Genomic DNA, 72,089 nt, shown 5'->3' with positions numbered 1-72,089 from the left:
TCGATTCTGACTCATAGTGACCCTACAGCTAGGATATTTTCAATCAGCTCATATGCATGGAAAAGCTGAACAATGAATAAGGAAGGTCAAAGAACAACTGATGTCTTTGAATTATGATGTTGGCAAAGAATACTGAATAGTCCATGGACTGCCAGAAGAACAAACAAATCTGTCTTGGAAGAAGTACAGCCAGAATGCCCCTTAGAAGCGAGAATGGCAAGACTTTGTCTCATGTACTTTGGACATGTTATCAGGAGTGACCTGTCCCTGGAGAAGGACATCATGCTTGGTAAAGTAGACGGTAAGTGAAAAAGAAGAAGACCCTCAATGAGATGGACTGGCACAGTGGCTGCAACAACGGGCTCAAACAGCAATGATTGTGAGGATGGTGCAGGACTGGACAGTGTTTCATTCTTTGTACATAGGGTGGCTATGAGACAGAACCGACTTGATGGCACCTAACAACAAACACAATGGTGAAGGCAGATAGGATAGGACATTGTAGACCATTTCTGGCCTCTGGCTTTGCTCCGAGATGGGGAAGCACTGTAACGTTTTGAGCACAAGAGACACATGATCTGACATTTTACCAGGCTCCCTCTGGCTTATTGGAGAGGGGCAAGGGTGAAAGCAAGGAGTCTAGTCAGGAGGCTGTTGTGAAGTTAAGAGTCAGGATTAGCTGATGGACTGAATATGATTTATAAGAGCAGGTTTTTTAGGGTAGGTGGAGGAAAGGAGGGTGAATAGGGAGTTAAGTTTTGCCATGTTAACTTTGAGATGCCTATTAAGTTTTCTAGATGGAGAAATCAAATGGGCAGTTGGATGAGAGTCTGGAACTCAGAGGTTGTTATGGATGAATTGTGTCCCCCCAAAAATATGTGTTGTAAATCCTAAATTCCTAAACCTGTGGATATAATCCCATCTGGGAATACGGTTTTCTTTTTTATGTTACTGAGGGTTAGGGTTAGCCGTAGCAGGGTAGGGTGTGTCTTAGGCCAATCACCTTTGAGATATAAAATAGATTAGGCACATAAGCAAGGAAACACAGATGAAGGAAGATAGATGCCACATGAAGATCACCAAGGAACTAACAACAGAAGCTGAAAAGACACAAGGACCTTCCCCCAGAGCCGACAGAGAGAAAAAGCCTTCTCCTAGAGCCGACTCCTTGAATTCGGACTTCTTGCTTCCTAAACTGTGTGAAAATAAATTTCTGTTTGTTAAAGCCACCCATTTGTAGTACTTCTGTAACAGCAGCAGTAGATAACTAAGACAGAAGCCTAGAGACCCAAGCTGGAGATAAAAATTTGGGCATCATCAGTGCAGGAAAGGTATTTACCGATAGGAGATTGGATAAACTCAAGTACATGGAGAACAGGGCCAAAGAGTAAGCCTTAGGGCACCCCAGGATTTAGAGGGCAAGGAGCTAGAGAAACCAGCACATGAAACTGAGGAGCAGGCAAGAAGGTAGGAGAAAAACCAGCCAAGTATCCTAGAAATGAAAAGAGAATGTGAAACTGACAGAGAGATCAAACCAAACAATGCTTTTAGTTTTCTTAAAATACAGCCAGAAGAGCTCCTGCTGCCAGCAAAACAGTATAGCTGAGAGTTTTAATTATAATTCTTCTGCCATTCTGACTCCTCTTGCCTAAGAAAAAATCATGAACCAAACACAACCTGTATTTATCAAGTGTGACCTAATTCATTTTACAGAAACACATATATAACTGAACAAAGGATGCATGAATACAGGAGCAGACAGAGAAACGTGGGATGGGAGTGTGTGGAGATCCTTTCAGCTGCTACAATCTTCTGGACCAACTAGTAATTGGCCAAGAGTAACAACAGGAGAAAAGCGTGTGTGTATTTGGCAGGGGTGTGGTTTGAGGGACGAGGAGAAGGTATGAAATAGTCTAGCAGAGTGGGAAAGTAAATAGATGATTCAGCAGCATTGCCACCCACTTGAGACTTCAAATCGTGACTTCAAAGGGTTTTCTTTAGCCACGTTTACCTGCCTGAAAATTACACTAATTAGGCAGATTCTGGGAATCCCTGGGCGCCACAAACAGCTAAGTGCTCGACTACTAGCCTAAAGGATGCTGCTTCAAATTCACCCAGAGACACCACACAAGACAGGCCTGGCAATCTTCTGAAAGGTCACAGCCTTGAGGAGCCTACGGAGCATAGTTTTATTTTGCATACACGGGGTTGCCATGAGTCAGAGTCAACTTGACAGCAACTCACAACAGCAACAAGGCAAATTTGGCTGAATCAAGACTGTGGCTTAGCCAAGTGAGTACAGCAAAGCAGGGATGGAGTCAAAGACATTGACAGTATTTGCAAGGTAGTGATTAGGATGGACCATGACAGGTAAGCTAGATTGAAAGGAGAGAAGGGAAGATGTGCAGCTTATTAATCAGTAATTGTCAAGGTACACCTGGAAAGGTAGGAGGTTGTGATTAGGAACAAACAGGCTTGAAGTTCAGATTACAAAGGAATAGCAGTGATTGGTAATGGCAAGGTCTCAGCCATGACCATGGGAGTAAGTGGTGAAGGGATGAGAAGGACAAGGTCATTGGAGAGGGGGTCAAGGAAGTGAGAAGCCAAGCTGTTGGAAGGATCCACATGAATACTGAAATCACAAAGTGTTAATTCGGGGGAGAAACAGTATTACCCTGTGTCTTAGTTTCCTAGGTCTGCCACAACAAAATACCACTAAGTTGTTGCCAGGAACTCTGGGTTCTGTGCGGTGCAACTCCATTGGGGCCAAAAATACAGACTGAGTTGGGGAGGATGAAAGGCAATTTTATTGGCTGGCCACGCAAGGAGACAGTCGGGGCGAAGTGCCTTTCAAGGCTGCTCACAGGCAGCTTGTTAAGGCTGGTTTACACAGGCAAGATCAGTTACAAAATACAAGATGTCATGTGGCACCAGAATGAGTAAGCATTTTCTAGGGCCTGGGTTCCATTCCTCGCACATGAGGGAGTTAGCCATTTTTGTTCATTAGCATGTAAGCTCTCCACCCAGGGGTGGAGAATTTACCAAGAATGAGGCAGTTAATGGGCTAAAGGTCATCTGGAGTGCCAAGATGGAGGGCAGGACATGTTTCAGCCAATTTGGGCTTGTCAGTGGCTGTTTCTTTTCAAGGAAGTTCTGAGGAGAAAAAAACCTCAGGAAATGGGCTGGGTGAGAGGCTGTCCTGAGGAGACAACAATTTTGAGAAAATGGCTCTAGCCCTGTCTTATTAGAAGGATCCACATGAATATTGAAATCACAGATTGTTAATTTAGGGGAGAAACAGTATTACCCTATGTCTTAGTTTCCTAGGGCCGCCATAACAAAATACCACAAAGTGAGTGGTCTAAATGAACAGGCATTTATTGTCTCACAGTTCTGGTGGCTAAAAGTCCAAATCAGGGTCTCGGTCCTGTCGAGTCCTTCTCAGAGTGAAACTGTTCCTTACCTCTCTCCTAGCTTCTGGTGGCTCCCTGTGATCCTTGGCGTTCTTTTATAAGATACCAGCAGTTTTAAATAATCTGAATTCCAGTTGACTAATTTTTTTACTTAAACATTATTTAATATAATGTTTAATTTCCAAATGTTTCAGATTTTGTTTCTTTTAAACTATTATTAATTTCTAATTTATCCAAGTTATGGTCAGAAAATGTGGCCCAGGTGATTTGTACTTTAAAAATTTGATACTTTCTTCATTAGCCCAATATGTGCTCACTTTTTGCAAGTATTTATTGAAAAATGGGTTTGCAGGAGGCAAGGTTTAACTATATTAAATTAGCATTACTAGCAGTTTTTGTCTACTTGACCTGTCAGTAACTGAGAACAGTATATTATTTTTCCTTGTATCTCTAATACTTCACATATTTTGACACAATGCCATTCAGCAGACAGATGTTCATAAAGGTTTTAACTTTATTGTAAATGGTAGCCTTTACCAATGCAGTATGATCTTGTTTTAAATATTTAAAACAGCATCTCTGACAAGAAACTCCCCAGTTATCTGGTACTTTGGGGCCAGATATCTGGTGAAACTAACCACCAGAAGGAACTGAGAAGTTGCCAATGAAAGTTGGCAACAAGGGAAAGTTTACATCTACTAGGAAGCACAAAGATTCATTCTCTAAAACATTCCATTATCATCTCATTTGAAGTCTTTAAAACAAAACATTAAAAATCCTGTATAAGTTATTCTGAAATACTTTACTTACATTAATTACAATTCAGTAGAAATATTTTCTGGGGTGGAAAGGAGGTGGCAGAGGGAGACTAACAAAAATCACATTAAATGTTTATATATGGCTAGTGACTGCCATAACCAGTTTTCAGTATATCACACCACTTTCAAGTCTTGAAATATCAGTATCTATTTGTCATTACTCAGCAGTAATCTGCATAATTGTGCCTTGAGACACGCAGTCACACTTACTTGAAAGTTTGAGTTGCACAAAGGTGCCTTGACCATAACCTTCCTATTTTTAAGCCCTTCCAAGGCATATTCTTGTTATTCACTTTTAAAATGCTCGTTCTCTTGGTTATCAGTATGGCTGAGCAGTTTTCCTAGAGCCAGTTTGGGCTCCATCTACCATCTACCCCCAGACGAGATTCCCTCTGTTTCTCCTTCCCTTTTTTTCCCCCAGGGCCATCATTATTGTCCAAGACTTGACCACTCCTTCACTAAGATAAAATTTATTTTATCCACGACCTTCTTCCCAAATCATCTGACTTGAGTAGACCCTAGCCAGAAAGTTGAAGGAACCTCAATATTCAACCTTGGTTATCTCCCAGGTAGAATATGAAGAACTGTATCTCACTTTTTAACAGAACACTAGGATTAATGTTTCAATATGACACCAAATACCGAAAAACCCGTATTATCACTTTGCTGTGGTACTGCAACCAATAGCTATAGTAGGGTTGAAAATTAGTTAAATATTTAAAGTCAATTAAAACTTAAATCTTAAGCTGCCTCTGAACTACATGACTGCAAGGAAACTATGGCTCAATTCAGTCCAGACATGGGTTCAAGTAGCCAAGGATGTGAGAAGTGAGGAAAAGGCTTTGATCTCGGGAAAACAAACTGATTCAGTCGAAGATGGGTTTACTCAGGGAGCTAAAAGATCTAGAAGCAATTTCCTGTTTAGTAATTGCCTATCTCCATATAAAGTATCCCCAGAAGACACATCGACTACACAGGAAATGATCTGAAAACCGTGGTTGAGAGGCACCATTTTTCTAAATAAACTGCTCAAAAATAATGCACACCAAGTCTATCCTTTCTGTTTAACATGGCCATAACCAAATCTGACATCAGACAAGAATTTGAGGGACACAAACGAAAGTATGTACTTCAATTGAACTTTAAAGCACAATCTACATCTAAGTTTTCATTGGCAGATGAAACCCAAAGGTTAAGAAATAGAAGATTTTTATCAGCTGCTACAGTCTGAAATTGATCAAACATGGAATCAGAATGCATTGATAGTTACTGGTGATTGGAATGAGAGAGTTGGAAACGAGGAAGAAGGACCGGTAGTTGGAAAATATGGCCTTGGTGATAGAAGCAACGCCGGAAACCCCATGATAGAATTTTGCAAGACCAACGACTTCTTCATTGCAAATACCTTCTTTCACCAACGTAAATGGCGACTATACACATGGACCTCACCAAATGGAACACACAGAAATCAAATTGACTACAGTGCCTAATGCCACATGCTGTCTTGCCTGTCCCATATCCTTCAGAGTAAACTGGTGTCAGCCTAGTTGTGATGGGCACTGCACATGCACTCAAAGGTGTCTTCAGAGGCAACACAATCCCACATTAGCACCAGACAGGCATAGACATGGGCTATCAAAAGGGAATGGGATTAGAACCAACTAAGGCAAGCCTTGGAAAAATGATTAAAGACCCTTAAAGTTTTATCACTGAGGTTTAGGGCAGAGAATAGTAAACATACAAAGGATTCATTCATTCTTTATATGGAAGAAAACAGGTAAAATTACTACAAAACAGAATTCGGAAAAATGTTACATAATACCAGGGGAAAAGAAACTATTAGTTTAGCTTGCATCTATTTTAAAATGCCAAACCTGCAAAAGCAGCCCACCCATGGTTCTGGGCTTTTAGAAAAAAAAAAACAATTTCTTAAGCTTTTGTCTGTTGGTCTTGTTTAATAAGGCTTCATTCATTTCTCAATATACCTCAATACTCCCCAGCTTCTGTGTCAAATATGCCTTATTGTCCAGGTATGGACCAGTAACTTGAAATGTGCCTACAAAACTGGAGGGTGCTGAGAGACCAAAGAAACGGGTGAGCAACTCCAGTGTGGCAGTGAAGGAGTTTTTATTAGGGAGATTTACATACCAAGGCAGTCCAAGTCCTGGGCAGCTGCAGAACCAAAGCAGATCTCCGTCTAGCAGCAGCAGGAGCATAGGTTTTATAGTGGTCAGGGACAAAGGTGGCTCCATGCCAGAGGGTTACATTAAGACAGCCTCAGCAAAGTCACATAACAGGGGCTTGGAAAACAGCAGTGAACTAATAGAAACAGCAGTGAACTGATGGAAAGCATGAGGACAGGCATGTTCAGCCTTGTAAAACCTGTTTTCCCTTTCATTTATCTAATGGGTTAGACACTGCCTTAGTTATCTAGTGCTGCTATAACAGAAATACAACAAGTGGATGACTTTAATAAACAGAAATTAATTTTCTCACAGTTGAGGAAGCTAGAAGTCCAAATGCAGAGTGTCAACTCCAGAGGAAGGGTTTCTCTCTGTGTCAGCTCTGGGGGAAGGTCCTTGTCTCCTTCGGCTTCTGTTTCCTGGTTCCTTGGAGATCTCCATGTGATTTGGCATCTTTTACCCATCTCTGCTTTTCTAGCTTGCTTGTTTAATCTTTTAGTTCTCAAAAGAGATTGACTCAAGATACAAACTACACTAATCCTGCCTCATTCTCATAAAAAGGACAACCCACTCCCAAATGAGATTATAACCACAGGCATAGAGGTTAGGATTTACAACACATTTTGGGAGGACATAATTCAATCCATATAACATTTTACCCTTAAAAAAAAAAATTTTTTTTTTTTTTAGTCTCACCTTCTGAATCATCTAAATCTGATATGGGTAAGCGTTTAGGGGTATTCCATTCTGTGGCAAAATTCCTTTTCACCTGTGAACCTGTGAAATCTAGAATACAAGTTACATGTTTCCAAAGTACAATGGTGGAACAGGTACAAGGTAGACATTTCCATTAGAAATGAAAGAAATTAGAGGGGAAAAAAAGGGTAACAGGCACCAAGCAAGTCCAAAACCCAACAGAACAAATTACATTAGCTCTCAAGTCTTGAAAATAATCTTTGCTTCTCAGAGACCATCTGGGCAATGGCCCTCCCCTCCAGACTCTGGGTACTGGCCATGCCCTCTGGATTCTAGGTGGAGGCTTCAGCCCCACCTCCCAGGCTCACTGGGAAGACAACTCTGCTCCCTCGGCTTCGTACAGCCCCGTTCTCCTACTCCATCTGAGTGGCGGCTCCACCCCTTCAGCCCCAGCAGGCTCTGTTCTTCTGCCCCTTGGGCATGACACCTTTGCCCCCTCAGCTTTGGGCAGTGACCTCATTCCCCTGGTACACCTTAACAGCAGCCCCACACTCCAGAACCGAGTTGGCAAAGATCTCACTCTTTGAAACCTAGGAGGCTGTGGCCCCACCCTTTGAGATCCAGGAGACCATGGCCCCACCCCTTAAAACAGAGAAAGCCCTGCACCCCATGGTCCTTCCAACGGTTCCACTGATCTCTGAGTTGCTCCAGGGATGGTCTTTTTCTTTTTTTGTAGGACACAGATGTAGCTCCATTGGCCTATTTCCTGCCTGTAGAATTCAAAGAGGCAGACAGCGTTCTTTCTTTTCATTCTACGTCCCCTTCAGGCCCAACTGATGGGTTTTCTGCTGTGGTACTTGGTTAGATCCATCAGTCACAGGTTTAATCACTTTAACAAAAGATTGTGTAGCCACATCCTTGGTGAACACTCTAGGATATGTGTCCTTAGTTTGTAGAACAGAATTTTCCAAATCTTTAAATTCTGTTTTCATTTAGCACAGTTGATTTTTAAGCCCGTCTCTTTCCTCTCGCATTTTACTATAAGCGGCAAGGAGAAACTTTTAAGATCTTGGACACTTTAAGATTTTGCTTAGAAATCTCCTCAGCGAAATATCCAAGTTCATCATTTACAAGTTCTACCTTTCACCAAACATTTGAACATAATTCAGCCAGGTTCTTTGCCAATCCATCAAAAGCATCACCTTTACTCCATTGTCCAATCACAGGTTCATGATTTTCTTTTAAAGCCTCACCAGAAACATATTTAACATCCCCATTTCTAGTAACATTCTGTTGCCGGCACCACATGAATTCTCTAAGACCATAGAGCCTTTCTCTGTAGCTCTCCTCACTTCCTTCAGAGCCCTCACCAGAATTGCCTTTGACATCCAGAATTCTACCAACACTCTCTTCAAGGCAATCTAGGCTTTTACTGTTAGGCATCTTAAAATTCCTCCAGCCTCCACCCATTACCCGATTCCAAAACCACTTCCACATTGTAGGCGTCTGTTAGAGCAGTACCCCCACTCTTCTAGTACCAAATTTTGTCTTCGTTATCTAGTGCTGCTGTAACAGAAATACAACAAGTGGATGGCTTTAACAGAAATTTATTTTCTCACAGTTTAGGAGGCTAGAAGTCCAAATTCAGAGTGCAAACTCTAGAGGCAGGCTTTCTCTCTCTGTCAGCTCCGGGGGAAGGTCCTCATCTCTTCGGCTTGTTTTTTGGTTCCTTGTTGATCTCTGTATGACTTGGCATCAATCTTCCCCCATCTCTGCTTCTCTAGCTTGCTTGTTTAATCTCTTTTATATCTCAAGAGATTGACTCAAGACACACCCTACACTAATCCTACCTTATTCACATAAAAAAGACAGCCTGTTCCCAAATGGGATCATAACCACAGGCACAGAGGATACGATTTACAACATATATTTTGGGGGGACACAATTCAATCCATAACAGATACTCTCAGTTAACATTAGATAATCAAATGCTATAATCTCTGATTCCATAATTCTATTTCTGGTTATCTAGTCTTAATAAAAATTCTAAACACACACAAAAAATTATGTAAAAATTGTAAACTGCTGAATTGTTATTTGTAATAGAGAAAAATTTTAAAACCAATCCAAATGTCTAATTATACGTGAATGACAGTTTACCATGGTGCACTTATTAGAGTACTACTATAAAACTAGTAAAAGGATGCTGATGTAGTAGCATTATATAATAGGCAAATTCCATGTTAAGTGAAGAAAGCAGGATATAAATTATAAAGACAAAATTCATTTCAACTATGTTTTTTAAAAAGCTATGCATAGGAGGCGGGGCCAAGATGGCTGACTAGGTAGATGCTACCTCGGACCCCTCTTGCAACAAAGACTCGGAAAAACAAGTGAATCGATCACATACATGACAATCGACGAACACTGACCAACAAACACAAATTTAAAGAGTTGACCTGAGTGACAGAGACTGAGAACAAACAACCATGGGGAAGCTGCGACTGTTTTTGGATCCTGGAGCCAGCATCCCAGTCAGGAAACCTTGGCGCCGGGCTTTGGACTGGGCGCAGGGGAGCTGAGCATGGCATCCTGAGACAGCACAAAAACGGGGCGCAGCCCTAGCCCCCTGAACTGACCTCGGGAGAAGCCCAACCAGTGCATGCAGGCAGCACAGCGACGCGGCTGACAGGAGGAGAACTGACCAGGAGGCAGAGACTGGTTTTGGAGCAGGGAGTGCAGCGTCCCAGCTGGGGAACCTTGGTGCTGGGCTTTGGACTGGGAACGGAGGAACTAACCGCGGCTTCTGAGACAGCGCAAGCACGGGACATGGGCCTGACCCTCGGGGACAATCTCTACCCACCCAGCACACACAGTCGACGCGCCCCTCGGGAATCTGAGATAAAACAGTCATCCCAAGCAAGATAAGTAACTTTGTCTATATTCCGGGGTGCTACTCTCTATCTGAACCCTCCCCTCCCCTTCCCAGGTGGCTTCATTAACATTGGAATTTCCTGAGCCAGAAAGTAAACTACTCTGCGGTTTTTCTTTCTTTCGTTTTGTTTTTGTCTTTTCCTAACCCATTCTCCTGGCCTCACAGAAGCAACTACAAAAAACCCAGGGACCAAAAATCCTTCCCTAATTGGACTAAAAACACAGAACCACCTCCAGCCAAGCATATGGGATCCACAGTCTCGGCCTTTCATCCCTACACGGAACAAGGTGGCTATTATAATGCAAAGGCATTTCTGATAGGGATCTGACTGCAACTGTTTTAGCGGATTTACTGGAAAGACAAGTTTCTCAGGTCTGACATCTCTGCATATTCAACAGAGCCCTCACTGACCCACAACAGGGAACTGAGGGCTGAAGCTCCCCCCAGACCACCTAGCCTCCTGCCTTAGGGGTCTAAGGAGGGTGACACCTACCAATCAGTAGAGGTACTTGCATTGGGGGCCTAAGGTACAGCTGCAGTGCCCTCTCACCAAGGTGCTATAGGAATAGAGACACACCTACCTCACTGACACTTGGGGGAAGCTTGTCAGCATCCTGCCCCCCCTTGAGGGTGAATCCCAGCTGCTAATAGAATCTGGTGCACACAACTATCACCACTACTTCTCGAGGTGGATAGGTGACAGTCTGCACCACACACATGATGACCCAAAATCAGATTCTACTCAAGAATAGTGAATGGGCTCAGGCTTATATATCTGGTAACAGCCCAAACCAGCTGGTAATAGGTCATAAGTAAGTCAAGGGCTACAACAATCAAGACAGCTCAACCTAGTAGCCCATCTACGTATAGTGAAAGAAAACAAAACAAGATAAGACTCAGTGAGCAAATATAAAATAAATCATTACAATATCTTATAGATGGCTCGGAGACAGCAGTCGATATCAAACCACATAAAGAAGCAGACCATAATTGCTTCTACAACTCCCCAAATTAAAGAATCAAAATCTTTCCCAAATGAAGATGCAATCCAGGAATTGCCAGATGGAGAATATAAAAAAGTAATTTACAGAATACTTCAAGACATCAGGTATGACCTCAGAAATCAAATAAGGCAATCTACAGAAAAACCCAAGGAACACACTGATAAAGCAGTGGAAGAACTCAAAAAGATTATTCAAGAACATAGTGGAAAAATTAATAAGTTGCAAGAATCCATAGAGAGACAGCATTCAGAAATCCAAAACATTAACAATAAAATTACAGAATTAGACAAGGCAATAGGAAGTCAGAGGACCAGACTCGAGCAATTAGAATCCAGACTGGGAAATCTGGAGGACCAGGGAATTAACACCAATATAGCTGAAAAAAAATCAGATGAAAGAATTTAAAAAAATGAAGAAATCCTAAGAATCATGTGGGACTTGAAGAAATCCTAAGAATCATGTGGGACTCTATCAAGAAGAATAACTTGCGTGTGATTGGAGTCCCAGAACAGGGAGGGACAACAGAAAACACAGAGAGAATAGTTGAAGATCTGTTGGCAGAAAACTTCCCTGACATCATGAAAGACGAAAGGATATCAATCCAAGATGCTCATCGAACCCCATTTAAGATTGATCAAAAAAGAAAATCACCAAGACATATTATCATCAAACTTGCCAAAACCAAAGATAAAGAGAAAATTTTAAAAGCAGCCAGGGATAAAAGAAAGGTCTCCTACAATGGAGAATCAATAAGTTCAGACTACTCAGCAGAAACCATGCAGTCAAGAAGGCAATGGGATGACATATACAGAATACTGAAGGAGAAAAACTGCCAACCAAGGATCATATATCCAGCAAAACTCTCTCTGAAATATGAAGGCAAAATTAAGACATTTACGGATAAACACAAGCTTAGAGAATTTGCAAAAACCAAACCAAAGCTACAAGAAATACTAAAGGAAATTGTTTGCTCACAAAACCAATAATATCAGATATCAGCGCAACACAAGGTCACAGAACAGAACATCCTGATATCAACTAGGGAAATCACAAAAACAAATTAAGATTAATTAAAAACAAAAATTAATTAAAAACAAAAAAACGCTCAAAACAGGGTATCACTGAAGTCACAGTAATCAAAAAGAGGGACTAAATACAGATGGCATAGAACTGCCATATGGAGAGGGACACAAGGCGATATAGGACAATATGAGTTAGGTTTTTACTTAGAAAAATAGGGGTAAATATTAAGGTAACCACAAAGAGGTATAACAACTCCATAACTCAAAATAAAAACCAAGAAAAACATTAACGACTCAGCAAACATAAAGTCAAATACTATGAAAATGAGGAACACACAATTTACAAACAAAAACGTCTCAGCACAAAAAAGTGGAAAAATGAAATTGTCAACAACACACATAAAAAGTCATCAAAATGACAGCACTAAACACATAAAAAAAAATACTTATCTATAATTACGCTGAATGTAAATTGACTAAACGCACCAATAAAGAGACAGAGAGTCTCAGACTGGATAAAGAAACACAATCCATCTGTATGCTGCCTACAAGAGACACACCTTAGACTTAGAGACACAAACTAAAACTCAAAGGATGGAAAAAAATATATCAAGCAAACAATAAGCAAAAAACAGCAGGAGTAGCAATACTAACTTCTGACAAAATAGACTTTAAAGTTAAATCCACCACAAAGGATAAAGAAGGACACTACATAATGATAAAAGGGACAATTGATCAGGAAGATATAACCATATTAAATATTTATGCACCCAATGACAGGGCTGCAAGATATAGAAAACAAATTTTAACAGAACTGAAAAGTGAGATAGACACCTCCACAATTATAGTAGGAGACTTCAACATACCACTTTCGGAGAAGGACAGGACATCCAGTAAGAAGCTCAATGCAGACATGGAAGACCTAATTACCACAATCAACCAACTTGACGTCACTGACTTATACAGAACTCTCCACCCAACTGCTTCAAAGTATACTTTTTTTTCTAGTGCACATGGAACATTCTCTAGAATAGACCACGTATTAGGTCATAAAACAAACCTTCGCAGAATCCAAAACATCAAAATATTACAAAGCATCTTCTCATAAAAGTGGAAATCCATAACAGAAAAATTAGGGAAAAGAAATCAAATACTTGGAAACAGAACAATACCCTGCTCAAAAAAGACTGGGTTATAGAAGACATTAAGGAGGGAATAAAGAAATTCATACAAGCAGGAGATCAGTGGGATGCAGACCCCAAATTCTCATAAAAAGACCAGACTTAATGGTCTGACTGAGACTAGAGGAATCCCGGTGGTCATGGTCCCCAAACCTTCTGTTGGCACAGGACAGGAACCATCCCCGAAGACAACTCATCAGACATGAAAGGGACTGGACAGTGGGTAGGAGAGAGATGCTGATGAAGAGTGAGCTAATTATATCAGGTGGACACTTGAGACTGTGTTGGCATCTCCTGTCTGGAGGGGGGATGGGAGGATAGACAGAGAGGGAAGCTGGCAAAATTGTCACGAAAAGAGAGACTGGAAGGGCTGACTCATTAGGGGGAGAGCAAGTGGCAGTTCGGAGTAAGATGTATATAAACTTATATGTGACAGACTGACTTGATTTGTAAATGCTCACTTGAAGCTCAATAAAAGTTAATAAAAAAAAATGCAAAAAAAAAAGAAATTCATAGAATGCAACAAGAATGAAAATACTTCCTATCAAAACCTCTGGGACACAGCAAAAGCAGTGCTCAGAGGCCAATTTATATCGATAAATGCACACATACAAAAAGAAGAAAGAGCCAAAATCAAAGAACTGTCCCTACAACTTGAACAAATAGAAAGGGAGCAACAAAAGAATCCATAAGGCACCAGAAGAAAACAAATAATAAAAATTAGAGCTGAACTAAATGAATTAGAGAACAGAAAAACAATTGGAAGAATTAACAAAGCCAAAAGCTGGTTCTTTGAAAAAATTAACAAAATTGATAAACCATTGGCCAGGTTGACTTAAGAAATACAGGAAAGGAAACAAATAACCTGAATAAGAAACGAGAAGGGCCACATCACAACAGACCCAACTGAAATTAAAAGAATCATATCAGATTATTACGAAAAATTGTACTCTAACAAATTTGCAAACCTAGAAGAAATGGATGAATTCCTGGAAAAACACTACCTACCTAAACTAACACAATCAGAAGTAGAACAACAAAACAGACCCATAACAAAAAAAAAGAGATTAAAACGGTAATCAAAAAACTCCCAACAAAAAAAAGCCCTGGCCCGGACGGCTTCACTGCAGAGTTCTACCAAACTTTCAGAGAAGAGTTAACACCACCACTACTAAAGGTATTTCAAAGCATAGAAAATGACGGAATACTGCCTAACTCATTCTATGAAGCCACCATATCCTTGATACCAAAACCAGGTAAAGACATCACAAAACAAGAAAATTACAGACCTATATCCCTCATGAACATAGATGCAAAAATCCTCAACAAAATTCTAGCCAATAGAATTCAACAACATATTAAAAAAGAATAATCCACCACGACCAAGTGGGATTTACACCAGGTATGCAAGGCTGGTTTAATACTAGAAAAACCATTAATGTAATTCACCATATAAATAAAACAAAAGACAAAAACCACATGATCTTATCAATTGATGCAGAAAAGGCATTTCACAAAGTCCAACACCCATTTATGATAAAAACTCTCAGCAAAATAGGAATAGAAGGAAAATTCCTCAACATAATAAAGGGCATCTATGCAAAGCCAACAGCCAACATCACTCTAAATGGAGAGAGCCTGAAAGCGTTTCCCTTGAGAACGGGAACCAGACAAGGATGCCCTTTATCACCGCTCTTATTCAACATTGTGCTGGAAGTCCTAGCCAGAGCAATTAGGCTAGACAAAGAAATAAAGGGCATTTGGATTGGCAAGGAGGTAGTAAAATTATCTCTCTTTGCAGATGACATGATCTTATACACAGAAAACCCTAAGGAATCCTCCAGAAAACTACTGAAACTAATAGAAGAGTTTGGCAGAGTCTCAGGTTATAAGATAAACATACAAAAATCACTTGGATTCCTCTACATCAACAAAAAGAACATCGAAGAGGAAATCACCAAATCAATACCATTCACAGTAGCCCCCAAGAAGATAAAATACTTAGGAATACATCTTACCAAGGATGTAAAAGACCTATACAAGGAAAACTACAAAGTACTACTACAAGAAACTAAAAAGGACCTACTTGAGTGGAAAAACACACCTTGCTCATGGATAGGAAGACTTAACATAGTAAAAATGTCTATTCGACCAAAAGCCATCTATATATACAATGCACTTCCGATCCAAATTCCAATGTTATTTTTCAAGGTGATAGAGAAACAAATCACCAACTTCATATGGAAGGGAAAGAAGCCTCAGATAAGTAAAGCATTACTGAAAAAGAAGAAGAAAGTGGGAGGCCTCACTCTACCTGATTTTAGAACCTATTATACAGCCACAGTAGTTAAAACAACCTGGTACTGGTACAACAACAGACACATAGACCAATGGAACAGAATTGAGAACCCAGATATAAATCCATCCATATACGAGCAGCTGATATTTGACAAAGGCCCAGTGTCAGTTAATTGGGGAAAAGATAGTCTTTTTAACAAATGGTGCTGGCATAACTGGATATCCATTTGCAAAACAATGAAACAGGACCCATACCTCACACCATGCACAAAAACTAACTGCAAGTGGATCAAAGACCTAAACATAAAGGCTAATACGATAAAGATCATGGAAGAAAAAATAGGGACAACCTTAGGAGCCCTAATACAAGGCATAAACAGAATACAAAGCATTACCAAAAATGACCAAGAGAAACCAGATATCTGGGAGCTCCAAAAAATCAAACACCTAATGCTCATCTATAGACTTCACCAAAAGAGTAAAAAGACCACCTACAGACTGGGAAAGAATTTTCAGCTATGACATTTCCGACCAGCGCCTGATCTCTAAAATCTATATGATTCTGTTAAAACTCAACCAGGAAAAGACAAACAACCCAATCAAGAAGTGGGCAAAGGATAGGAACAAGCACTTCACTAAAGAAGATATTCAGGCAGCTAACAGATACATGAGAAAATGCTCTCGATCATTAGCCATTAGAGAAATGCAAATTAAAACTACGATGAGATTCCATCTCACTCCAACAAGGCTGGCATTAATCCAAAAAACACAAAATAATAAATGTTGGAGAGGCTGGGGAGAGATTGGAACTCTTATACACTGCTGGTGGCAATGTAAAATGGTACAACCACTTTGGAAATCTGGCGTTTTCTTAAAAAGTTAGAAATAGAACTACCATACAACCCAGCAATCCCACTCCTCGGAATATACCCTAGAGAAATAAGAGCCTTCACATGAACAGATATATGCACACCCATGTTTATTGCAGCTCTGTTTACAATAGCAAAAAGCTGGAAGCAACCAAAGTGTCCATCAACGGATGAATGGTTAAATAAATTGTGGTATATTCACACAATGGAATACTACGCATCGATAAAGAACAGTGACGAATCTGTGAAACATTTCATGACATGGAGGAACCTGGAAGGCATTATGCTGAGCGAAATCAGTCAGAGGCAAAAGGACAAATATTGTGTAAGACCACTATTACAAGATCTTGAGAAATAGTATAAATTGAGAAGAACGCATACTTTTGTGGTTACGAGGGGGGGAGGAAGGGGGGTGGAGAGGGTTATTTACTGATTAGTTAGTAGATAAGAACTACTTTAGGTGAAGGGAAGGACAATACTCAATACACGGACGGTCAGCTCAACTGGACTGGCCCAAAAGCAAAGCAGTTTCCGGGAAAAACTGAACGTTTCAAAGGTCAGCGGAGCAAGGGCGGGGGTTTGGGGACTATGGCTTAAGGGGACTTCTAAGTCAATTGGCAAAATAATTCTATTATGAAAACATTCTGCATCCCACTTGGAAATGTGGCATCTGGGGTCTTAAATGCTAACAAGCGGCCATCTAAGATGCATCAATTGGTCCCAACCCACCTGGATCAAAGGAGAATGAAGAACACCAAGGTCACAGAATAACTATGAGCCCAAGAGACAGAACGGGCCACAGGAACCAGAGACTTACATCATCCTGAGACCAGAAGAACTAAATGGTGCCTGGCCACAACCAGTGACTGCCCTGACAGGGAGCACAACAGAGAACCCCTGAGGGAGCAGGAGATCAGGGGGATGCAGACCCCAAATTCTCATAAAAAGACCAGACTTAATGGTCTGACTGAGACTAGAGGAATCCCGGAGGTCATGGTCTCGAAACCTTCTGTTGGCACAGGACAGGAACCATTCCCGAAGACAACTCATCAGACATGGAAGGGACTGGACAATGGGTAGGAGAGAGATGATGATGAAGAGTGAGCTACTTGTATCAGGTGGACACTTGAGACTGTGTTGGCATCTCCTGTCTGGAGGGGAGATGGGAGGGTAGAAAGGGTTAGAAACTGGCAAAATTGTCACAAAAGGAGAGACTGGAAGGGCTGACTCATTAGGGGGAGAGTAAGTGGGAGTATAGGGTAAGGTATATATAAGCTTATATGTGACAGACTGATTTGATTTGTAAACGTTCACTTAAAGCTCAATAAAATTATTTAAAAAAAAGCTATGCATAAGAAGAGAAAGATATAGAAATGTTAAGGGGGACAGCAAGTGAATCTTAAGTTTTCTCAAATGAACGTTTGTTTTATGGTGGGAAAATAGTTAAGTACTATATTGATTGGGATTAAGCTTGAAAATACCATATCAAGTCAAGATGGTTATGTTATTCTGAAAATGTAAACCAGTATAAGAGAAACAATCTGGGAGAGGCAAGATTTCAATATCTTTTTTCATTTAATTAACAGAGCCTAAGACCATTCCTGGCACATATTGGAAGTTTATATGTATTTGTTGAACAAATTAACGTAATTTTTGCTCTTTAATTCATTTCACTAAAGACCTTTGTTTTTCTATACTCCTTGGATTACCTAAAAATTCATATTTAGATTTTCATGGACTTAGATTGATAAAATCAAATCTTCTGAGTCAATCATTCCTGTCCTAATAGTAACATGGAAATTTTGTACCAATGTGCTTACCATAATAAAGTATGGGAAAAAAATAGCAGTTAATAGATCGTGAGATGTTTACAAACCTCAAATTCTAAAATATGGAAATTCAAAATAAAATCATGAAAGAAAAACTAAATCAAGGAACTTAGGTATCTTTCAGACTAACTTCTCAATTGTTTGCTTATCTATATTCCTTCCAAGGGGGCTTTATGTTGTTTCTATAAATGTAAGAAGTTCTGGGGTGGAAAAGGGGAGTATACTGTCTCATTGTGGGGGTTGCAACTAAAGTCACAAAACAGTATATGTATAAATTTTGTATGAGAAATTAACTTGAGCTGTAAACTTTCATGTAAAGCACAATTAAAAAAAAAAAGAAGCTCTTGGGACATGCTAGTTATAAGTCCCAAAACCCATTGCCATGAAGTTGGTTCCGACTCATAGCGGGGCAGGGGCTAAACCTGTCACTGTCGAGTCAATTTCGACTCATAGCGACCCTATATGACAGAGTAGAAGTGTCCCATAGGGTTTCCAAGGAGTGGCTGGTGGATTCGAACTGCTGACCTTTTGGTTAGCAGCCAAAGTCTTAACCACTGCACCACCAGGGCTCCCATACATATGTACGAGTAAATATATTTTACAAATATGTGAAAAGATCCATGATAACTTTAGAAACACTAACAACGAAAAAAAGGTGTCACGCCACAGTTTGAACTTCATTGTTTTAATATCATGAAATACAAGTACAAAACATTGTACAAGTTTTTTACTACACAAAGAGGGAATAGTACATTTATATTTTTACCAGAATCTGTATCATCTACCACTAGCCACTCTACCAACAGCTTTACACAAGAATTTTTTTTAATTAATTCTGAGGTTTTATCATGAATAAAAACTTACAACTCTTTTCCACTGCAGATTTACATTTGCCTTAGTATTCTTATTAAGCTGCTTTGGAGAACCATTAATAAATATAAAACTGCCTTAGCCAAGAGTGCTGAGTGGGTAATCTGATTTCACATTGGTCGAGGTCTCCTATGCTGCCATTGCAAAGACACTGTGCACTTATTTGGGATAAGAAATGTGTAGTCTCAATAGCCCTCTTCCTGTTTAGAAAGGCAAATTACCATGTCCTGAAAAGTTCAGATTTAATAGTTAATGGTTAACCAGTAACTCATGGAACCCCACTTACATAAGACAAATGAACAGCCAAAGAGAGTCATAAAACTCCACATGTGCTGAAGAACCAAGTCTGCAAATATTCAAATTGTCTTGCCTACCTCTAAACTGGTTTCACCACATTAAACCAGAGCAACATCAGCCAATAAAGAAAAAGTAAACTGTGCTAGTGCCCGGCATTCAGTCTGTGGCTACTGCAACACAAAGTTTTCTCATGACAGAAAAAATATGATGAAAGCAGCATTTATTTTATTGGGAAATGCAAAAAAAAAAAAAAAATGAAAATACTGCTAATTTCATAAAATGTTGGAAACTAATTTTGTTTTTATAAATAAATAAAATGGTGTTTATCTTCCTGAAAAGTTTTAATCATTCTTGCTGCTAAAAAAAACATTCAAAGTTATGTTAATCTTTAACTGTAGATTTTGGGTTATTTAAAATAGCATTATGTCTGGAAAGCTGAACCACATTTTTAAGCGCCAACATTATGCTTTGTTCTTGGTAGAATCATCTTTGTTTCTTCTTTTTACATCCCAATTATAAACCCTGGCCATATCTGCAAGAGTTGTCAAAGAAAATGCAAATGTAATTCTAAAGACACAGAAATTATACACACAAAATACAGCAACAACTAGTGTTGGAAGCCATCTTGCTATATAATATCAATTGCTGAGAAAATACTAGAACAAAATTCCAACAAAACCAAACCAACAATTGTTTAACACACCTAGTCAAGTATGGTATTATATTTAACAAATATGTGCTAGACACTGTCAAGTTTTAAAGACAGTCCCTCATCCTGAAATTTCAGATTATTCAACCCATATCCTGCCATATAATATTTAAATTTATACAATTATTAATAATTTTCTATCTTACTCTCCCTTTAGTTTCACGGGACAGTCATTCAATTCATCAAACATCTACTATGTTTCAGATGAGGCATCGAATAAAGCAGGTGAAGTCACTTCCCTCATGGAGCTTATATTCCAGTACAATCATCCTTAATAGTTGGGAGTCTCAGAGACTGAACACACTATCTCCCTCACATGTACGAACACCTCCCTAACTTCTCCGGCACTATCAACAATGGCATTTCTCCAAGGTCATAGGGCTGGCTCATGTTAGATGATTCCCTTTTCTTTGGCTCCTATAGCTATTTAGTCTCTGGATTCTTTTTTGTTTTTCTCACACTGAACACCTTTTTCTTTCCACAAGCATCACCCTGCCTTGGCCTTAGTCATCTCAAAGACGGATGAAGTCTCTCCACGTTAGCAGTCAGATGAGCCCCTGCACTATGCCTCAGACATGCCTGCCTTCCCTCACTCAAGCACTAAGCACCTGCTATGTGCTATATAACGTAGAGAATAATTACTGTAGGGTTATTGGCACAGAATGCACTGGGGGAGGGCCAGGGCAGGAGGAGGTAATTGGCATGAGATGAGACTGGCTGGGCACACATCACGAGGAATCACTGACGTATTTTCATCTGAGACATAAGATTTATGATTTAGTAAATTCATGCTGGAGATAGTGTGAAGGACTATAGGAGGAAGGAAGACTGGTAAAGTATGAAGTAGAGGTTATAAACTAGAGCAACGGCAATGGCATAGAGGGCTTGCTTGGAGAAACACTTCGGAGGAAATTCTGACAAAAATCCAGTGGCTGACTGAATCTCAGTGATGAGAGGAAGACAGAAGAGTGAAAGATGACTCTCAGGTTTCTGTGCTGGGTGACTGAGTGAGGTCAATGACTGTGATAGAAATCCCAGAGGAGAGTCAGTCAGCCTCCATATGCTACCCTTTCCCATGGCCAGAATGCCCTCTCCTTCCACCTCTTCTCAGCTAATCTAAATCCTACACTACCTTTAAAAGCAGCTCAAGTTTTATCTTCTCAACAAAGCCTCCTTTGAACTAACTACAGCTATCTTTCCCTAACTTTAAACTGAGGAGCCCTGGTGGCACAGTGGTTAAGTGCTCAGCTGCTAACCAAAAGGTCGGCACTTCATACCCACCAGACGCTCCATGGGAGAAAAATGTAGCAGCCTGCTTCTGTAAAGATTACGGCCTGGGAAACCATATGGGGCAGTTCTAGGGTCGTTAAAAATCCGAACTGACGTGATGACACACAACAACAATTTTAAATTGCCAAGATGTTGAAAACATTAACTTATATATTGCTATGAAATTTACAGTTAACTGTTTAATATGTACGGTTCTAACAAAGCAAGACTTTGCCACTATCTTTTCTGCATTGATTCCCTCACCAGTCCCATGCCCCATATGGCTTAGCACAACTGCATGAACATAGGAGACTTGTAGAATTAAACTACTTAATTAGCTAAGAAGTTGTCTTGGGAAAATACTTGGAATAAAAGTACTTACTCCCCAATTTGAATTTCCATACCTTCGCATTTCAAATTGATTAATCTACCTGCAAACTTACTGAAGTATTACTTCCAAATACGTTATTTATTACTTTCATAAGTTCTACAACCTCATATTAGCATATGAATAAAAACATTTTTCTCATTAAAGCAACATAAATAAAAATGTTAAAAAAAAAAGCTTTCTCCTTTTTCCATCCCTTTTTTTAAAAGAAAGGATACTGACTTCTGTGGTAGTAAATTGATCTCGAAGAAAGTCAAGGTCTTCCTCAAGTGAATCAAGATTCTTTGTGGCAGTTGATAAGTTCTTTTCCAACAATGCCTGAGCTTCATCAATATCATATTCAAGCATTACATTAGCCTGATGAGAGAAAGTAATGACAATTATAAACACTTCCATGGTGCTTTATAGGTCCCAGCAGGGGTTGGCAAACTAAGGGTCTCAGGCCAGATCTGGCCCACTGCTTGTTTTTGTAAATAAAATTTCATTGGAACCCAGCTACGCTCCATTAATTTACATATCGTCCATGACTGCTTTTGTGCCACAGTGGCAGAGGTGAGTAGTTTCAAGACTGTGTGGTCCACAAAGCCGAAGATATTTACTATCTGGCCCTTTACAGAAAACTTTTGCCAACCCCTGGGTTAGAGAATATATTTACATACACTGTATCAATTACTCCTCAAAACAACATTGGTGACACCTTGCTCATGGATAGGAAGACTTAACACTGTAATGTAAAAATGTCTATTCTACCAAAAGCCATCTATAGATTTAATGCAATTCCAATCCAAATTCCAATGACATTCTTTAATGAGATGGAGAAACAAATCACCAACTTTATATGGAAAAGGAAGAGGCCCTGGCAAAGTACAGCATTACTGAAAAAGAAAAACGAAGTGGGAGGCCTCACTCTACCTGAGTTTAGAACCTATTATACCATATGGTAGTTAAAACACCGTGGTACTGGTACAACAACAGACACGTAGACCAATGGAACAGAATTGAGAATGCAAATATAAATCCATCCACATACGAGCAGCTGATATTTGACAAAGGCCCAGTGTCAGTTAAGTGGGGAAAAGACAGTCTTTTTTACAAATGGTACAGACATAACTGGATATCCATCTGCAAAAAAATGAAACAAGACCCATACCTCACTCCATGCACAAAAAGGAGCTCAAAATGGATCAAAGACCTAAATATAAAATCTAATATGATAAAGGTCATGGAAGAAAAAATAGGGACAACCTTAGGAGCCCTAATGCATGGCATAAACAGAATACAAAACATTACTAACAATGATGAAGACAAACCAGATAACTGGGAGCTCCTAAAAATCAAACACCTATGCTCATCACCAAAAGAGTAAAAAGACCACCTACAGATTGGGAAAAAATTTTCAGCTATGACATCTCCGACCAGCACCTGATCTCTAAAATCTCTATGATTCTGTTAAAACTCAACCAGAAAAAGACAAACAACCCAATCAAAAAATGGGCAAATGATATGAACAGACACTTCACTAAAGAAGATATTCAGGCGGCTAACAGATACATGAGGAAATGCTCTCGATCATTAGCCATTAGAGAAATGCAAATCAAAACTACAATGACATTTCATCTCACTCCAACAAGGCTGGCATTAATCCAAAAGACACAAAATAATAAATATTGGAGAGGCTGTGGAGAGACTGGAACACTTATACACTGCTCTTGGGACTGTAGAAAGGTACAACCACTTCAGAAATCGATCTGGCACTTCCTTAAAAAGCTAGAAATAGAACTACCATACGATCCAGCAATCCCACTCCTTGGAATATATCCTAGAGAAATAAGAGGCTTTACACGAACAGATATATGCACACCCACGTTCGCTGCAGCACTATTTACACTAGCAAAAAGATGGAAGAAACCAAGGTGCCCATTAACAGATGAATGGATAAATAAATTATGGTATAATCACAAAATGGAATACTAGCCATCGATAAAGAACAGTGATGAATTTGTGAAACATCTCATAACATGAAGGAATCTGGAAGGCATTATGCTGAGTGAAATTACTCAGTCTCAAAAGGACAAATATTGTATGAGACCACAATTGTAAGAACTCGAGAAAAGGTCTAAACACAGAAGAAAACATTCTTTGATGGTTATGAGGGTGGGAAGAGGGGGAAGGAGAGGGGTATTCACTAATTAAATAGTAGGCAAGAATTATTTTAGGTTAAAGGGAAGGATGACACACAACACAGGGGAAGTCAGCATAACTGGACTAATCCAAAAGCTAAGAAGTTTCCCGAATACAACCAAACACTTCGAGGGACAGAGTAGCAGGGGCAGGGGTCTAGGGGCCATGGTTTCAGGGGACATCGAGGTCAATTGGCATAATAAAGTTTATTAAGAAAATATTCTGCATCTCACTTTGGCGAGTGGCATCTGGGGACAACAAGGCAGCTCTCTGGTAAGAAATACAGCTGGAACCCTACCTTATACTTCAGTGAGCATGAATTTCAAATGGATCAGATGGTAGAAATACTGTCACCATCAAAATACTAGGCAAATCATAGATAAATTATTCTGTAACTTTGTAGTAAGAATGGCTTCTCCAGGACACAAAACCCAGAAACCAGATGAAAAGTCAAAAGATGAACAACAGACAGGGAAAAAAATCTTTGTAGCTCATATCACAAGCATATCACTAATTTCCCCTAGTATACAGGGCTCTACAAATTTATAAGAGAAAGATTGTTGTTTGTTGTTGTCAGGTGCCATCAAGTTGGTTCCGACTCATAGTAACTCTGTAGGACAGAGCACAACTGCCCCATAGGGTTTCCAAGGAGCAGGTGGTGCATTTGAACTGCTAACCTTCTGGATAGCAGCCAAATGCTTAACCACTACGCCACCAGGGCTTCAAAGAGAAAGGCTAGCGGTCTGAAATCCAATAGAAAAACAGGCTAAGGACATACACACACAAAAATTAAAAAACGGATTAGGACCTAAATGTGAAGACTAAAACCATAAAATTCTTGGAAGAAAATGCAGGGGCAAGGCTGTGGGATCTAGCTTCCAACAATGGATTATAATAAAAGCACAAACAGCAGGAGACAAAATAACTAAATAGGGCCTTATAAAAATTAAACACTTTTGTTTATCAAAAGACTTTACCAAAAAAGTGAAGAGACAAGCTATCGACTGGGAGAATATCTTCAGAAACCATATATCCAATACGAAACTAATAACTAAAAATACATATAAAACTTTGACGCCTTAACTACAAAAAACGAATAACTCAATCAAAAATGGTTAAAGGACTTAAATAGACATTTCACCAAAGAGGGTATTTAAATGGCCACCAAACACATGAAAAGATGCTCAACATCATTGGCCATCAGAGAGATGCAAATCGAAACTACAATAATATACCATTTCACTCCCACTAGGATGGCTAAGATAAAAGAAAAATAACAAATGTTGGCAAGGATGCGGACAAATAGGAACCCTTACCCATTGCTAGTGGGAATGCAAACTGGTATAGTCATTGTGAAAAACGGTGAGGCGGTTCCTCAAAAAACTAAAAACAGGACTACCACATAACCCAGCAATTCCACTGGTAGGAATATACCCAAGGAACTTGAAAGCACTGACACAAACAGACATATGCACGCCAATGTTCGTTGTAGCACTATTCACGATAGCCAAAAGGTGGAAACAACCTAAATGCCCATCCACAGATGATGGATAAACAAACTATGGTACATACATACAATGGAATACTACTCAGCCATGAAGAGAAATGAAGTCCTGGTACATGCTACAACATGGATGGACCTTGGAAACATTATGCTGAGTTAAAGAAGTCAATCACAAAAGGACAAATATTGTATGACCTCATTTACAGCAAAAGGCAAAAACAGGCAAATGTACAGACAACAAACTTTATTAGTGGTTACCAGCAGCAGGGAGGACAGAGAAAGGGCACAGCCAAGAGAAGACCTGACAGCAGGCATAGCTGAGAGAAGGCCCAGTGGTGGGCATGGCTGAGAAGAAGCTGAGATCTGTCTTGGTTGGAAGCTTAATGGGTACTGAGTTTGTTTGGGGTGATGAAAAACTTTTGGAAATAGTGGTGATGGGAGCATAACATGGTGAATATAATTAATGTTAATGATTTTTTTTAAAAAAGTTGCACTCAACAAACAGGAATTATCTGTGTCCTGATGAAAAATACACCATGAGCACTTAGGAAAAAATAATGTAGAAAAGCAAAAGCAAAACAGCATACCTGAATATGATTAAGCCAATGACCAATTTATAGAAAATAAAAATGCTCTGAGGAACATATTAAACCACACCCTGAGAATGCAATCAGCAACACCCAGACTATGGAAGACTCTACAGGGCAAATGATTCAATTCCTTCAACATATAAATAGCCAGGAACAGAAAAAAAAAATGAATGAAGGATGGAGGGAGAGCCTATACATTAAAAGACATTTTCCTTTAAAAAAAAAAGGGGGGGGGGGCAACAGTCAACTTTCAGGGGTGAATACTTGAGTCATAAAACATTAAGGAAAATAAGGAAGTTAATTCCCATAAAATGTCAGATAGTGGTTACTCCAGAGAGAAAGGAAGGAGGAGAAAGTATATGGAAAAGCCAGCAAGACTCCATCCCTTGACTTGGGTGATGATGGTTAGAAGAGTTTGCAACGGCTCTCCTTTCCCTTGGATCTTTCTTCCTGCCAGCCTGCCTGCCTGTAGACAAGCTTCAGTCCAGTGACTCCAATCTGCCATGATCTTCCTGATTGCCTGCCCTGAGGACTCCGGATTTGCTTAGCCAGCCCCCAACTGCATAAACCAATTCCCCTGTAATAAATCTATCTATTTATCTATTGCGGTGTGATGAATTACTTAGTATGGCCTTTCTTGCCATAGTCTTGTAAATCCCATCCAGGTGACTAGGCAGGACTGTGGGACAGGGTAATTGTGGCCCACCAAGGGGACTGGTCAGTTTTGTCTTAAAAAGCCAATTCCAGAGCACAGGGGAGGATCCTACCACCACCAAGGAAGAATGGCCAGGAGCGGAGAGCACGTCCTTTGGACCCAAGATCCCTGAGCTAAGAAGCTCCTGGAAGCAGGAGACTGAGAAAGAGAGAGTAAGCTATAACCCTGAAGTGGGTGAGAGGTGCTGGCAGGAGAGACGCAGTGGCAGGAGAAATTCAGCAGCAGAGACCTAGCAGCAGGAGACGGCACAGTGGGCTTTGCGGCCCACAGAGAGAGAAAGCTGAGTGCCTCTAGGGAGAGGCCCAGGGCCAGGGAGAGACGTGCCTGCCAGCATGGTTGAGAAGAGGCTGCTCTGATGGAAGAACTGCATCCTGAGTGTCCCTGAGCCTGAATTATAACCTGTTACTTCCCGAATAAACCCCATAATAGTGAGTATGGTCTGTGACTTCTGTGTGGCTGTTGCAATGAATTACTGAACCAAGCAGAGACGTAGAGAGCACTGTGGGTGGGGCAGTTGGTATCAGAATTAGTAAACATGGCGGAGAGAGGAGGCTTGTCTGGCATCTACCTCATGGGAGTCAGCCTTGAGTTGCTGATCTTGGTTCTCCTTCCCCCTTGTGGGGTTGGAGGAGGTCAGACACTGCCCCGAAGCTGTTTTTATATCTATCCATCCATCCAGGAAAGTACTCATATCACAAATGGACAGCTTGATGTATTTTCACAAACTTAACACACTCATGGAACCAGCATCCAGATCAAGAAACACATCACCAATGCCCGGGGCCCCCTTCCAGTCACTTGAAGCACCCCACCCCAAAGGTAACCATTATCCTGACTTCTAATAAAAATAGCACAGATTCATTTTGGCTGTATTTGAATTTTATGCAAATAAATCACATAATATGTGCTCTTTTGTGACTGGCTCCTGTGGTAGGCAGAAGTATGGCTCCCCTTCTGTACCACCCCAACATGCCCGTCCCAGTCCTTGGAATCTGTGACTATGAAGAGATACCACTCTTGTGATTATGTTATATCATGTGACAGAACTGACAATAGAGGGAGATTACCTGGGTGAGCTTAATGTAATCACATGAGCCCTTAAAAGCAGAGGACTTTCTCTGGATGGTGGCAGAAAGCAAAGTCAGAGAGATCTGAAGTGTGAGGACTTCACATGCCACTGCTGGCTTTGAAGATGGAACCAAGGAAGGCAGGTGGCCTCTAAAAGCTGCGAAATGGCCCCTGGCTAATAGCCAGCAAGGAAAACAGGAATCTCAGTCCTACAACCCCAAGGAACTGGGTTCTGCCAACAATGTGAATGAGCCTGGAAGTGGATTCTTCTCCAGAGCTTCCATTAAGAAGTGCAGCCCTCAGGGGGCATCTAAGTGAATTGGCATAATAAAATCTATTAAGAAAACATTCCCCATCCCACTTTGAAGAGTGGCGTCTGGGGTCTTAAATGCTAGCAAGCAGCCATCTAAGATGCATCAATGAGTCTCAACCCACCTGGATCAAAGGAGAATGAAGAACACCAAGGACACAAGGTAACTATGAGCCCGAGAGACAGAAAGGGCCACATGAACTAGAGACTTACATCATCCTGAGACCAGAAGAACTAGATGGTGCCCAGCTACAACCGATGACTGCCCTGACAGGGAGCACAACAGAGAACCCCTGAGGGAGCAGGAGAGCAGTGGGATGAAGACCCCAAATTCTCATAAGGCCAGGCTTAATGGTCTGACTGAGACTAGAAGGACCCTGGTGGTCAGGGCCCCCAGACCTTCTGTTGGCCCAGGATAGGAACCATTCCTGAAGCCAACTCTTCAGACGTGGATTGGACTGGACAATGTGTTGGAGAGGGATGCTGGTGGGGAGTGAGCTTCTTGGATCAGGTGGACACTTGAGACTATGTTGGCATCTCCTGCCTGGAGGGGAGATGAGAGCGTGGAGGGGGTTAGAAGCTGGCGAAATGGAGAGAGTGGAGGGAGAGAGTGGGGCTGTCTCATTAGAGGGACAGTAATTGGGACTGTGTAGCAAGGTGTATGGAAACCCTGGTGGCGTAGTGGTTAAGTGCTATGGCTGCTAACCAAAGGATTGGTAGTTCATATCCACCAGGTGCTCCTTGGAAACTCTATGGGACAGGTCTACTCTGTCCTATAGGGTCACTATGAGTCAGAATCGACTGGACGGCACTGGGTTTGGTTTGGTTTACCGAGGTGTATATGGGTTTTTGTGTGAGAGACTGGCTTGATTTGTAAACTTTCACTTAAAGCAGAATAAAAATTATATAAAAAAAAAAAGAAGTGCAGCCCTGCTGACACCTGGATTTTGGCCTTGCGGGGCCCTGAGAAGACTCTGACAAGCCATCTGGTCTCTGACCTACAGAGCTGTGAGATAAGAAACAAATGTTATTTTAAGCCACTATATTTGTGGTAATTTGCTATGGCAGGAAAATAAAACAGCTCCTTTCACCCAACAATACCTAAGAATCATCCTTGTTGTGTACAGCAGCAGTTCACAAATCCTCAGCGCTGTAAAGTGGCATGGGTATACCACAACCTATGCATCTAGTCTACCGTTGATGGACATGTGAGTTGTGCTATAAATTGAACAGTGGCCCCCAAAAAGATATGTTGAAGTCTGAACCCTTGTGACCTTGTTTGGAAATAGAATTTTTCTTTCAAATGTTATCAGTTAACTTTACACGAATTCATACTGAAGGAGGGTCCATCCTAATCCTATCTGAGTGGTGTCTTACAAAAAAGAACGGACACAGAGACACACAGGGTAAGACACCATGTGAAGATGCATTTACAAGCCAAGGAACACCAAGGCTTGCCGGGATCTGATCTCAGACTCTCAGTCTCCAGAGTCACTGAGGAAGGATCAGGGCTTCCAGCAAAAGTGCTGGGAGCCAGGCCACACAGTTGGCCTCACAAAGGTGGAGGCTTGAGGCCCAGCTCAGCTCACTTTGGGATGCCATTCAACTCTCACATATTTCTTCCAAACACCCTCTCCAATGCCTCTTTCTTTCCTCCCTTCCCACCCCACAGCAATTTTGAGCTGCAGGGCCTCAAGTCACAGAGGGGCTGGGAACCCAGAACAAACGTTCACTGGCTCGGTGCTGCCTGCATGGCCACCTGAAGGCTGTGGTCATGGAGGTGGCCAGCTGGAAGCTGGATGGGGCAACCCTGCCAGCAGGACGGATCGCAGTGCATGGGACAGTGCGGCCCCACTTCCCGGAGGCTGCCCAGAGACCCTCCTCGAGGGAGGGGACGCTCTGAGGCATTATCGCCACACTTGCTGCCTCGTTAATGCGCCAAAGAGCCCGATAGTAGATTTTTTACTCCTGTCGTAAATGGGAAATGTCAGATAACGAGATAGTCAAGAAGTGAAGAGTAGGTATATTGTGGCATAGCTATACTACAGATTATGAAGCCATTAAAACCAAGAATTCTGTGTCTACTGATAAGATATTTATAAGTGAAAAGCAGGTGCTGAGACATATGTATAACATCATCCTATTTTCATAAAACTAACAACAACAAAATCCCTAACAAACGTGTGAAATGGCAGTGTAGCAGGAATAGCATCATCAAAACCTGTCTAACTTCAGGGTAGATAATATGAATCAAGATCAGCCCAGGGCTGATCCCTATGAGGTGGAGGTCACACATACCTCCACTCTCCAACCTTTTTACCGATTCTGACACCAGCCATTCCTCCCATGGCATACTCTAGTACCCTTCTGGGCTCACTAATCCATTGCAATGGCCACACAGAAGTCACAGATCTACTTACAGTTAAGTGGTTTATTAAGGAAGTAACAGGGTACAACTTGGGATCATGATCAACAGGCTGCAACTCAAGATCAGGCCTCTTTTTCTCTCTCTCTTGGCCCCCTCATCTGTCGCCACTGGCTCTGCTGCTGGACCACATCCAGGCCTCTCACTGTCTTCAGTGTTATAGTGTTTGACCTGTGTTCCAGCTCTTTCAGAAGGTTCCTTCCCTCCTCTCTCTCTGCTTCTTCCTGTCTCTAAAAAAATTTGTTGGGCTAGTTGCTTAAATACACAAGTACCTTGTGAATTTCATGGCATGGCACTCCCACCAGGGCCACAAAATGACCAATCCCCTCTCAGTAAGCCACAGACACTTCATTTGCATAGTAGCATACAACTTACCTCAGTTGCAGAGTCTACTTGACCAATCCTTGCAAGATACACACCAATCACAGGGCAGGCTGCGACCCAGGACCCGTCAAAAAGTATCGAAACCAAGTTGTTTACAGCTTACCTAGGAAATGTCCATTGACCTGGACAAAAGTAACAAACTCCCTGGGGTAGAAAACTAGGGCAAAGGTAACTCCTCAGGGCTTAGGGGGAAAAAAAGTCTCTCAAGCTGGTTTTCCCAGGAACCGAGGCAAAAGGCCACATAAAGGAACTAACTTCACAATATGTACATGTGGATATACAGAAAAGAGGCTGAAAAGATACCTACCAAACCATTAACAAGTTATCTTTAGAGTAGAGAACTAGAATTTGAGAGGGGAAAAGGCGGAAGGGGCTTTCATTTTTTATTATGTATTCCTCTGCATTGTTTTTTAACAATGAGCTTGTATTAAGTGAAAAAGAAACAGCATAACGTGCTGAAGTCGAGAATTTCCTGCCACTGGTGGTTTTCAAGCAAGGGCTCAGGGCCCGCTTGGCTTGGGTGCTGTAGACAGGATTAGCGAGCCAAAGGAAAGGTGAACTGGATGGTCTATACCAAAACCAAACCTGTTGCCACTGAGTTGATTCCAACTCACAGTGACCCTATAAGACAGAGGAGAACTGCCCCACAGGGTTTCCAAGGAGTGCCTGGTGGATTTGAACTGACGACTTTTGGTCAGCAGCATTAGCTCTTAACTACTGTGTCACCAGGGTTTCTAGATGGTCTATAAGCTCTGATATTCATTCAGACAGAAATGATTAAAAGTGGTTGCATCTGGGAATGCAGCAGGGGACTGCAACTTTCCATTGTAAGACTTTCTGTCATATTTGAGCTTTTAACTGTCAGCATGTATAATTCTAATTAAAAAAGCAACAAAAACATCATTCACCCAACAAATATTGATTGATACATGCCTGACATTCTTCTAGGGGCTGGAAATACAATTCCTCACTTACATTCTAGTAGGAAACACAAACGATAAACTAATAATATACGAAGAAGCGATAAGTGCTCCAAAGAAAAATAGTGCAAGAGAAGCAGACACAAGAGGACACTGTCAACAGACAAGTCAGAGCAGGTCTCTCAAGGGAGCTGACGATTTGAGCAGAGAACTCAATGTGCAATGAGTGTGAAGAGTACAAGCCTAGAAGCAGAAAGGTGGGAGCATGCTGGCGAGTTCCAGAAATAGCAAGAAGGCCACGGCAGCTAAAGCAAAGTAAGAACAGGAAGAATAAGGGGAGATGAGTGCCCAGAGGGAATGGGAGCTCGCTCATGTGGGTGAGGATTCTGAATTCTGCCCTTGGTGACAGGGGAAACCACTGGAGAGTCTCGAGCAGAGAAGTGACATGACTTGACATATTTTGAAAGGATGATGCTGGTGGCTCAAGGGAAATGGTCTGTAGGTTAGCAAGAGTAGAAGCAGGGAAACCAACAAATTTGTTCGACAAATATATTTCTGCATGATGGTTATGTGCCAGGCATTATTCTATGTTTGGAAAATCAGCAGTGAACAAAACACAGCCCTACTCACATGGGGCTTACATTCTGATTCAGGAATTGGGGGCAAATAGGCAATATACACATAAGTAAGTACGTGATATGTCAGGCAGTCATTAGTGCTATGGAGATAAAGCAGGACAAGAGACACAGCAAGTGCCAAGCAGAGTGAGTATTTTATAAGGGTGGTCAAGGAAGGTCATTGAGAAGGCAACATTTGAACAGAGACCCGAAGGAAGTGAGGGAGTGCATGCTGGAAACATCTGGGAAGAGTGTTTCAAGCAGAGGAAATAGAATAAAAGTGGGGCCATTCCCATCATGTTCTAGATTCAGCTAGAAGTCCAGCATAGCCAAGCAAGGAAGAGAGCCATTGGGGATAAGGTCAGAGAAGTAACAGGGTTTACCAGGCTTTGTTGAGCCTTGTCAGTCAGTCAAAAAAACTTGAACTTTCTCTCTAAATGACATCAGAAGTCCCTAGAAAGTTTTAGGCAGATGTGGAAAAATACATAGGCCATTATTCCTGTAGTCCTGGTGCGAAGTGATGGTGACTTGGACCAGGATAGTGGTAGCAAAGTAATGAGAGAGAAGTGGTTGGGCTCTTGATATATTCTGAATATAGAGATAAGATTTGCTGATAAACTGCTTGAGAGATGTAAGAGAGAACGGAGTCAAAGATGACTCAAAGAGCTTTGTTGTGAGCAACCAGAAACGGTTCTGCCATTTACTGACGGACAAAGAGCAGGAAGTGCAGGGTTAGGGGAGAAATAAGAATTCAAAGGTTCAAATAAGAGGCATAAAACAAAACAGAGATATAACAAGCTGGAAGAGCTCAGGAAAGAAAGTGAAGAGAAAAACAGTTATCAAAGCCAGAGTAGAAGCGAAAAAACAAAGTGCAAGTTATTCTGAGAAGTTATTCTACGAATTATTCTGACAGTCATAGAAGACAAACCAGAGGAAATCAGAAATGAAACAAAAGAGACCAAATATCTGACAACTGATACAGAAAACATGTTAGATACTGAAAACAAAGGAAATTCAAAATATGCATATTTATTATTTCCAAAGAAGATAATTAAAAGAAATGGAACAAAAAATATACCCGAAGATATAATAGAAACAACCTTTCCTGAAACAAAGTGACACTTAAATTTGTGAATCAAAAGGTCACATCATTTCCAGAAAAAAACAATTACAGTAAAAATCAATCAACACGGAGGCACATTCAGGATTAGAAAAAGGATGAGTAACAGCACTGAATCTTTCCTTTTAAATATAGCACTAAAATTAAACAGGTGTGGGAATTATGGTTGTGAAATAAAATGTAAAAGTTGTACAAACTCTAACAATAATACCAACTAACAAAAATCAGGAGGAAGAGCTAAGGAATACAGAAGCAAGTTTCCACGTGCTACCCTGCTCATCTTTCAGAGCTTACCCAATGTTCTCAAAAGACTTTGCTTATAATCAGTTGACAGGGAAGAAAAAAAATCTGTCCTGGATGAGTGAGCGTGTAACGTTGCTAAGAGGAGCAAGATAGGAAAACCATAGACAAGAAGATATCAGAAATCATCTAAAACTGCAATATATGGTTTTAGAAAATGAACTCCAAACTCGAGGTCTCTGTAATATTAAAAGGGATCTTTCTAGAACAATAAACTCTTATGCAGAAGACACATTTGTCATTAAGTTCAGCAATACATTCTATTTTGCCTCTATTTCTTTCCCTACTGTTACAAGCAAGAGAGATAAGGTAGCAAGGGCTTTGGTCATTTTGTTTTGACTGAAAAAGACTTGAACAAGTTTCTGCTTGATCATCAAACTCCTAATTCCAATCAGTTTCCAGTATGAACCACTTGAACTCTTCCACAAATAAAGGGAGATAAGCCCTTTACACATATCAAGCAATACTGTTTGGCTGGGAAAGCACACTGGTTTACAAATGTCAGCTGAGGAAGCTATGTTCATTACTTTTACTTACCCCCAACCACAGACACACTTTATCAGTAGGAGGAACGGAAGCTTTGCAGTACAGGTTATCTGCCAATAAGAATCTGGTCTCCAACGAATTGGTGGACTCCTTCAAAAAAAAATTATAGTACTGTAAACAGGCCTGTTTGATACCAAGGTTATCAAGAAGAGATCTCCAAGCTGAACGTAAGACACTTAAACCAGTACCATCATGCAGACTAACTGTAGTGGTAAAAGACACGAACACTGGAGCCAGATGGCTGGGCATGGATTCCAGCTCGGCCACTTACTAGCTGTGTAAACTTGGCTTGTCACTTACCCTCCCTATCCATGTCTCAAGTCCCTCATCTGTAAAATGAAGATACTAATAGTCCCTACAAAGCCTTGGAGGCTCAGTGGTTAAGTGCTACGGCTCCTAGCCAAAAGGCTGGCAGTTCGAATCCACCAGGCGCTCCTTGGAAACTCTATGGGGCAGTTCCACTCTGTCCTGTAGGGTTGCTATGAGTCAGAATTGACTCGATGGCAACAGGTTTTTTAATAGTCCCTACAGGACTCCTTGGATGGTGCAAATGGTTAAGCACTCAACTTGACGGTTCAAGCCCACCCAGAGGTGCCCTGAAGACAGGCTTGGTGATCAGCTCCTGAAAGGTCACAGCCTTGAAAACCCTATGAGCAGTTCTGTACACATGTGTACACTCTGTACACATGAGGCTGCCATGAGTCAAAATTCACTCAATGACAAGTAACAACAATGATACCCCCTATGCCTCTGAGGGTTGTGGTAAACACTAAATAAGAATGTACCTATACACACAAGCATGTACAACTGTCAAAATCTGAATAAAGTCAGTGAGTTAGCTATTATTATTATTTCATCAATGATTCATGCCCAATCAATTAATGAATCCAATACATATACAAACAATCATTTGAATACAACAGGCTTATAAAATTTAATCTTTACAGCCTGGTTTGATTTAATGAGCATTAAATTAAGACTCAGAAGATTCACAAATCCAGTTCTGCCAGTAACTAGCTATATGACACTGATCAAGTGAAATCTCTCTGTAACTGTTTCCTCAACAGAAAAATGAGAACATGAAACAGTTACTAGGATTCTTTCCAGCTCTACAATTCTTTGGCTCACTCATTATTCTTAAGAACAATTAAGAACAAAACATCCTTAGATGCTGCTACCTCGAAATAAGACATTTTCTTTCTTTATTTACAACAATTTCAAATTGTGTTTAATTTTCACAAATACTACATATAGTAAAGTAACTCATGAAGTATGGGCCCTGGAATTAAATTTGACTTGTGGGGAAAGCAACAACACCACGTTGATTACTGAAGCGTACTATCTGGGTAACATTAGTAGGTGTGCTCAGGAAGGCAGGCTGGATCCTACAGCACGAACAAAATAATAGTGACCAAAGGGTCAAAGAAGCAAGCCTCTGCCTAACTACCCTAGTTCACTCATATTTCCAAACAAAACTGCACTTACTTTTTTCTTCTGCATGTATTTAAGAATTTCTAAAGTCTGTTTAATTTCTGGAATCTGACCTTTTAGCCTGTGAACAAGAAAAAGGTTAACTTAGTATTTTGCAGGTAAGAATAAAATTCCAGGACATGATCTTATTAGCTTTGTGTTTCCTAGCAATACATTCTTGAGGACCATGTACAAATATAAAATATTTAAGATATAATAGTAAATATTATGGAATGCCTATCTGTACAAAGTCCTGTTCCACATGTCAAATAATCAGTATTTAGCATTTCTAGAGCAACGACCTTCCAACAATATTCTACAGAGGTGATTCAGAGGCTCCACATTTGAACAGATGAATTTTAAAAATAAAAATGTGTTCAAGTATTGTATTCTGTGTTTTAAAATAATGGAAGCCACTGTCACCATCTGTACCTATCTGCTCTTGGTGAGGGTTAAATACCAGGCAACCTGAGTGATTCTTACAGTAACAAGTCAGATCATGTCACCCCTCTACTCGATACTCCAGACCCCCTTGCTCTGCCCCATTTCGTAGTTCCATAGAACTTATCCCCTTCTAACCTATTACATATTAATGTTAGCTGGATAGAATGTCACCTCCATGATGGCAGAAATTCTTACATGTTTTGTTCACTGATGTATCGTAAGTGCCCAGGTATAACCTAAGTGCCTGGCATATACTGGGTGTGCAATAAATACTATTTTTACTGAAATGAATGCTTATTCTCTCCCCTACCGCCCCAAGAGGCTGTAAGCTCCACAAGGGCTGGGATTTTGGTCTGTTTTCTTCACTAATATATCCCAAGTGAACCTGATTAGGAAGGCTACAAATATATACAGTAATTTTTACCGCTCCCATTTAGGCCTCGAACATATGTAAAACTGGAGTGAGGATCCAACTATACCACACTACCAGAGTTAGCAATATAATTTTGATTCAAAAAATTTCCTTTTTCCCCTGTATTATCCATTTCCCCCTCTACTCTAGTACTCCCATCAGCATCCCAATATGCTGTTATTTCCTCCATCTTAAAAAGCTTCAACTTCACTTCTCTTCCTAGCTCTCATCTCATCTCTTTTTTTTTAATAGCAAAACTCCTCAAAACTGTCTACACCTAATGTCTCTATTTCCTCTTTCTCATTCTCTGAAATCAATGACCTCCTTGCTACCAAATCCAGCCTTCAATTTACCCCTCTCCTCAAATACCTTCTTCCCTTTGCTTCCATGAGTGCACCCTCCTGGTTTTCTTCTGGCCATACTAGCTGCTCCCTCTCACTCTCCTGTGCTACATACTAATGGTCTTTCTGACCCCTACTGTTGAAGTGCCTCAGGGCCTTCATCTTCTCTTCTCTATCCATAACCTCTTCAAATCCAACAGCTTCATTCTTTTTTAAATAAACTTTTATTATTACAAAAGCACTACATGCACATTGTAGAAAACTAAGAATACAGATAAGCAAAAATAAGAAAATAAAAACACCACATTCCCACCACCTAGAGATTACCACTATTAATATACCTTTAGTGTAGATTCTTCCAGATATTTGTGCATATACACACTCTTTTCTAAAATGAGACACAATGTTTAATGTTTTCTAACCTGTTTTCCATTAACACTATCCATCTTTCCACGTCAATGACTTTTCATGTCATCTAATATTCAGCCTATATTCAAATTTCCCCAATTGTTATCAAAATCAAAAGAGAAAATACATCTAAAAACAAATTTTTACTTTCCATAGGTGGTGCTTTATGCCTAGACTACCTTTTCTCCCTTTAGTCTGCCTCCAAACTCAAAAGCAGCCCTCAAAATTCTACATAGCCATCTCCTCTTAGAAGCTTTCCCTCAAATTCCTTGCCCCTCTCCAGGTCACGCCTTCCCCTCTGCTAACTCCTCAGTTTGTACAAAAGCACATCTACTGCTGTACTTTTTACATTTATCTATCATCCTGCCCCCCACCACCCCCCAGATTGTGGCCTTGCTGAAACTAGATACTGGACCTTATTTCACCCAAAACAGTACCTGGCACCTAGTGGGCATCCATAAATACTTGCTGACTGACTTAAGAATGCTGACACATACATACAGTTACTATAAAAGTATAGGAAAATAAAGGTTTGCCTTATGCTTACTAGTTATAAACTCTTGGAAAAATCATTATCTCTGTGGGTCTCTCACCTCATTGGAAAAATGAGAAGAACGAACTAGACATCTAAGATGTTATGATCCTAGATATGCTTCGGTATAAGGTCTTCCATATTCATTCTATTCTGTTTTCAAAACCTTCTTTAGACTGACAATAACAAGTGATTGTGAGACTATGGAACAACTGAAACTCTTATACATTGTTGGTGAAAGAGTAAAATGGTAACCACTTGAGAGAACATCCAGGAATTTCTCATTAACTTGAACATACACTTAACATACAACTCAGCAATTCCACTTCTACAATTTATCCAAGAGAACTGAAAACATATGTCTACACAAAAACGTAAGCGCCAAAAAGTGGAAACTCAAATGTCTATCAACAGGCAAATACGTAAACAAATTGTGGTACATCCCTACAATACAACACAACTTGGCGCTAAAAAGGAACTAACTACTGGTACACATAACATGGAAGACTCTCAAAAGCAATATACTAAGAGCAAGGAACCTGACACAAAACAGTACTTATTAGATGTTTCCATTTATATGACATTCAAGAACAGGCAAAAGTAATTTACGGTGAAAAAAATCACAACAGTGGTTGCCTTTGAGGGTAGACCTGAAAAGAGTGTGAAGGAACTTCTATACATTACTTGGGGCAATGGTTACAGAATGGGATACATTTGTCAAAATCCATCAAACTGAACACTCAAGATCTGGACATTTTAGTGTCTGCAAAATATGCCTCAATTTAAAAAAAAAACACTCGAGCCATACAAGATTTTAAAAAATACCTTTGGAAATTCTTTAACTTACCTCCTTTTCTTTTGAGCAAGGTTGAGTTCCATAAACTTATACTTCTGGTATTGTTCATCCAACTTCTTTAGTACTACATCTGCAGTCTCATTCCCAGGCTGTTTCATGAAGGAATCTACATCTTCCTTTAATATAAAAAATACACTGTATTATAAATTTTAGAATTAAAACCACTAATTTGATTTTTTGACTACTTAATTTTTAAACAATAAAAGAAAAAATGCTGTGTTTCTTTTTTCCAAAGGCTTGTTTTGTTTGTTTTTTCTTTTTTTCCCCCAAAATCTTGTTTATACCTAAAATTATAGTTATAACTGTAAAACAATAGTTAGACCATTTCAGAAGTACACATAAATTATATAGCTAATTTATTCTTTCTTTTTACTTTTATTTATAAATAAGAAAACAAAGATGGCCTTGCTTGCTTTATGTGTGCCCCAGGCAACGCTGGTTGTTGTTGTTAGATGCCATGGAGTTGCTCTGACTGACAGAATGAAACACTGCCTGTTCGTATTCACACCTTCGGAACCAGAAAAGAATGGAGCTCTCAGGAAAACTAAGTACTTGTGTGTACTTTACCACGCCCCCTCCCCCCACCCCCAAGCTGGCTTTGGTGGCTGTTGATTTCCCTGGGCCTGAGACAGGCCCTGTTGAGTGCCTACAGCCATCCTCCTGACCTTGGAAAAGGAATAAATTTGCAATTGGGGGAGAAGATAATTTGCCAGCTCTACTAACCGGGGACCTCAGGACAGAAGCGGCTCCTGTCCAGGCATAAACTGTCCATGGACTTTGAATACCTTTCCTCCCCTGCATGGATCTGTGTGGGCCTATTTCAGGAGAACAGGCCCTTGTTGAGAGACTACAACTGTTTCAGCTGTGCAGTGGAGAAGTGGGTGTTTGATGTTTGACATTGCTTTGCCTATTAAACAGGGTCTTCACCTACCCACACCCGGGGCCTAAGGACTGGTGGCTCCACTCAGGTCACCCAGCTACCATGACAGGGATCTAAGGGTAACTAGTACCTCCCAGTCCTTACAACCAAAAACATTGGGTGCCCATGGTCCGTCTGCAGAACCCACCCAACTGTATGCTCTAGGCAACAGGGACATGCTTTCCTCAGAGACACTTGGGGGATGATCCTCAGCCCCCTGCCTTGTTCAGAACGTGACTCCCTGCTGCAACCAGAGACCAGTACCTACACCAACCACCCCTGCCCCTCTAAGACTGTAGGACACAGCCTGTACCACACACTTGATGATCAGCTGCCTGGACACCTGAGCTGAACTCATACAAGAAAAGGGAAGTGAATCCTAGACTGATATACCTGATAACAGCTCTAGCCATCTAGGGACAGGACATCACAGCTCCAAAGGCAAAAATAATCAAGCTAGCTCACTCAAGCAATCCATTTGGGCATATCAAAACAATACAGTGCAAGAAGCTATGACAGTAAGCAAACATAAATACAATAATTTATAGATGGCTCAGAGACAACAGTCAATATCAAGTCGCATAAAGAAACAGACCATGACAGCTTCAACAATCTCTCAAAACAAAGAATGAAGGAATCTTCTAGATGAAAGTGCCTTCCTGGAATTACCGGATGCAGAATACAAAAGATTGATATACAGAACCCTTTAAGACATCAGGAAGAAAATCAAGCAATATGCAGAACAAGCCAAGGAACACACAGACAAAGCAATGAAGAAATTAAAAAGATTATTCAGGGATGTAATGAAAAATTTAATAAGCTGGAAAAATCCAAATAGACAGCAATCAGAAATTCAGAAGATTAACAATAATATTACAGAAGTAGACAACTCAACAGAAAGTCAGAGGAGCAGAATTGAGCAAGTAGAAGGCAGAATTTGTGAACTTGAAGATAAAGCACTTGGCACCAATATATCTGAAGAAAAGTCAGATAAAAGAATTTTAAAAAATGAAGAAGGCTTAAGAATCATGTGGGATTCTATCAAGAGAAATAACCTATGAGTGACTGGAGTACTAGAACAGGGAAGGATAACAGAGAATACAGAGAAAATTGTTGAAGATTTGTTGGCAGAAAACTTCCCCGATATCGTGAAAGAGGAGAAGCTATCTATCCAAGATGCTCACCGAACTCCACATAAGGCAGATGTTAAAAGAAAGTCAACAAGACATATTATCATCAAACTTGACAAAACCAAAGATAAAGAGAGAATTTTAAGAGCAGCTAGGGATAAACGAAAACTCACCTACAAAGCAGAGCCAATAAGAATAACCTCGGATTACTCAGCAGAAACCATGCAGGCAAGGCGGCAACAGGATGACTTATATAAAGTACTGATGGAAAACAAATTGCCAGCCAAGAATCATATATCCAGCAAAACTGTCTCTCCAATATGTAGGTGAAATTAGGACATTTCCAGATAAACAGAAGTTTAGGGAATTTGTAAAAAGCAAACCAAAACTACAAGAAATACTAAAGGGAGTTCTTTGGTTAGAAAATCAATAATATCAGGTATCTGGGCAGAGCAAGCAGATGTCAACTTAGACAGTGAAGAAAAAAAAAAGATTAAAAAATGCTCAAAACAGGGAAACAGCAATGTTATCATGTAAAAGCATACAACATTAAAAAAAAGAGGGACTAAGAAATGTAGTCATAGATCTTTCATATGGCAAGGAAGACAAGGCGATACAAAGAAATAAGTTGAAATTTAGAAAAATGGGGTAAATATTAAGGTAACCACAAAGAAGACAATCTATCCTACATATGAAAATACAATACGAGAAAAAAATAGAGACTCAGCAGAAACAAAATCAACAACGAATATGAGAAAAACACAATATATAAACTACTCAGCACAAAAATTTAAGGGGGGAAAAGAAACTGTCAACAACACACAAAAAAAGATATCAAAATGATAGCACTAAATTCATACCGATCCATAATTACGCTGAATGTAAATGGACTAAATGCACCAATAAAGAGACAGAGAGTGGCAGAATGGATTAAAAAACAAGATCCATCCATATGCTGCCTACAAGAGACACATCTTAGACTTACAGACACACAAAAAAAACTCAAAGGATGGAAAAAATATATCAAACAAACAACAATCAAAAAAGCACAGGAGTGGCAATGTTAATTTCTGACAAAATAGACTTCAAAGTTAATCCATCATAAAGGATAAGGAAGGACACTATAATGACTAAAGGGACAATATACCAAGAGAATATAACCATATTAAATATTTATGCACCCAATGACAGGGCTGCAAGATACATAAAACAAACTCTATCAGCATTGAAAAGTGAGAGAGTAGGAGACTTCGACACACCACTTTCGATGCAGTCCAGAAAGAAGTTCAATAAAGAACCAGAAGATCTAAGTGCCACGATTAACCAACTTGATCTCATAGACATATACAGAACACTGCACCCAAGACCAACCAAGTACACCGTCCTTTCTAGTGCACCTGGAACATTCTCTAGAATAGACCACATATTAGGGCATAAAGCAAAGCAGCAGGATCCAAAACGCTGAAATATTACAAAGCATCTTCTCTGACCATAAGGCCATAAAAGTAGAAATCAATAACAGAAAAAGCAGGGAAAATAAATCAAACACATAGAATCTGAACAATACCCTGCTCAAAAAAGACTGGGTTATAGAAGACATTAAGGATGGAATAAAGAAATTCATAGAATCCAGTGAGAATGAAAACACTCCCTATCAGAATCTTTGGGACACAGGAAAAGCAGTGCTCAGAGGTCAATTTATATCATTAAATGCACACATACAAAAAGAAGAAAGGGCCAAAATCAATGAGTTATCCCCACAACTTGAATAAATAGAAAGACAGGAACAAAAGAAACCTTCAAGAACCAGAAGAAAGCAAATAATAAAAATTAGAGCAGAATTAAATGAAATAGAAAACAGAAAAACAATTGAAAGAATTAACAAGACCAAAAGCTGGTTCTTTGAAAAAATGAACAAAATTGATAAACCACTGGCCAAACTGACAAAAGAAAACAGGAGAGGAAGCAAATAACCTGAATAACAAATGAGATGGGCGATATTACAACAGACCCAACTGGAATTAAAAGAATCATATCAGATTACTATAAAAAATTGTACTCTAACAAATTTGAAAACCTAGAGGAAATGGATGAATTCCTAGAAACACACTACCTACCTAAACTAACCCAAACAGGTAGAACAACTAAGTAGACCCATAACAAAAGAAGAGATTGAAAAGGTAATCAAAAAACTCCCCCCAAAAAAAGCCCTGGCCAGGATGGCTTCACCTGCAGGGTTCTACCAAACTTTCAGAGAAGAGTTAACACAACTACTACTAAAGGTATTTCAGGGCATAGAAAAGGACAGAATACTCCCAAACTCATTCTATGAAGCCAGCATATATATCCCTGATACCAAAACCAGGTAAAGACACCACAAGAAAATTACAGACCTATCCCTCGCTATGAGTCGGAATCGACTCGATGGCACTGGGAGACAGACTGGGATCCCTCAAGGACATAGACGCAAAAATCCTCAACAAAATTCTAGCCAACAGAATTCAACAACATATCAAAAAAATAATTCACCATGACCAAGTGGGATTCATACCAGGTATGCAGGGATGGTTCAACATTAGAAAAACAATTAACCTAATCCATCATATTACATTATGGACAAGAATCACATTATTTCATCAATTGATGCAGAAAAGGCATTTGACAAAGTCCAACACCCATTCATGATAAAAACTCTCAGCAAAATAGGAATAGAAGGAAAATCCCTCAACATAATAAAGGGCATTTATACAAAGCCAACACCCGACATCATCCTAAATGGAGAGAGTCTGAAAGCATTTCCCCTGAGATCAGGAACCAGACAAGGATGCCCTTTATCACCACCCTCATTCAACACTGTGCTGGAGGTCCTAGCCAGAGCAATTAGGCTAGATAAAGAAATAAAGGGCATCCAGATTGGCAAGGAAGAAGTAAAAATATCTCTATTTGCAGACAACATGACCTTATACACAGAAAACCCTAAGGAATCCTCCAGAAAACTACTGAAACTAAGAGTTCAGCAGAGTATCAGGATACAAGGTAGACATAAAAAATCAGCTGGATTCCTCTACACCAATGGAAAGAACATCGAAGGGGAAATCACCAAATCAATACCATGTACATTAGCCTCCAAGAAGATAAAATACTTAGGAACAAATCTTACCAGAGATGGAAAAGACTTACACAAAGAAAACTACAAAACACTTCTGCAAGAAACCAAAAGAGAGCTACATAAGTGGAAAAACATACCTTGCTCATGGATAGGAAGACTGAACATTGTGAAAACGTCTATTCTATCAAAAGCGATCTATAGATTTAATGCAATTCTGATCCACATTCCAACGACACTCTTTAATGAGATGGAGAAAAATCACCAACTTCTTATGGAAGGGAAAGAGCCCGGGATAAATAAAGCATTTGTGAAGAACAGAGACAAAGTGGGAGGCCTCACTCTACCTGATTTTAGAACCTATTATACCACCACAATAGTCAAAAACAGCCTGGTACTGGTACAACAACAGACGCATAAACCAATGGAACAGAACTGAGAATCCAGACATAAATCCATCCACATATGAGCAGTTGATATTTGACAAAGGCCCCAAAGCAGTTAAGTGGGAAAAGACAGTCTTTTTAACAAATGGTGCTGGCATAGCTGGATATCCATCTGCAAAAAAAAAAAAAAGAAAGACATAGGACCCATACCTCACATCATGCACAAAAACTAACTCCAAATGGATCAAAGATCTAAATATAAAATCTAAAACGATAAAGATAAGACTGTATAAAGCTCTCAGATGAAGTTCATCCTCTGAATTAGATTTCTAAATACATCTCTAGCTGAGCACCATGAATGTAGTAAAAAGGCGCTGTTATTGTTGTTTAGTGCTGTGGAGTCAATTCTGACTCACAACGACCCTCTGTACAACAGAAGGAAGCACTGCCCAGTCCTACGCCATCCTCACAATTGTTGCTATGTCTTAGCCCGCTGTTGCAGCCACTGTGTCAATCCATCTCATTGAGGGTCTTCCTCTTTTTTGCTGACCCCTCTACCAAACATGATGTCCTTTCCAGGGACTGGTCCTTCCTGATAACATGTCAGGCACTCCTTAGAAGTGCGGGTTTAAGGCACTAAGGAAGTGTGACACTTAGTTATGAGCTTACACTATGGGTCAAGCACTGTGCTAGGACCAGAAGTAACACTGAGCAAGAGAACTACCATGGGCTGCTGGGTAGTGTGAAGGGTTAAGCACTCAACTAACAGCTGAAAGGTTAGCAGTTCAAACCCACCCAGAGGCACCTCGGAAGTCAGGCCTGGTGATATGCTTCCAAAAAAGTTACAACCTTGAAAACCCTATGCTGCAGTTCTACTTTGCACACATGGGGTCGCTATGAGTGGAAATTGAGTAGAAATCAACTCAATGGCATCCAACAACAAGAGAACTACCATGCCTTCCTCCACCTAGCAGAATATGGTGGGTAGGCTGTGGAACCCCATGGATGGCCTAAGTTCAAATCCTAGATACCTCACTTACACCTTGTGTGACCTGTGACAAGTTACTCAAGGGCTCTTTGCCTCACTTTCATCATCTGCAAAATGGGAATAAGAATACCTACCGTCTAGAGTTTTACAAAATCCTTAGAAAAGTGCTGGCACATAGTAAACACTGAAAATTTTTATCTCTTGTTACAACTGTTGGGACATAATTATAAAGAAATAAATGGTACCAGCTCGGGGAGAAAACAAAGAAAATAGTTACAAAATTATATCAACAAATGCAAATACACGATATAAACCTGAAAACCAAACCTGTTGGCTGTAGAATCTATTCTGACTCATAGCGACCCTACAGGACCAAGTAGAACTGCCCCATAGGGTTTCCAAGAAGCAGCTGGTGGATTTGAACTGCCGACCTTTTGGTTAGCAGCCAAGCTCTTAACCACTGTGCCACCAGGGCTCCATACAATATTAAGTGCCAGTCAAAGTGCTCTACACAAAATAATAAAGAAATGAGTCTTTTGAAGAATGTGAGGCATGATTAGCAAAAAAAGTAGAGGTAAAGCAATCCAGGTAGAAACCAAACCGAAGTTTGAAAAACTTCCGTTGATATTTTATAGTACCTCTGCCAGAACTCAGTAAGGACAGACAGATAATACTGGCCTGGAAGGACAGTCAGAGATTTTCTCTCGTTATTCAAGTAATATTTCTGAAATAGCTTGACAGAAGGACAGAGTTAGTAGCTTCTACTTTTTTTTTTTTTACTTGTTTCTCTTTGTTTGGACTTGGGTTGGTCTCCCCGTGAAGCCTCCAAATTGCGTCCCCACCTTCTGTCTGAACCCAATTCTCCACTAAGGTGTTAGAATGATGTACCTAAAACCAAATATGATTATACCGTGGCTTTATTTAGAAACCTTTTCATGGCAGTCCACTGCCTACTGGATAAAGCCTCAGTTACTTAGCAACACATACAAAGAACCTCAGGATCATCCTAATCTACGTTACCATCCGTCTCTCCTACCATTCCCCCAGAGACAACAGATCACTGCATTCCTTCAACAGATCAGGTCCAAAACCAAAAACCAAACCCAGTGTCGTCGAGTCGATTCCGACTCATAGCGACCCTACAGGGCAGAGTAGAACTGCCCCACAGAGTTTCCAAGGAGCGCCTGGTGGATTCGAACTGCCGACCCTTTGATTAGCAGCCGTAGCACTTAACCACAACGCCACCAGGGTTTCCACAGATTAGGTACCAGCCTCTATTTTCACATCTTAATACCTCAAAACCAACTCTTCAGCCTACACCACGTTCGATTCATTATATTCTGTCCAATTATTTGTCTGTCTCTCCAGCATCTAGGCTGAGTCGTGAGCTTTTTCACGTTAACCTTCTCTAGGTTTCCAAAGGCCGCAGCTAAAGAAACCCGGCAGCGGTGCGGTCCCTCAGGTCGCCCTGCCTGCTCTCCGAGCCCCGTCCGCCCCTGAGTCCCGCGCGCGCGCGCGCTCCCTTTTCTCTCAGGCCGCATTTCCTCAGGGTAGACCGCAGTTGAGATTAAACCGTTTAGATGCGGTGAGGGAGAGAAGGCCGAGCACTCCCGCCCTGGACGTTGAGCTCAGCTCCGTCCTCCAAGAGTCAAGGCCGAGGTGGGGTGAGAGGACGAGAAAGCTCAGTCCGTGGCCTCGGGCCAAGGAGCCTCGGGCCCGCGTGCCTCTTACCACAAACACGGCCTCGGGAATCCCCAGGTGGAGCCGCCGCCCATTCCCTGTGGCCACTTCTCCGAGGCCACAACCGTCCTTAGCAGCCGCCATCTTGGGGAAGCGTGTGCTGCCAGGCTCCAGACTAACTGCCTCCCAGGCCGCCGGCCCGCCTGAGGGCCGTGATTGGCTCGCCAGGCCCTGTAAGCCCGCCCCTTTCCCGTGAGTCTGCTCAATAATCGGTGCGCGGAAAGTAGCTACTCTTCGCTGATTCGCCCAACCTGTGGGTGCTGATTGGCTGCCCCCAGAGTGACAAGCGTGGAGGCGGCAGCCTAGGAGCGGCTGAGGGCTGCTGGAAGGACTAATTTCGACCCCTGGGTAAACGGGTCTCGGGGATTTTATGGGTGCGTTTAGGGCTGGAGAGCCCGGGAATCGGGAACCAGCCTGGACTACACTCCACCCCAGAACAGGCAGCATGCTCCAGAATGGCATCCCGTTCGACCCTGTCTCTTCTCGGACAAGATCTAACTTGGGACCTAGACGCTTACCATGGGAGTTTGGCCTCTGCCCCTTTCCGGTCTCACCATACAGGGAGCTTCCTGCTCCATGGAGGGGACTTAGCTGGTGTCTTATGAAGTGCAGCCGCTGGCCTGATTCTAGTCAATACTACCCCCATCGTACCAACCTTTCCCGAAAACCGCCTTTGTTCAGAATCTCATAACCCCAGCTCAAAGGTTTTCCAACTTCATAATCTCTGTATAAATTCCTGAGAATTCTACCTACACTCCTAGGCCCACAAACTTCCCCAGCAACGTCCTGCACTACAACACATTGAAAGAAAGAGCTTTATTTTTTGAAAACAAGGAATTCTTGGGTCTCTTTGCTGACATCTACCTACCATGCTTTGTTCTTCCCTTTGCTTTCACTGGAGTGCTTCCTGAGGAGCCCTTCACCCCCTCAGACACAGTCTACCATGAATAAGGGATAAAAGCCTGTCCCCTTCCTTAGTGGGGACACATATACGTAATGATAAAAACCTGTTGCCATCGAGTTCGACTCATAGTGACAGAGTAGAACTGCCTCATAGGGTTTCCAAGCAGTGGCTGGTGGATTTGAACTGCTGCCCTTTTGGTTAGCAGCCCTAGTGCTTAACCACTGTGCCTGTGCCACCAGGGCTCCAATAATAATACTGGCTAACATTTATTAGGAAGCTCTGGTGGCGTAGTGGTTAAGTGCTATGGCTGCTAATCCAAAGGTCAGCAGTTCAAATCTACCAGGCTCTGGGGCAGTTCTACTCTCTCCCATAGGGACTCGATGGCAACGGGTTTGTTTTTTTTGGGTGAACATTTATTAAAATCTAACTGTGTACAACTTAACAAAAAGACAACCCAATCAAAAAAGGGTAAAGGACTTGAACGAGCATTTCACCAAAGAGGATATTCGAATGGCCAACAAGCACAAGAAATGATACTCAACGTCATTAGCCCTCGTTACCATTGTTGTTAGTCAACTCGGCTCTGTCTCACAGCTACGTTGACTGGTCCTGCACCATCCTCACAATAGTAGGTATGTTTAAGTCCATTGTGGCACCCACTGTGTCAATCCTCTTCCTCCTTTTCACTGACCATCTACCAAACATGAATGAAGTCCTTCTCCAGGGACCTGGTCCCTCTTGATAACATGTCCAAAGTAAGCGAGACAAAGTCTCACCATCCTCGCTTCTAAAGAGCACTCTGGCTATACTTCTTCCAAAACAGATTGGTTTGTTCTTCTGGCAGTCCATGGTATATTCAATATTCTTCACCAACGCCACAGTTCAAATGCATCAATTCTTCTTCAGTCTTCCTTTTTCATCGTCCAGCTTTTGCACGCACATGAGGCAACTGAAAAGACTATGGCTTGAGTCAGGTACATCATTGTCATCAAAGTGACATCTTTGCTTTTTAAGATTTTAAAGAAATCATTTGCAGCAGATATGCCTAATGCAATTGCAGGGCAATAGATTGCTTTTATATGGCCTTTCTCACCATGGTTTTGTAATTCCCACCAAATGACAGGGCGGGAATATGCAAATGATGTGCTTGTGGCCCACCAAGGGGATTGGATAGCTTGCTAATAATGTAAATAAGGTGCATGGCACCCTTGTGGGGCTGGAATCATGCAAATAAGGTGTATGGAACCCTAACAAGGGGATTGATCAGTTTTGCCATTCTGCCAGCCTTAAAGGGTGTCTTAGTCATCTAGGGCTGCTGTAACAGAAATACCACAAGTGGATGGCTTCAACAAACAGAAGTTTATTCTCTCGCACACTGGTAGCCTAGAAGTTCGAATTCAGGGTGTCAGCTCCAGGAAAAGGCTTTCTTTCTCTGTTGGCTCTGGAAGAAGGCCCTTGCCATCAATATTCCCCTGGTATAGGAGCTTATCCATGCAGGAACCTTGGGTCCAAAGGACATGCTCTGCTCCCGCCACTGCTTTCTTGGTGGTATGAGGTCCCCGTTTCTCTGCTCACTTCGCAAGAGAGATTGGCTCAAGACACAATCTAATCTTGTACATTGAGTCCTGCCTCGTTAACATGACTGCTACTAATCCCATCTCATCAACATCATAGAGATAGAATTTACAACACATAGGAAAATCACATCAGATGACAAAATGGTGGATGATCACACAATACTGGGAACCATGCCAAATGGATACACATATTTTTGGGGGACACAATTCAGTCCATGACAAAGGGACACATGGAGAGATGGAGAGAGGAGCTGTAACATGGAAGACAGCAAGAGATGGTGGCTTGAGGTGGCAGGAATCAGGAGACTGGTGCAAGATGGCTTTAGTGGGGTTTGTTTGGTTTTAAGAAGTCTTCAGGGGATATTTTTGGTTTAAAGTTTAAAAATTATTTCAGGGCAATATTTTCCGGGGATCATCCAGCCTCCATGGCTCCAGAAAGTCTGGAGTTTATGAGAACTTTAAATTCTGTTCTACATTTTCCCCCTTTTGATCAAGATTCTTTTATAGAATCTTTGATCAAAATGTTCGGTAATGGCAGCCGGGCACTATCCAGTTCTTCTGATCTCATGGCAAAGGAGCAGTTGTTCATGGAGGCAAAGGAGCAGTTGTTCATGGAGGCAATTAGCTACACATTCCATTTCCTCCTCCTGTTCCTGACTCTCCTTCTTCCTCTGTTGCTCTAGGGGAATAGAGAACAATTGTTGTGCCTTGGATGCCTGCTTGCAAGCTTTTAATCTTTTGATTTCTTGACTACTGCTTCCATGGGCCTTGGTTATTGACCTAAGTAAAATAAAATCCTTGACAACTTCAACATTTTCTCTGTTTATTGTGATGCTGCTTATCAGTCCATTTGTGAGGATATTTGTTTTCTTTATTTTGAGGTGTAATCCATGCTGAAGGCTGTAGTCTGTCAGTCCACCATTTGGAGTCAGTGTCTCATACTGTGGTGGCTTGCATATTGCTGTGATGCTGAAAGCTATGCCAACAGTATTTCAAATACCAGCCGGACCACCCCTGATGGACAGGTTTCAGTGGAGCTGGGAGACTAAGATATTAGGGAAATGCAAATCAAAACCACAACGAGCTATCATCTCACTTCCATTAGAATAGCAGTGATCAAAAAAACAGAAAACAACAGGTGATGGTGAGAATACGGAGAAGTTAGAACCCTCATCCACTGCTCGTGGGAATGTAAAATGGTGCAGCTACTGTGGAAAACAGTTTGGCAGTTCCTCAAAAAGGTGAACATAGAACTACTATATAACCTAGCAACCCCAATCCTAGGCATATACCCAGAAGAAGTGAAAGCAGGAATGCAAACAGAAACCTGTACACCAGCGTCCAAGCCAAGGGGCCCTGGCAGTAGGACTGTTGTTTTTGTTAGGCGCCGTTGAATCCGTTCCGACTCACGTTGTTGTTGTTCTTAGGTGCCGTCGAGTCAGTTCCAACTCATAGCGATCCTATGCACAACAGAACGAAACACTGCCCGGTCCTGCACCATCCTTACAATTGTTGTTATGCTTGAGCTCATTGTTGCAGCCACCGTGTCAATCCACCTCCTTGAGGATCTCCCTCTTTTCCGCTGACCCTCTACTCTACCAAGCCTGATGTCCTTCTCCAGGGACTGATCCATCCTGACAACATGTCCAAAGTATGTAAGACGCAGTCTCGCCATCCTTGCCTCCAAGGAGCATTCTGGCCGCACTTCTCCCAAGACAGATTTGGTTGTTCTTTCAATATTCTTCGCCAACACCACAATTCAAAGGCGTCAACTCTTCTTCAGTCTTCCTTATTCATTGCCCAGCTTTCACATGCATATGATGCGATTTAAAACACCATGGCTTGGGTCAGGCGCACCTTAGTCTTCAGGGTGACATCTTTGCTCTTCAACACTTTAAAGAGGTCCTTTGCAGCATATTTGCCCAATGCAATGCGTCTTTTGATTGCTTGACTGCTGCTTCCATGGCTGTTGATTGTGGATCCAAGGAAAATGAAATCGTTGACAACTACAAACTTTTCTCCGTTTATCATGATGTTGCTCATTGGTCCAGCTGTGAGGATTTTTGTTATGTTAAGGTGCAATCCGTACTGAAGGCTGTGGTCTTTGATCTTCATTAGTAAGTGCTTCAAGTCCTCTTCACTTTCAGCAAGGAAGGTTGTGTCATCTGCATAACGCAGGTTTTTAATGAGTCTTCCTCCAATCCTGAAGCCTCATTCTTCTTCATATAGTCCAGCTTCTCGGATTATTTGTTCAGCATATGGAGTAAATAGGTATGGTGAAAGAATACAACCCTAACGCACACCTTTCCTGACTTTAAACCAATCAGTATCTTCTTGTTCTGTCCGAACAACTGCCCCTTGATCTATGTAAAGGTTCCTCATGAGCACAATTAAGTGTTCTGGAATTCCCATCCGTCGCAATGTTATCCATAATTTGTTATGATCCACACAGTCGAATGCCTTTGCATAGTCAATAAAAACACAGGTAAACATCCTTCTGGTATACTGTGCTTTCAGCCAGCATCCGTCTGGCATCAGGAATGATATCCCTGGTTCCACATCCTCTTCTGAAACCAGCCTGAATTTCTGGCACTTCCCTGTTGGTATACTGCTGCAGCCGTTTTTGAATGATCTTCAGCAAAATTTTGCTTGCATGTGATATTAATGATATCGTTCTATAATTTCCAGATTCGGTTGGATCAACTGTCTTGGGAATAGGCATAAATATGGATCTCTTCCAGTCAGTTGGCCAGGAAGCTGTCTTCCATATTTCTTGGCATAGAGGAGTAAGCACCTCCAGCACTGCATCTGTTTGTTGAAACATCTCAATTGATATTCCATCAATTCCTGGAGCCTTGTTTTTCGCCAATGCCTTCAGAGCAGCTTGGACTTCTTCTTTCAGTACCATCGGTTCCTGATCATATGCCCCCTCTTGAAATGGTTGAACATCAACTCATTCTTTTTGGTATAATGACTGTGTATTCCTTCCATCTTCTTTTGATGCTTCCTGCGTTGTTTAGTATTTTCCCCATGGAATCCTTCACTATTGCAACTCGAGGCTTGAATTTATTTTTTCTTCACTTCTTTCAGCTTGAGAAATGCTGGACGTGTTGTTCCCTTTTGGTTTTCCATCTCCAGCTCTTTGCACATGTCATTGTAATAGTTTACTTTGTCATCTCGAGCTGGCCTTTGAAATCTTCTGTTCAGTTCTTTAACTTCATCAATTCTTCCTTTTGCTTTAGCTGCTCGACGTTCGACAGCAAGTTTCAGAGTCTCCTCTGACATCCATCTTGGTCTTTTCTTTCTTTCTTGTCTTTTCAATGACCTCTTGCTTTCTTCATGTATGATGTCCTTGATGTCATTCCACAACTCGTCTGGTCTCCGGTCATTAGTGTTCAATGCGTCAAATCTATTCTTGGGATGGTCTCTAAATTCAGGTGGGATATATTCAAGGTCATATTTTGGCTCTCATGGACTTGCTCTGATTTTCTTCCGTTTCAGCTTGAACTTGCATATGAGCAATTGATGGTCTGTTCCACAGTTGGCCCCTGGCCTTGTTGTGACTGATGATATTGAGCTTTTCCGTCGTCTCTTTCCACAGATGTAGTCAATTTGATTTCTGTGTGTTCCATCTTGTGAGGTCCATGTGTATAGTCGCCGTTTATGTTGGTGAAAGAAGGTATTTGCAATGAAGAAGTCGTTGGTCTTGCAAAATTCTATCATTTGATCTCCGGCTTTGTTTCTATCACCAAGGCCATATTTTTCGACTACTGATCCTTCTTTGTTTCCAACTTTAGTATTCCAATCACCAGTAATTATCAATGCATCTTGATTGCATGTTCGATCAATTTCAGACTGTAGCACCTGATAAAAATCTTCTATTTCTTCATCTTTGGCCCTAGTGGTTGGTGCGTAAATTTGAATAATAGTCGTATTAACTGGTCTTCCTTGCAGGCATATGGATGTTATCCTATCACTGCCAGCATTGTACTCCAGGATAGATCTTGAAACGTTCTTTTTGGCGATGAATGCAACACCATTCCTCTTCGAGTTGTCATTCCCAGCATAGTAGACTATATGATTGTCTGATTTGAAATGGCCAATACCAGTCCATTTCGGCTCACTAATGCCTAGGATATTGATGTTTATGCATTTCATTTCATTTTTGACGATTTCTAATTTTCCTAGATTCGTACTTCGTACATTCCAGGTTCCAATTATTAATGGATGTTTGCAGCTGTTTGTTTCTTCTCATTTTGAGTCGTGCCACATCAGCAAATGAAGGTCCCGAAAGCTTTACTCCTTCCACGTCATTAAGGTCAACTCTAATTTGAGGAGGCAGCTCTTTCCCAGTCAACTTTTGAGTGCCTTCCAACCTGGGGGGCTCATCTTCTAGCACTATATCAGACAATGTTCCGCTGCTATTCATAAGGTTTTCACTGGCTAATGCTTTTCAGAAGCAGACTGCTGGGTCCTTCTTCCTAGTCTGTCTTAGTCTGGAAGCTCAGCCGAAACCTCTCCTCCGTAGGTGACCCTACCGGTATCTGAATACCTGTGGCATAGCTTCCAGCATAACAGCAACATGCAAGACCCCACAGTATGAGAACGTGACAGACATGTGGGGGGACACAGTAGAGCTGAACCATAGGGTTTCCAAGGAGCACTTTGCGTGTTCAAGCCACTGATCTTTTGGTTAGCAACTGTAGCTCTTAACCACTGTGCCACCAGGGCTCCTCGGACTCATAGCAGCCCTATTTACAACAGAATGAAACACTGCCCCACCCCGCGCCATCCTCACAATTGTTGTTATGTTTGTGCCCATTTGTTGCTGCCACTGTGTCAATCCATCTGGTTGAGGGTCTTCCTCTTTCTCCCTGACTGTGTACTTTCCCAAGCATGATGTCCTTCTCCAGGGACTGGTCCCTCCTGACAACATGTGCAAAGTATTTCAGACACAGTCTCGCCATCCTTGCCTCTAAGGTGTATTCTGGTTGTCCTTCTTCCACACAGATTTGTTTGTTCTTTTGGCAGTCCATGGTATATTCAATATTCTTTGCCAACACCAGGATTCAAAGGCGTCAATTCTTCTTCAGTCTTTCTCATACATTGTCCAGCTTTCACATGCATATAAGGTGATTGAAAAGAACATAACAACCACAAAGAGGGATAGAGGAGGAGGTGTGAAACAATGACTGAATCAAAAGAGAACAAACTACTGCCTGTGCCAGGATTGAGGGCAGGGCTGAAAGACCAAGTACTGTACTGGAAGAGAGCGAGTGGTTTTAGAGTACTGACTATGGGTCTGGAAGACTGAGAGTGGGGCTGGAGAGTTGAGAGAGGGGTTTAAGAGGGCTAGGGGCGGTGCTGGGGCAACAGGGGCGGGGCTAGAAGTCTTAGAGCATGGCTGAAGGACTGAGTACTGGACTGGAATATAGTTGGTGGTGTTAGAGGACTGACTAGGCCTGGACAACTGAGGACAGGGCTGGAGGAGTCGAGTGGGGCTGGAGGTGTGAGGCCTGGTCTGGAAGAAAGATGGCAGTGTTGGACAACTGAGGGTAGGGGCATAGGCTTGGGTCTGAAGCACGTCCCCAGAGATAGAAGGGAGGGACTGGAGGACTGAGGGCAATGCTGGAAAAAAGGGGGCGCTGTTAGAGGACTGACTTGGGGCTGGAGGATTGAGGGTGGCGTTTAAAAGGACTACAGGCAGTTTTGGAGCACTTAGGGCGGGGCTAGAAGACTTAGAGGTCTGAGGACTGGACTGGAAGAAAGCTGGTGGTGTTACAGGAATGACCGAGGCTAGACGACTGAGGGCAGGCCTGGAATACTGGAGGTGGGGCTGGAGGCCTGAGGATTGATGGCGGGGCTGGAAGAAAGGACTGACAGTTGGGATAGAGAACTGAGGACGGGGTTGGAGGACTAAGGACTGGACTAGACAAAAGGCGGCAGTGTTGAAGGACTGATGAAGGGGCTGAAAGGCTGTGGGCGGGGCTGGAGGACTGTGGGTGGGGCTGGAGGACTGAGGGTGGGGCTGGAGGATGGGGGTGGGGCTGGAGAACTGACAGCGGGGCGGCCCACAGACTGTAAAGGCTGTAGGGTTGGGGGGGGTTAGAGGATTGCTGGCTTGGTTAGAGGACCGAGGGCAGGGCTAGAGGACTGAAGGTGGGACTGGAGAATGAGGAGAGGGGGATGGGAGGATATGTGAAACATAATCACTCCGAGTCTGAAGAGAACAACCTACTGCTGTTGCCAAACCACTAAACCAAAATCAGTGGAGCTTCATGTCAGCTCTCGGCCCTCTTAAAAAGCAATTTGGTCAGTTAGGAGAAGGGTTAGAGGGCTGAAGGTGGGGCTTGAGTACTGCAGAGAAGGAGATGGGAGGTGTGTGAGACAGAGTGCCTCCTTCTGAGAACAACACACTGCTGCTGACAGGTCACTGAGCCAAGTCCAAGGGGGCTTCATGTCAGCTCTGGGCCCTCTGAGCACTCTTGCAAATCTTCTCTGTGTTTGGGTGGGGCTGAAGAACTAGGGAAAAATGGCAGGCCTTCAGAATGGGATTAGGTTTGGAGGGTTGATGGCAGGTACCGGGATGGGGAAATGAGGACAAGAGGTGTTCCTGGAGGTCAAGGGACAGTCACGTACACCAGCAACAAGAAATTAGAAAATGAAATTAATACTATCTCTAATTACATTGAGAAACATAAAATACCTGGAAATAATTTTATGAAAAACATGCAAATCTACACTGAAAAATCACAAAGCACTATGAAAGAAATTAAAACCTGAGTCAATAAATGGAGAGGTATATTGTGTTTATGAATTAGAATTATTGTTACCAAAAAAAAACCTGTTGCCATCAAGTCAATTCCAACTCACAGTGACCCTATAGGGACAGAGCTCTTTGGAATAGTCAAATATTTTGGAGGACACAAAAGGCAGTAATCATAAATGAAAAAAAGATGATAAATTGGACTTCATAATGATAGAACTTCTGCTCATCAAAAGATAATGTCATGGTTAATGTTATGTGTCAACTTGGCTAGGATATCATTCTCAGTATTGCATAATATATCCTCAATTTTGTGATCTGATGTAAGGGAAGTTTCCTTGGGGGTGTGGCCTACATCCAGTATATATGAGTGTTCTGGCAAAGCTCTTCCTCTCTCTTGATCCTGCATTTGTCTTGTCATCATCTGACTTCCAGTTCTTGGGATATGAGCCAGCAGCCTGCCACCTGACCTGAAGATTTCGGGATTTGCCAGCTCCTACAGCCTCATGAACCAGCAGCTTGCCATCGGACCTACTGATTTTGGGTTCATCAGCTCCTGCAACCACGTGAGTCAGGAGAAGCCTCCAGCCTGACACCTGACCCATGAATTTGGGACTTGGCAGCCTCCACAACCGAGTGAGCCATTTCCTTGAAATAAATCTCTCTATATATACATAATTTATGTATATACACTTCAGTGGTTTTGCTTCTTTAGAGAACCCAGCCTAAGACAGATACCATGAGGAAAATGAAAAGGCAAGGCACAGACTGGGGAAATTATTTGTAAAATATATACCTGACAAAGAACTCATATTCAGAATGTATAAAGAAATCCTACAAATTATTAATTTAAAAAATCCATTAAAATGGATTAAGTAGTTGGATTAAAAATATTGGAATGGTCAATTAGTATATGAAAAGTTGCTTAATATCCTTAGTCATCAGGAAAATGTAAATTAAACTATAATGCAATACTACTACAAACTCACTAAAATGGCCAAAATTAAAAAAAAGACTGACAGCACTCATTGTTGGCCAGAAACTGGAGCACTTAAAAAAAAAAAATTTTTTTTTTTTTTTGGAATTCTCATATATTGGGTGGGTGTTACGGGTTGAATTGTGTCCCCCAAACATATGTATTGTCGTGGCGCAGTGGTTAAGTGCTGTGACTACTAATCAAAAGGTCAGCAGTTTGAATCCACCAGCTGCTCCTTGGAAACCCTATGGAGCAGTTCTACTCTGTCCTGTTGGGTTGCTATGAGTCGGAATTGACTCGACTACAACGGGCTTGGTTTTTTACACCTGTGGTTATAATCCCATTTGGGAATAAGTTCTGTTATGTTAATGAGGCAGTATTAGGGTAGGGCGTGTCTTAAGCCAATCACTTTTTGAGATATAAAAAAAAAACCAGATCAGGTACAGAAGAAGCAAGCAGAGACTGGGTTAGATAAATGCCATACCATATGAAGATTGCCAAGGAACCTAGGAATAGAAGCTGAGAAGACACAAAGACCTTCCCCCAGAGTGGAGAGAGAGCCTTTCCTTAGAGCCAGTGCCCTGAATTCGGACTTCTAGCCTCATAAACTGTGAGAAAATAAATTTCTGTTTGCTAAAGCCACCTGTTCGTGGTACTTCTGTTATAGCAGCACTAGATAACTAAGACAGTGGGATAATAAAATGGCATACTCGTGTTTTGGAAAACTTTCAGAAGTTTCCAGTTTAGACAAATACCTATTCTAGGACCTAGCCATTTCATTCCTAGATTTTTTTTTCTTAGCTGGGGGGACACAATTCAATTCATAACAGTTATCTATCATTAAAATCAATTAAATTGATAAATATCTCTCTCAAGTATTTTTATAGGCAATAAATTAAGAAAAACAAGATTTATGGCTTCCACGGATCCCACAATGTAGAAAAAATTGTTTTTTCTTGACTAATAAAAAAGAACCTCTATTTTCTGTGAAGCTTAAATGTAAGCCTAGACTTCTGCTGATTTACTGAAAGGAGAAATTGCACCAAAAAAAAAATTTTTTTTTTCTACCTAGGTGTGAGAGGGAGACCGGGGTGGGTGGAATGTCAGCTTCTGAGAAATAAGTAAACCTCCAATCTTTATGGAAAACTGCAGATCCTTAGTGAGGCCTGACTTATGAATACTCAGCAGTTGTCAAAGAAGGCAATTGTAGCAAAGGACTATTTATTCCTGATTTTTTTTCTTTTTTATTGTACTTTAGATGACGGTTTTCAGAACTAGCTTCTCATAAAACAATTAGTACACATATTGTTGTATGACAGTGGTTACCAGCCCCACGATATGTGAACACTCTCCCTTTTCAAACCTGGCTTCCCTATTACCAGTTTTCCTGTCCCCTCCTGTTTTATGGGCCTGTCCAATCCCTGGCTGACAGGTGAACCTCAGGAGTGACTTCATTACTGAGCTAGAAGGGTGTCTGGGGGCCATACTCTCAGGGTTTCTCCAGTCTCTATCAGACCAGTAAGTCTGGTCTCTTTTTTTTTTGTGAGTTAGAATTTTGTTCTGCATTTGTCTCCAGCTCTGTCTGGGACCTGCTACCATTCCTAGATATTTACCCAGGATATATATCTACTTTTGTCCACAAAAAGACAAGTACAAGAATGTTTTATAGTGGCTTTATTCATAATACCACTTCAATGTATGTGCATGTAGATTTAAAAATCAATTTGGTAACAATGAGTATAAAGAAATACATTTTCAGATAAACAAACACTGAGTTTATCATCAGCATAACTACACTATATTAACTTCTAAATGATGAATTACAGGAAGAGAGAAATTATCTCAGTCTAAGAATGCATGAAGGAATGGTGAACACATGGGTATCTATATGTAAACACATAGATGAATCTAAACAAAAACTGCTTCTATAAGTATTAAAACTTACAATTTTAATTTGGGGGGGCTAAAAAAGGAAAGCTAAAATATTGGACCATCATAGTATGTAAGTTGGGATCAAAGTGTTCTAAGGTCCTTGGGTTATTCCGGAGGAGGGATTAAGATATTAACCTCAGTTTTTGATAATTGTGCAGAGTAAAATTTCAATAATAACTATTAAAACAATAGTAATAGAGTGCATAACCTCCAAGACAATCAAGTGAAGAATTTCCTAGTGAATGTTTATTATGCTTGGGAGATGTGGATGACTCAGTTCAGGCTGTAGAGAGATCACCATGTTTTCACCTACGAATCTGAAGCTTTTTGCTCTGGTCCCTCTACCTGGACTGCATCTGTGTGAAAGATAGATATGTCAATCCTTAATCCTTTCTATATTTTTTCTTTAGGGCTATAAATTACAAATATTTTTATACAGAACTCTGGTCATTTCTTTTCATTATCTAATACCCAAAGCTTTTGTCAGACCTCCTAAAACAAACACCCAGGCACCAGTGGGCCCAATCCATCAGCTGACGACTGAAGGAAGAAACCTTGTGAGGACTTAAAAAACAATACTCTGAGGCAATGGACACCAGGATCATGACGCTCTCCCGTATGCTTCAGCTAGTCATCCGCATTACCAGTGTCGACTTCCACTTCTTTTCTCAAGCCATTCTCTGCCTCTAATGCCAAACTTCTATTCTCTGTATATCCACTAACTGAAATCATTCAATATTCAACTGCCATGAAACCTTCCATCCCTGAATCAACTGTTCCCTCCTTTGTGCTCCATAGTGCTTTGTATTTCCTTCCTTATTGTCTGTTTATATGTTTACTTCCCCAAATATATAGTAAGCTCCTTAAGGGAGAGAACTTGATTTAATTCCTTTCTGTACTTCCCACATCACCTAGCACATTGCCTAGCAGAGAAGACAACTAAAAACCATTGAATGAATGAAAGAATGCTCCCTGACTAGCCAGCAAGGACTTTTGGACTCTGACCAGCTCACACACTCCGAATCTTGCTGACGCCTTCCAGGTTTTGCTTGACATTATGGTCATCAGCCTCAAAAATCACTCATCTTCTCTGTAATCTGGTCATCTCATCTACGATGTTTAGCTTGCACAGCACTAGTCTAGCCAGCAGTATAGCCTAACTCTCCATAATTTGGTGCTTATTCCACCATCATCCCAAGCTCTGTTTCATTTTTTGCCATTCTAATCTTCTTTCTGATAGCTTTTGGTTTAGTTTTCTCTTCTTTTTCTAGTCTCTTGAGGTAGACGATTAGGTTACTGATTTGAGATCTTTCTTCTTCTTAAAAAGAGGTGTTTGCAGCAATAAATTCCCCTCTGACCACTTCCTTTGATGTATACCATAAATTTTGGTATGTTGTGCTTTCATTTTCATTCTTTTTTGATCCATTGGGCATTTAGGAATGTGTTGTTTAGTTTCCACATATTCGTGAATTTAAAAAAATTTACTGGTATTGATTTCTCATTTAACTCCATTGTGGTCACAGAACATACTTTGTATGATTCCAATCTTTTTAAATTTATTGAGTCTTGTTTTATGGTCTAGCATGTGGTCTATTCTGGAGAAGATTCCATGTGTGTTCTTAAGAATGTATATTGTGCTGTTGTTACTTGGTGTGTTCTCTAGATGTCTGTTAAGTCTACTTGGTTTATAATGTTATTCAAGTCTTCTCTTTTCTTGTGGATCTTTTACCTACTTGCTTCATCTGCTATTGAAAAGTGGAGTACTTAGGTCTCCAACTATTATTGTTGAATTTCTGTTTCTCCCTTCAGTTCTGCCAGCTTTTGCTTAATGTATTCTGGGGCTACTTCCATAAAGGTTACAGCCAAGAAAACCCTACAGAACAGTTCTACTCTGTAACACACGGGGCTGCCATGAGTTGGAATTAACAGGTTTGGTTTTGGTTGGTTGTTAGGCATGTATACACACATATATGTATGCAGGCCTTGCAGTGTAGTGGTTAGGAGCTCGGGTACTAACCAAAATCCACCAGCCGCTCCTTGGAAATCCTATGGGGCAGTTCTACTCTGTCCAATATGGTCGCTATGAGTTGGAATGGACTCGACAGCAACGGGCTTGTTGTTCCTAGGTGCTGTTGAGTTCGTTCCCCATGTACAACAGAATGAAACACTGCCTGGTCCTGTGCCATCCTCACATACTGATGCTCTAATAAAGAGAGTTAAGGGAGCAATGTTGTAGAGGGAGAAGTTGGGAATAAGTGCCTTAGTCAGGAAGAGAGATGTCTCTTTCTCTGATACCACAGGGAAAAGGACCATACAGATGCAGAAGCATATACCTGGAAATAGAGATTGAAAAATGAGGCATTTGATAGCCTCATCTTCGTGGTTCAAATCCACAATCTTCTCCCCACGTGCTAGCACCAGGTAACTCTGCCCCTCAACTGACCTCATGTTCCCTTCTAGCTACTACTCTATTTTTCCCCTCTTCAAAACCAAGGTTGTTTTAAATATCGTTCCGTTGTTGTCATTAGCTGCCGTTGAGTCAACTCCAACTAATGGTGACTTTATGTAAAACAGGACAAAATGTTGCCCTGTCTTGCATCATCCTCACAATCGCCAGCATGTTCAAGCCCACTGTTGCAGCTATTGTGCCAGTCCATCTCACCGAGGGTCTCCCACACCTTGTTGGCCCTCTACTTCAGCAAACACGATATCCTATAGCAATAGATCCTTCCCAATGACGTCTCCAAAGCAAGCGAGTCTGACAGTGTTCTGCTGTGATCCATTACGTTTTCACTGGATATGTTTGGAAGAAGATCACTAGGCCTTGCTTCCTAGTCTGTCTTAGCCTGGAAGCTCTGCTGAAATATGTCCACCACAGGTGTAAAAATGGTGTGGCAGGGGCATTGTCTGACCTCCTCTAACTTCACCAGAGGGAAGGAGAATCAAGATCAATAGTCCAAAGCTGATGCCTGTGAGGCAGAGGTCAGACATGCCTCCTCTCTCCGCCATCTTTAACAGTTCTGACACCAACTGTCGTTCCCATGGAACGCTCTACTTCTCTGCTGAGTTCGATGATTGGTTGCAATGGCCACAAAGAACTCACAGACAATACTCAGGGTCATGGGGTTTATTAGGGAAGTAACAGGCTACGATTCAGGTTCAGGAACACTCACGATACAGTTATTCGATCAGGACAGCCTCTTCTCAGCTGTGCCATCAGGCATACCTCTCTCTGGCCCTCAGCCTCTGCCCTGCTTGGGCAAGTGTTGAACAAAGCTCTTTTAGCTCTACTAGTAAGTACCCCCAAGGCACCCCATTCTGACAGTAAGCCTTGGCCTGAAGGCACTCAGCTTTCTCACTCAGTGGGCTGGGCCATCCTCTGCAGGCCTCCTGCCTCGCAGCCTTTCTCTGCTGTAGCTTCTTGCCATCTTCAGTGCTACAGCTCTCTCCCTCTCTCTCTCTCTCTCTCTCTCTCTCTCCCCCTTGGTCTCCCAATTCTAGGAGCTTTTCCGAGCACCAATCCCAGGTTCAAAGGATGTGCTTTGCTCCTGGCTGTTCTTCCTTAGTGGTGGTGAGATCCTGTCTTTCCGCCTCTGGGATGACTCATTTTAAGCCCAGCAGAATGGCAAAACTGACCAATCTTCTTCGTGGGTCACAATTACCTTACCTGCATTGTTGTTGCTGTTGTTAGATGCTGTTGAGTCAGTTCCCACTCATAGCAACCCTACATACAACAGAACGAAACAATGCCTGGTCCTGCACCATCCTTATAACCATTGTTATGCTTGAGCCCATTGTTGCAGCCACTGTGTCAATCCATCTCTTTGAGGCTCTTCCTCTTTTTCCCTGACCCTCTACTTTACCAAGCATGACGTCCTTCTCCAGGGACTGATCCCTCCTGATAACATGTCCAAAGTATGTAACACATAGTCTCACCATCCTCACTTCCAAGATGCATTCTGGTTGTACTTCTTCCAAGACAGATTTGTTCATTCTTTTGGCAGTCCATGGTATATTCAATATTCTTTGCCAACACCAAAATTCAAACGCATCAATTCTTCTCCAGTCTTCCTCATACATTGTCCAGCTTTCACATGCAGCAGTATATCGACAGGGAACTGCCAGAAATTCAGGCCGGTTTCAGAAGAGGACGTGGAACCAGGGATATTATTGCTGATGTCAGATGGATGCTGGCTAAAAGCAGAGAGTATCAGAAGGATGTTTACCTGTGTTTTATTGACTATGCAAAGGCATTCAACTTTGTGCATCATAACGAATTATGGATAACATTGTGAAGAATGGAAATTCCAGAACACTTAATTGTGCTCATGAAGAACCTGTACGTAGATCAAGAGGCAGCTGTTCGGACAGAACAAAGGGATACTGATTGGTTTGAAGTCAGCAAAGGTGTGCGTCAGGGCTGTATCCTTTTACCATACTTATTCAGTCTGTATGCTGAGCAAATAATCTGAGAAGCTGGACTACATGACGAAGAACGAGGCATCAGGACTGAAGGAACACTCATCGACAACCTGCGTTATGCAGATGACGCAACCTTGCTTGCTGTTTTAGTCATCTAGTGCTGCTATAACAGAAATACCACAAGCAGATGGCTTCAATAAAGAGAAATTTATTGTCTCACAGTCTAGCAGGTTACAAGTCCAAATTCAGGGCACTGGCTCCAGGGAAAGGCTTTCTCTCTCTATGGGCTATGGAAGAAGGTCTTTCTTGTCAATCTTCCCCTGGACCAGGAGCTTCTCTGTGCAGGAACTCTAGGTCTAGAAGACACTCTCTGCTCCTGGTGCTTCTTTCTTGGTGGTAGGAGGTCCCCAACTCTCTGCTTCCTTCCCTTTCCTTGTGCAGGCCACACCCCAGGGAAACTCTACACTGGATCAGGGAGGTGACCTGAGTAAGGGTGGTGTTACAATCCCACCCTAATCCTCTTAACATAAAATTACAATCACAAAATGGAGAACAGCCACACAATACTGGAAATCATGGTCTAACCAATTTGACAGATTTTTTGGGGGGACACAATTCAATCCATGACGCTTGCTGAAAGTGAAGAGGACTTGAAGCGCTTACTGATGAAGATCAAAGACCATAGCCTTATCTGGGTGCGCGCGCGCGCCCACGGGCGGGGCATGAGCACGGGGTCCATTTTCATTACCCTGAATTGACCCAGGGGGCGGGCCCACCTGGTCGTGCGAGTGACGCCCTCCCAGTTTGCACGAGAGGTGTGGCACACCGGAAGGAGAAGTCCCCGGGAGGAAGTGATTGGTCCCGAAGCGCGGAAAGTAGCATCCCAGATGGGGTGCCGTCCTGCTGGGACTTGGGCGCGCGCACAAGCAGGGCATGAGCACGGGATCCATTTTTATTACCCTGAATTGACCCAGGGGGCGGGCCCACCTGGCCGTGCAGGTGACGCCAACCCAGTTCGCGCGAGAGGTGTGGCGCTCCGGAAGGAGAAGTCCCCGGGAGGAAGTGACTGGTTCCGGAACGGGGAAAGCAGCGTCTCAACCCGGAAGTCATCCCGCTGGGATTTGGGCGCGCGCACGGGCGGGGCGTGACCGCGGGACCCAATTATAATCGCCTGAATAGACCCTGGGGGCGGGCCCACCCATTCGTGCGGGAAACACCCACCCAGTGCCCACGAGCGGTGCCACGCACCGGAGGAAGTCCCCAGGAGGAAGTGACTGGTTTCCGAGCAAGGAAAGCAGTGTCCTAGCCAGGGACCCGTCCAGCCCGGATTTTGGCGAACGGGGGCGGAGCGTGAACGTGGTGTTCAGCTCTATATTCTGTGGTGCTACACTCCTAGCTCTCAGATCCCTCCCCCACCCTCCCCAGGCGACCCCATTAACATCCGAATACCCGGAGCCAGAGAGAGAATTCAGATAGGGATCTGACTGCATTTTTTTTTAGCCGACTACTTGGAAAATCTAGTTTCCCAGTGATGGCTCGGAGACAGCAGTCCATATCAAACCACATAAAGAAACAGACCATGACAGCTTCTCCAACCCCCCAAACAAAAGAATCAAAATCTTTCCCAAATGAAGATACAATCCTGGAATTATCAGATACAGAATATAAAAAACTAATTTACAGAATGCTTAAAGATATCACAAATGAAATTCGGATAAATGCAGAAAAAGCCAAGGAACACACTGATAAAACTGTTGAAGAACTCAAAAAGATTATTCAAGAACATAGTGGAAAAATTAACAAGTTGCAAGAATCCATAGAGAGACAGCATGTAGAAATCCAAAAGATTAACAATAAAATTACAGAATTTGACAACGCAATAGAAAGTCAGAGGAGCAGACTCGAGCAATTAGAATGTAGACTGGGACTTCTGGAGGACCAGGGAAACAACACCAACATAGCTGAAAAAAAATCAGATAAAAGAATTAAAAAAAATGAAGAAACCCTAAGAATCATGTGGGACTCTATCAAGAAGGATAACTTGCGAGTGATTGGAGTCCCAGAACAGGGAGGGGGGACAGAAAACACAGAGAAAATAGTTGAAGAACTCCTGACACAAAACTTCCCTGACATCATGAAAGACGAAAGGATATCTATCCAAGATGCTCATCGAACCCCATTTAAGATTGATCCAAAAAGAAAAACACCAAGACATATCATCATCAAACTTGCCAAAACCAAAGACAAACAGAAAATTTTAAAAGCAGCCAGGGAGAAAAGAAAGGTTTCCTTCAAGGGAGAATCAATAAGAATAAGTTCAGACTACTCAGCAGAAACCATGCAGGCAAGAAGGGAATGGGACGACATATACAGAGCACTGAACGAGAAAAACTGCCAACCAAGGATCATATATCCAGCAAAACTCTCTCTGAAATATGAAGGAGAAATTAAGATATTTACAGATAAACACAAGTTTAGAGAATTTGCAAAAACTAAACCAAGACTGCAAGAAATGCTAAAGGAGATTGTTTGGCCGGATGACCAATAATATCAGGTACCAGCACAATACAAGGTCACAAAACAGAACGTCCTGATATCAACGCAACTCAAACAGGGAAAGCACAAAAACAAACAAATTAAGACTAATTCTAAAAAATAAATAAATAAACAAAATCATACACACAACAGGAAGTCATGGAAATCAATGGATAAACGATCAAAATAATCAAAAAGAGGGACTAAATATAGGAGGCATTGAACTGCCAGATGGAGAGTGATACAAGGCGAAATAGAAGGATACAAGTTAGGGTTTTACTTAGAAAAATAGGGGTAAATAAAAAGGTAACCACAAAAAGGAATATCAATCCCATAACTCAAGAAAAAAGCCAAGAAAAACGTAACGACTCAACAAACACAAAGTTAAACATTATGAAAATGAGGATCTCACAAGCTACTAAGAAAAACGCCTCAGCACAAAAAAGCATGTGGAAAAATGAAATGGCCAACAACACACATGAAAAGGCATCAAAATGACAGCACTAAAAACTTACTTATCTATAATTACGCTGAATGTAAATGGACTAAATGCACCAATAAAGAGACAGAGAGTCACGGACTGGATAAAAAAACACGATCCATCTATATGCTGCCTACAAGAGACACACCTTAGACTTAGAGACACAAACAAACTAAAACTCAAAGGATGGAAAAAAATATATCAAGCAAACAATAAGCAAAAAAGAAGAGGAGTAGCAATATTAATTTCTGACAAAATAGACTTTAGACTTAAATCCGCCACAAAGGATAAAGAAGGACACTATATAATGATAAAAGGGACAATTGATCAGGAAGACATAACCATATTAAATATTTACGCACCCAATGACAGGGCTGCAAGATACATAAATCAAATTTTAACAGAATTGAAAAGTGAGATAGACACCTCCACATATATAGTAGGAGACTTCAACACACCACTTTCGGAGAAGGACAGGACATCCAGTAAGAAGCTCAATAGAGACACGGAAGACCTACTTACAACAATCAACCAACTTGACCTCATTGACTTATACAGAACTCTCCACCCAACTGCTGCAAAATATACTTTTTTTTCTAGCGCACATGGAACATTCTCTAGAATAGACCACATATTAGGGCATAAAACAAATCTTTCCAGAATCCAAAACATCGAAATATTACAAAGCATCTTCTCAGACCACAAGGCAATGAAGCTAGAAATCAATAACAGAAAAACTAGGGAAAAGAAATCAAATACTTGGAAAATGAACAATACCCTCCTGAAAAAAGACTGGGTTATAGAAGACATCAAGGAGGGAATAAGGAAATTCTTAGAAAGCAACGAGAATGAAAATACTTCCTACCAAAACCTCTGGGACACAGCAAAGGCAGTGCTCAGAGGCCAATTTATATCGATAAATGCACACATACAAAAAGAAGAAAGAGCCAAAATCAGAGAACTGTCCCTACAACTTGAACAAATAGAAAGTGAGCAACAAAAGAATCCATCAGGCACCCAAAGAAAACAAATAATAAAAATTAGAGCTGAACTAAATGAATTAGAGAACAGAAAAACAATTGAAAGAATTAACAAAGCCAAAAGCTGGTTCTTTGAAAAAATTAACAAAATTGATAAACCATTGGCTAGACTGACTAAAGAAAAACAGGAAAGGAAACTAATAACCCGAATAAGAAACGATAAGGACCACATCACAACAGAACCAAATGAAATCAAAAGAATCATATCAGATTACTACATAAAATTGTACTCGAACAAATTTGAAAACCTAGAAGAAATGGATAAATTCTTGGAACAATACTACTTACCTAAACTAACACATTCAGATGTAGAACAACTAAATAGACCCATAACAAAAAAAGAGATTGAAACGGTAATCAAAAAACTCCCAACAAAAAAAAGTCCTGGCCCAGATGGCTTCACTGCAGAGTTCTACCAAACCTTCAGAGAAGACTTAACACCATTACTATTGAAGGTATTTCAAAGTATAGAAAAAGACGGAATACTACCCAACTCATTCTATGAAGCTACCATCTCCCTGATACCAAAACCAGGTAAAGACGTTACAAAAAAAGAAAATTTTAGACCTATATCCCTCATGAACATAGATGCAAAAATCCTTAACAAAATTCTAGCCAATAGAATCCAACAACACATCAAAAAAATAATTCACCCTGATCAAGTGGGATTTATACCAGGTATGCAAGGCTGGTTTAATATCAGAAAAACCATTAATGTAATCCATCACATAAATAAAACAAAAGATAAAAACCACATGATCTTATCAATTGATGCAGAAAAGGCATTTGACAAAGTTCAACACCCATTTATGATAAAAACTCTAACCAAAATAGGAATTGAAGGAAAATTCCTCAACATAATAAAGGGCATATATGCAAAGCCAATGGCCAATATCACTCTAAATGGAGAGAACCTGAAAGCATTTCCCTTGAGAACGGGAACCAGACAAGGATGCCCTTTATCACTGCTCTTATTCAACATCGTACTTGAAGTCCTAGCCAGGGCAATTAGGCTAGACAAAGAAATAAAGGGTATCCAGATTGGTAAGGAGGAAGTAAAGCTATCACTATTTGCAGATGACATGATCGTATACATGGAAAACCCTAACGAATCCTCCAGAAAACTACTGAAACTAATAGAAGAGTTTGGAAGAGTCTCAGGATATAAAATAAACATACAAAAATCACTTGGATTCCTCTACATCAACAAAAAGAACACCAAAGAGGAAATAACCAAATCAATACCATTCACAGTAGCCCCCAAGAAGATAAAATACTTAGGAATAAATCTTACCAAGGATGTAAAAGACCTATACAAAGAAAACTATAAAACTCTGCTACAAGAAATTCAAAAGGACACACTTAAGTGGAAAAACATACCCTGCTCATGGATAGGAAGACTTAACATAGTAAAAATGTCTATTCTACCAAAAGCCATTTATACATACAACGCACTTCCAATCCAAATACCAATGTCATACTTTAAGGGAATAGAGAAACAAATCACTAATTTCATATGGAAAGGAAAGAACCCCCGGATAAGCAAAACATTACTGAAAAAGAAGAAGAAAGTGGGAGGCCTCACCCTACCTGATTTCAGAACCTATTATATAGCTACAGTAGTCAAAACAGCCTGGTACTGGTACAACAACAGGCACATAGACCAATGGAACAGAATTGAGAATCCAGATATAAATCCATCCATGTATGAGCAGCTGATATTTGACAAAGGACCAGTGTCAGTCAATTGGGGAAATAATAGTCTTTTTAACAAATGGTGCTGGCATACCTGGATATCCATTTGCAAAAGAATGAAACAGGACCCATACCTCACACCATGCACAAAAACTAACTCCAAGTGGATCAAAGACCTAAACATAAAGACTAAAACGATAAAAATCATGGAAGAAAAAATAGGATCTACCCTAGGAGCCCTAATACAGGGCATAAACAGAATACAAAACATTGCCAAAAATGATGAAGAGAAACCAGATAACTGGGAGCTCCTAAAAATCAAACACCTATGCTCATCTAAAGACTTCACCAAAAGAGTAAAAAGACCACCTACAGACTGGGAAAGAATATTCAGCTATGACATCTCAGACCAGCGCCTGATCTCTAAAATCTACATGACTGTGTCAAAACTCAACCACAAAAAGACAAACAACCCAATCAAGAAGTGGGCAAAGGATATGAACACACATTTCACTAAGGAAGATATTCAGGCAGCCAACAGATACATGAGAAAATGCTCTCGATCATTAGCCATTAGAGAAATGCAAATTAAAACTACGATGAGATTCCATCTGACACCAACTAGACTGGCATTAATTCAAAAAACACAAAATAATAAATGTTGGAGAGGCTGCGGAGAGACTGGAACTCTCATACACTGCTGGTGGGATTGTAAAATGGTACAACCACTTTGGAAATCCATCTGGCGTTATCTTAAACAGTTAGAAATAGAACTACCATACAACCCAGAAATCCCACTCCTCGGAATATACCCTAAAGATACAAGACCCTTCACACAAACAGATATATGCACACCCATGTTTATTGCAGCTCTGTTTACAATAGCAAAAAGCTGGAAGCAACCAAGATGTCCATCAACGGACGAATGGGTAAATAAATTGTGGTATATTCACACAATGGAATACTACGCATCGATAAAGAACAGCGACGAATCTCTGAAACATTTCATAACATGGAGGAATCTGGAAGGCATTATGCTGAGCGAAATGAGTCAGTTGCAAAAGGACAAATATTGTATAAGACCACTATTATAAGATCTTGAGAAATAGAAAAAACGGAGAAGAACACATACTTATGTGGTTACAAAGGGGGGAGGGAGGGAGGGAGAGGGCTTTTTATTGATCAATCTGTAGATGGGAACTGCTTTGGGTGAAGGGAAAGACAACACTCAAAACAAGGAAGGTCAGCCTAATTGGACTGGATTAAAAGTAAAGAGGTTTCCGAGATAAAATGAAAGCTTCAAAGGTCAGCGAAGCAGGGGCTGGGGTCTGGGGAACTTGGTTTGAGGGGACTTCTAAGTCAATGGGCAAAACAATTCTATTATGAAAACACTCTGCATCCCACTTTGAATTGTGGCGCCTGGGGTCCTAAATGCCAACAAGCAGCCATCTAAAATACATTAATTGGTCTCAACCCACCGGGAGCAAAGGCAAAGGAAGAACACCAAGGTCACACGACAACTAAGAACCCAAGAGACAGAAAGGGCCACTTGAGCCAGAGACCTACATTATCCTGAGACCAGAAGAACTAGTTGGTGCCCGGCCACAATCGATGTCTGCCCTGTCAGGGAACACAACAGACAACTCCTGAGGGAGCAGGAGACCAATGGGATGCAGACCCCAAATTCTCATTAAAAGACCACACCTAATGGTATGATTGCGACTAGAGGAATCCCAGAGACAATGCTCCCCAGAACTTCTGATGGCACAGGACAGGAACCATCCCCGAAGACAAATCATCAGAAAAGGACTGGTCAGTGGGGGGGAGAGAGATACTGATGAAGAGTGAGCTAATTAAATCAGGTGGACACGGGAGAGTGTGTTGGCAACTCTTGACCGGAGGGGGGATGGGAAGATAGAGAGAGAGGGAAGATGGTAAAATTGGCACGAAACGAGAGACTGTAAGGGCTGACTCAATAGGGGGAGAGCAAGTGGGAGAAGGGAGTAAGATGTATGTAAACCTACATGTGACAGACTGATTGGAATGGTAAATGTTCACTTGAAGCTTAATAAAAAAAAAAAAAAGACCATAGCCTTCAGTATGGATTACACAACATAAAAAAAAAAAATCGTCACAACTGGACTAATAAGCCACATCATGATAAATGGAGAAAAGACTGACGTTGTCAAGGATTTCATCTTACTTGGACCATGGCAAGAAAGTCCATATGAAAGCATTCCATTGCACTGCAATGGGTGACCCTGCTGGATTTGAAGTACCGATGGCATAGCCTCAAGCACACAGCAACACACAATCCACCGCAGTATGACGAACTGACAGATGGTTAGTGGAAATATCATGACTCAAACCAGATTTCTAGGCCCAGATCTCACTTCTGAGCTCCAGGCCCATATAGCCACTCCCTACTGAGTATCTCTACAAGAAGTCTTTCATGGGTCCCTGAAACTGATTCCAGCTAGAAACCTCCAAGTCATCCTTGACTCCTTCCTCTGTATCCCTATTGATTTTATCAGTTCTACTGCCTAACTTCTAACTCCAATTTGTCCC

General features: G+C 41.3%; 1 protein-coding gene across 2 annotated transcripts; it reads right to left on the bottom strand.

Annotated features, from left to right (window-relative positions):
• Positions 1–18,917: 18,917 nt before the first annotated feature.
• Positions 18,918–47,317, bottom strand: VBP1 (VHL binding protein 1). Of its 2 annotated transcripts, none has more exons than XM_003421745.4 (6): positions 47,185–47,317; positions 38,916–39,040; positions 35,947–36,013; positions 34,453–34,551; positions 22,000–22,138; positions 18,918–19,947 (listed from the first exon to the last, which is right to left on the bottom strand). In XM_003421745.4, exons 1-6 carry the CDS (start codon positions 47,275–47,277, stop codon positions 19,877–19,879), a joined length of 594 nt encoding a protein of 197 aa, XP_003421793.1. In that variant the 5' UTR covers positions 47,278–47,317; the 3' UTR covers positions 18,918–19,876. The 2 variants fall into 2 exon arrangements, with proteins under 2 accessions (XP_003421793.1, XP_010599368.1); XM_010601066.3 differs by having other exon boundaries at positions 22,004–22,138.
• Between the last annotated feature and the right edge of the window lie 24,772 nt (positions 47,318–72,089).

Source organism: Loxodonta africana, chromosome X (assembly GCF_030014295.1).
Source record: "Loxodonta africana isolate mLoxAfr1 chromosome X, mLoxAfr1.hap2, whole genome shotgun sequence".
Lineage (NCBI taxonomy): Eukaryota > Metazoa > Chordata > Mammalia > Proboscidea > Elephantidae > Loxodonta > Loxodonta africana.
Note: the sequence above shows the minus strand (reverse complement) of the source record. Positions and strands in the feature narration are given on the sequence as shown.

What these genes read in the sequence shown, in the direction of transcription:
- VBP1 (XM_003421745.4), bottom strand. Translation starts at nt 47,277, where the DNA reads ATGGCGGCTGCTAAGGACGGTTGTGGCCTCGGAGAAGTGGCCACAGGG. An exon ending in TTCCCGAGGCCGTGTTTGTG is followed by an intron (nt 39,041 to 47,184) that starts GTAAGAGGCACG and finishes TTTATATTAAAG; the next exon opens with GAAGATGTAGATTCCTTCAT. An exon ending in CTTGCTCAAAAGAAAAGGAG is followed by an intron (nt 36,014 to 38,915) that starts GTAAGTTAAAGA and finishes TCTTGTTCACAG; the next exon opens with GCTAAAAGGTCAGATTCCAG.